General features: G+C 44.7%; 1 protein-coding gene across 4 annotated transcripts; it reads left to right on the forward strand.

Moving 5' to 3' along the window:
• Positions 1-19,477: 19,477 nt before the first annotated feature.
• Positions 19,478-52,179, forward strand: LOC144684420 (aldehyde dehydrogenase, dimeric NADP-preferring-like). 4 transcript variants are annotated; one of them, XR_013577498.1, is made up of 11 exons: positions 19,478-19,622; positions 28,945-29,117; positions 30,803-31,034; positions 32,964-33,049; positions 40,767-40,975; positions 41,325-41,442; positions 43,185-43,326; positions 45,442-45,608; positions 47,389-47,488; positions 48,629-48,872; positions 49,457-52,179. XR_013577498.1 is itself a non-coding variant. In XM_078548190.1 (11 exons), the coding sequence occupies exons 1-10, from the start codon at positions 28,388-28,390 to the stop codon at positions 48,814-48,816; spliced, it is 1,548 nt and encodes a 515-aa protein (XP_078404316.1). In that variant the 5' UTR covers positions 28,373-28,387; the 3' UTR covers positions 48,817-48,859; positions 49,457-52,179. The 4 variants fall into 4 exon arrangements, 1 of the variants encoding a protein (XP_078404316.1); XR_013577499.1 differs by lacking the exon at positions 19,478-19,622 and adding an exon at positions 25,436-25,456; XR_013577497.1 differs by lacking the exon at positions 19,478-19,622 and adding an exon at positions 28,373-28,520.
• Positions 52,180-61,820: the final 9,641 nt, after the last annotated feature.

The following is a 61,820-nucleotide window of genomic DNA, read 5'->3' on the forward strand; positions in this document are numbered from 1 at the left end:
GACTACGTCCCCGGTAACTCTCCACCCCGAGCTGACAGGGGGGCAGCAAGAGTCTCCGCTCCCATTCCTCCAGGAGACTGGCCCAGGAGCGCCCCCTCTGTCTGGCAGCAGCCAGGAGGAGCACACGGCAGAAAGGGTTTTTACATTCAACCCTACCTCTTAGGTTTAGCAATAGTTTCAAAACCATTCTTTAGCATCTAATCTCTTTCTCCTGCAGGAGCAAAAAAAGTTTGTTTTTTTTTAAAGTGAACTCTTAAACGATATATTTACTTTGTTCATCTATCTACCCTGTGCTCACTGATCTGCATTAACAGCTGCAGTAAGACACCCTTGCTCCTGTACTAAGGTCCTCTTGCAATGAAGGCCAATCTATCACCATTTAAATAACACTCTGCCATTCTGTTTTTCCTACCAAAGTGGATAACTTCACACTTATGCACGTTAGACTGCAGGGTCTGGGAAACTGAAGGCAGAGGCACTAATGGAGGAGCAATTACAATTGAGGATACGCAATTAGGTGAATGCAGATATGGCAGGTGAAGTGGGGAGGGACGACCCACAACCGCAGCCCCCTCCCAACCACCACCCCACTCCCTCCCCACTTCACCTACCATATCTGCATTCATCTAATTCTGGCCTCTTGCCTATCCTCAATTGTAATTGTTCCCTCATTAGTGCCTCTGCCTTCAGTTTCCTCGACCCTGCAGTCTAACGTGGATAAGTGTGAAGTTATCCACTTTGGTAGGAAAAACAGAATTTCAGAGTGTTATTTAAATGGTGATAGATTGGGAAATGTTGATGTACAAAGGGACCTGGGTGTCCTTGTGCACCAATCACTGAAAACAAGCATGCAGGTGCAGCAAGCAGTTGAGGAAAATGGTATATTGGCCTTCATTGCGAGAGGACTTGAGTACAGGAGCAAGGATGTCTTACTGCAGCTGTACAGGGCCTTGGTGAGACCACACCTGGAATATTGTGTGCAGTTTTGGTCTCCTTACCTAAGAAAGGATAAACTTGCCATAGAGGGAATGCAGTGAAGGTTCACCAGACTGATTCCTAGGATGGAAGGATTGTCGTATGACGAGAGATTGGGCTGACTAGGCCTGTATTCACTGGAGTTTAGAAGAATGAGAGGGGATCTCATTGAAATGTATAAAATTCTGACAGAATGGACAGACTGGATGTGGGGATGATGTTTCCTCTGGCTGGAGGCATCTAGGACAAGGGGGTCAAAGTCTCGGGATAAAGGTAGGCCATTCAGGACTGAGATGAGGGGAAACTTCTTAACTCAGAGGGTGATGAGCCTGTGGAATTCTCCACCACAGAAGGCTGTGGAGGCCAAGTCATCGAATATATTTAAAAAGGAAATGGATAGATTTCTGGACTCTAAAGGCGTCAAGGGGTATGGAGAGAGCAGGAGTATGGCGTTGAGTTAGAGGATCAGCCATGATCATATTGAATGGTGGACCAGGCTCGAAGGGCCGAATGACCTACTCCTGCTTCTATTTTCTATGTTTCTAAACTCTGGATTTATTCCCTCTCTACCTCTCTCCGCCCCTCTACTTCTCTTTCCTCCTTTAAAACATTTCTTAAAACCTGCCTCTTTGACCAAGCTTTTGGCCCTCTGCCCTAGTATTGCCTAATGTGGCTTGGTGTCAAATTTTGCCTCTTAAAACTCCAGTGAAGCGCCTTGAGACATTTTACTATGTTAAAGGTGCTATATAAATATAAATTGTTGTTGGTGAATATCTTAACAGTGTGAGAACCAAATGACTGGTCCTGCTCCTATTTCATAGGTTCAGGCAATGCAGAGAAGTGGGAGGTGTAATTGGACACCAGTTGCCCAGTATTCAGCAAATCTAACAGCACAGGAGGAGATCATTCAGCCCTTCATGCCAGTGTCGGCTCCTTAAAAGAGCCCTACAATTAGCCCTACTCGCCTCCACTGTTATTTGACCCGGTCAGTGGGCAGGTAATGCAACCTTCAAGCTCAGCTTGACAGCCAATGTATCAAAATCAAAGGCCTTTTTTCTACAGCAGTCTCTATTTACTCAGTGCTGGGCCTTGGTTCCTGAATCCTCCACAGAATAATAGATGCATAATTACACACGTCCACCTTGTGATGAAGTGCTGTACATAGGAATTGGTAGCGAAGGGGAGACCAAGGTTTATCTCGTCCACCTTGTACCAGTCTGGTAATTGCATGACACAATAATACTGGAGCTATTGATTAATTGCAACAATCAATCTCTATCAACTAGTTTACAACAGACCCAGAATGAAGGAAAATCCCAGTGGGGGAGAGCCAAGAGGTTCTGTCCTGAAAATAATCAATCAAATTTGCATTTCAATGTATCAGTACTAGCTGCTTCCACTGTTCCTCTAGGGAGTTTGTTCCATGGAGTGACAACTCATTCAGTGAAAGATTAATTCTGCAGATTAGTTTTGAACTTATCCTTCCCCCCCCCACCACCCTCCCCCACCCCCGCTCACTCCGTCACCTCCTGCTGCGTCCTCTAGTACCACTGTTCTGGGTTCCCAACCATTTGGATCCCAGTTGTATAAGATGTCGACTTTATTGACAACACTGGTTCAGTGCTCCTGTTTAATGTCAGAATTTATCACAAAATGCAAGAAGCTCGTTGTGAAAGCTGTTTTTATATTGGCTTGGGCAGGGTTACAGCCAAGTCCTGAGCAAAATTTCAAAGAAGAGTCATTCAACTCGAAACGTTAACTCGGTTTCTCTCTCCACAGATGTTGCCAGCCCTGCTAAGTGTTTCCAGCACTTTCTGTTTTTATTTCAGATCTCCAGCATCTGCAGTATTTTGCTTTTATTCTATTGCCAGAGCAAAATTGTCCGATACATTATTGACGATGGCTAGGGAAAAATGGGTCTGGGAGACTTAGGGAATCTAGCAAGTTTAACTTGGGGTTTTACCACAAGTTATGCCCCATGAGTCAGAACCTGATCGTTCACTAAAGCCAATTGAAAAAGCAGCCTAGCTCAGAAGATAATGACCTAAATGTTCAGGTCACCAACTCCCCAGGATTGTCCTGGTGTCTCCAGAAATTAAAAATTAATCTCCTGGACACTATCAGCAACCAAAAGAAAAATTAAAATAGTTTTGTCAGCCTTGGCTCAGGGGATAGCACTGTCATCTCTGAATCAGAAGGTTGTGGGTTTAAGTGCCACTCCAGAACCTAAGCACAAAAGTTAAAGCTGATGTGATGCTGTGGGAGTGCTGCACTGTCAGAGATGCTGTCTGTTGATACCCTGGTGTGATGCTGTGGGAGTGCTGCACTTTCAGAAATACTGTCTGCCTATACCCTGGTGTAATGCTGTTGGAGTGCTGCACTGTCAGAAATACTGTCTGCTTATACCCTGGTGTGATGCTCTGGGAGTGCTGCACTGTCAGTAGTACTGTCTGCCTATACCCTGGTGTGATGCTCTGGGAGTGCTGCACTGACAGAGGTGCTGTCTTTTGCATGAGATGTGTAAGTAAGGCCCCATCTTCCCTCCCAGTTAGACATAAAAGACCCCATTACACTACCCTGTAGAAGAGCAGGCCAGTTATCCCCAGTGAGCTGGCCAATATTTATCCCTCAAAGTACATCACAAAAACAAATGATATGATTATTATCACATTGCTGTTTGTGGGAGCTTGCTGTGCACAAATTGGCTGCTGTATTTCCTACATTACAACAGTCACTACACTTCAAAAAGTACTTCAATGGAGGAGAACTTCCAGATGATGGTGTTCCCATGCATCTGCTGCCATTGTCCTTCTTTGATGAACTAGTACAATTGACAAGGGGGAAAGCCAACCTAGGAATAGGAACCATACGGAGACATGGTCACAAGGAGATCAAAGCTGGGAACTAAATATTCAGGGGTATGTGATTTTTCAAAAGAGCAGACAGGAAGAAATTTGTTTGATGAACAATAATAGACGTTCAAGAAAATAGTTCATTGCTCACAACAAAGATCCATCAAAGTGAGGAAGAAGGATTCTAGGAAGGGGATAAACCAACCATGGTTAAACAAGGAAGTTAAGGATAGTATTGAAGAGGGTACTCCCTCCTATCCAGCAACTACCACATAGGCCAGTTGAAGAGGAGAAATTACAATCCCCGATCACACAGCGACCACAGAGACTCAGGCTTCCTTTCACCGGTTTTATTCAAGCATATGCAAGGGAGCCGCAATCATTCCTAAGAATGACCCAGCTCCCAGATTGATTACATTTTACTACTTTTGTACTTTATCTCATCACAATACATTTGAGTACATCTGAATATATCCAATCGGTAACCGACACACAGGTACCATGTTAAAACTATCCTATTGAGTACATAAACATGTGATTTTGCTAACCAATTATTCTAAAGTGTGTATACATAATTATATTATCCAATCAAAATTAAAACACATATGCAAAGACCTTGATTCTCATAACTCAGGACTGTTTGTGTTTCATCAAAGCCCCCTCTTTGTCCATTGTATGTCTTCCCATGTCTAAGCTAAAACCATCTGCCCCTTCCCTATGTGAGAGGGGAACACACCTAATCTAACTTATTTCCTTTCTTGTGTCTCTAGTCTGACTCTCAAGGCTGTGCAATGTTCATCTGGTAATCGTCAACTCTTAATATGCTTAGCAGCCATGTCTGCCTGGAGATTTTAAGTGTTCTTCAGTAAATTCTTACAGTGTTCTCTTTTAGCATTTTTAATTTTCCCCTAACAGTCCCCCCTTTTGGCCCTTGGCAAAGCCCAAGCTGGCCACACCTTAAGTTGAGAATTCCTCTTCTGGTCCTTCGGGTGGCCAGTCGTCCAGACCAGAGGAATCCTAAACCACCTGGTTGTATAACATAACCTTCCCTTCTCTTGTCTTTTCCGTTGAAGTTTGCATAGGTCGGAGAACTGAAGCGCACCTTTGGTTTGTTGCTGTCTGTGCCTGGAGAGTCCCTTTCCAGGTTTTACGTTGGTAGCACAAAGTAAGTCCCCATAAAGGAACTCAGTCATTGAGTTGAGGAAGCACTATTGCCTTAAATGCTTCTTGAATCGGTAAAGCAATGAATGCAACTTTGTTTGTGTTTGTGAATACCTCCAGCATTTGGCATGAACGCACAATGTAATTTCTTGATTCTGAACAACAATCTCTGGTACTCATCAGTACCATGTCTTTTACATAGGATATATATCCACGTAGCCCTATGCCGAATACCATCTGCCTATCTTATCTACGCCTAGGGACTCGAACCTATTGCTGTTCAGGAAAGTCCCATTTGGATGATGGTCTTGGGGAATGGCCATGATAAATTTTATAACTCCATCCTCTCCTCCACCTTGAGGTTGCGTAATTACCAATTCTTGCAGCTCCTTGCATGAATTTATGAGGTTTAATTGGTAAACTGACTCGAACATGTGTTCGGGAATTGTTCCTAACCTGATATCTTCAATATTGGATTTTACCCCATCAATTAGATCTCATGCTAGTGTATCACATGCCCTCCCTGTGGCTTGTGATTCGGCTGTGTCTATTATCCCATCTGCGGTCTGCCTAAGAATCCATAGCAGACCCTCTCCATGTAACTCCACGGATGTCAGGGCATATCCTGCCCCGTGTGCACTGTAGTGCAACCCTCGGGCAGTCTTAGCAGCCACCCAGGAGGCATAATCATTTAAGTCATAGATCTGACCTGAATTAAGTATGGAATTGGCACTCCCAAGTAGCCCTCCGATGTCTCCTAATATATTACTTTTTAACCTAACCTGTGCTTTTGCTCTAATTCCCGGAACAATTTGAAATTTATAGTCATTGACTATCCTTTTCAGTTGGCTTCTAGCCCATTTTATGGAATTCTGGTGACTGTGACAAGTGGTATGCAATACTGACAGTAGTTCTGAGATATTGTATGTTACTTCCAAGGAGACCATAGTTACATCATGTAGTAGTGGTTTCGACTTTCCTATCCTGACTATCCCATCTGTGGGGGGACTTACTACATCTGGACATTGAGTAGGTCTTTGATACCCACACGTCGTCAAAGTGAAACATTGTGTATCATAACAATCATGCCTGTCTATTACATATTTACATGTTTCTTTGATAACATTGTCCCTCAAGATCCGGTTCCCAAACAAAGGGAGGTAGGTCTGTCCATCTGGCGGTCACATTAATCTCTTGTCACAACCAAATACTTGTTGATGAAAAACTGGTAGGGGGCGTGTATGTTCTACATCCCCCATATCACCAACCCAGTCCAGTTCTCGTTGTTACACCCGAGTGGTGTTAACTGGACTGGCTGCCCTGATGCTGTTAAATGTAAAGTACTCTTACAACTCTTTGTGTGATCACACATGGGGTCCTGTTCCCAATTGTTTGTTTGATGTGTCCGTGTAGTGACTTGATCTGTAATCCAGGTGTTGGGCTTTCTTATCCATTCCCCACTTCCTCCTTGGGGAAGTAGTACGTACTGCCCAGGGTGAAGGCAGGTGTCGTTATTGACTTTGACCGTTGGTGCTTCCCATGCCAGCGCTGACACGCCCATAGCCAGGATCACGGTCCTGTGGAAACATTAACATTGGCTCCCGTTATCCGGGTTACCGCTTGGTGATTCATCAAATATCTTTAACTGTGTGCAATGCCTCCATTTATTTCCCATTTTCAAATGTGCATGTATCACCTGTCATAATTACCTCATATGGTCCATGCCACCTGGGCCAAACCCTGTTCGCTCAGGGCTCACCCTGACCATCACCTTAGTCCCCACTTGGGGGGTCCATTGTTGCTCTTTGGATTTGCCTGTTTCCATATCCTTAGTCATCTGTCAGTTCCTAACTTCCTTTCTTAACTCATGTAATTGCTTACTTAATTCCCTTACATTGTCCCGTATTTTTCCTTTCAGTGGCCCTACATCCCCTCCTACGAGAATCCCTTCGGGTAATTGCATGGCCCTTCCTGTTATCAATTTCATGCAGTGAACCTGGTAGTCCTACTTGGTGTAGCCCTAAGGCGCATCAGAATGCTGGGCAATACGGTGGCCTGGCTGTTCTCTGTCTCCTGAATTGCTTTGGCTACAGATGTTTTTAAAGTTCGATTCATCCTTTCCACCATCCCTGAACTCTGTGGGTGGTAAGGAATATAGAATTTCTGTTTAATCTCCATAAGATTACACATTTCTTTAATGACTCTCTCTGTGAAATGACTTCCCTGATCTGAATCCATTTGGGTAGGCACCCCCACTCCTTCCAATTTAGTCTCTCCTGCTGCTGTCTCATGTCGGAACTCAATTCCTTAAACTGTCAACACAACTCTACAATGCACCTTCTTTTGCTATCTTTCAATGGCTCACTATCTTCACTTCTAGTGGCAGTTCTCTCTGGGAGCCACTTAACTCTGCCTGTCATCAGAGTGTTAATCCTGGGGTCTTACTCTTTGTAGCTCACTGGCACATTAATATGGTCAGTAATACATCTAATTAGCCTTTTCCCAGCTTTCCCTTTACCTGTATCTATCTTGTGGTAAATTGTTGTTAAGTATTATTTCTCCTTACCCTTCAATTGCCTCAACTACAGATACTGAATAGTTTTACCTCTAAGGTTTTTTTTTTGCCCTGACCACGATCATCCTAAGGTTGTCTTGAGGTCAGTTTCTCTATTGTCTTGATCGTTTAAAATGTTTCCTTACTCTTTAGGCCATATTAACTATTCCATGTCAATGGGGATCTCTGTCTCTAGATCTTTGCTTATCTTCCCCCTGTGCAGTTCCAATGTCTCAGTTGATGGCCAGATTATCAAATTCATTTCCCTTAAAGCAGGTTGTACGTTATGTCCCCTTTCCCTACTTTCCTCATACCATTTTACACATGCAACTGCTGCCATCTTATCTTGCTCAGGTTGTCTGGAGAGACTTTGCAGTCCTATAAAATATTCTCATAACAGTTTTAAAACAGAAATCAGGCATTGACATGTTTTACTTCCTTATCTTCCTCTCAAACAACATCTTATTGACTCAAAAGTAACCCACTAAATTATGTCTGACCTTTTATCCCAGGTTCATTAACTCAGTCAAAAATTGGATTTCCGCCAAACTTTGTCAAGGTCTTGAGCTTAACTTCACATTTTGGGAACAAACTTACAAATACAAAAGATTGCAGCATTTGAATTAGTGCCAATTGTTGTCAAAAGCCTTTTAAAATAAAAATTCCCTTTTGAGAAGTTTATCAAGAACCAAACCTCAAAATTTTAAACTTTAGTCTGAACTGTAATTTACACTATCAAAATTAAAGCAACCTCTTTTTCATGTGTAATGGTTTGTATCCAGATTAGAAGTCCCATATGTTTATCGACACATCCTTTATCTTTGAAGAACATCCTCGTTATTCAAAGTAACCTGTTAAATTACACTGCACTTTACCGCACAAGATTGTCCCAAATTCAAATTACAGTGCTTTTGGAATGCAGATTTCCATTAATATTTAATTCATCTCTTCAAAAGAAACCCCTTTTTATCCATTGGAACCACCTAGACCGTGTGTTTATGTCTTTTGGTTTTTCCTAGAATCCTTCTGAATTTCAGGTAATTTTTTTTCCCTCAGAATTTTAGAATACCAACTCGTAAGTATCAATCCCAATCAGCTTGGAAGCTGGTGATGAGGGTTATTTCCTACTAGTCTGCAAGGGGGGTGGTACAAGGGTTGGTTCATCTCAAACAAAGGCAAGCCCTGTTTTATCATTCCACTACCTTCAAATTGCGATTTTTGCCAGAAATCTCAACTCAAACCTTATACTCAAAACTTTGGAATGTTTGAGTATACTTTTCCTTTAATCTAATATGGGGCTTTTGACTCTAAAGTGCTGAACTACACACACAAAAGACAATTTAGGGACGAAAACACGTTAAAGCTCACATACAAATGCTTCCTTGCACACAAACAAACACATATGTAAATGTATGTATTTATATTCATATAATATTGAACTTTACTCTAAACGAAGTTTCAAGTAGCAGTGGGGGGAATAAAGAGATCTTGGAGGCTCCACCTATAGGGACAATTAAACTGACTGAAGCTCACATTTCCTCTGCTCCTGCCTGTCACTGCTCACTAACTCCCCTAGGGGTACTGCCTTTCCCTCTCTCTCCTCAGCACAAACATCTCTTGAAACTTCAATCAATTCCTTTCTTTTAAGTTAGAAAAGTTCAGTAGGGGACCTTTCAGGTCCCCTGTTGCTGCGACCGGCGCAAGTCGACCGAGGTATTTCTGTATTAGTTTAGTTTGTTGCAGACACAGACTCAAAATGAGTACTGTAGCTTTGTCAGTTTTATCGTTAGTCTGAGCTTCCACCACTCCTTGGAGCGTAACGGTGGGTCGCTCGGCTGCCACCCTTGTTGCTTCATTTTGCTGATCAGCTTTTATGCTTCCTGGAAAGTTGAAGGGACATGATTCCTTCACCTCCCCAATCCGCAACGAACTCGAGTTCATCCTTCTCAGTCATACTCACATTCACAACTTAAACAGGGACATTCACACATTAAACAGGGACCCACAGTTCCCCCGAGACACTCCGTCTCCAAAAACAGGGACCCACAGTTCCCCCGAGACACTCTGTCTCCAAAAACAGGGACCCACAGTTCCCCCGAGACACTCCGTCTCCAAAAACAGGGACCCACAGTTCCCCCGAGACACTCCATCTCCACGAGGTTCACTCACCCCAACTGCCCACCTGAGTCTCCCTGGCCGAAATGTTCGGATCTGCCTTATTAGGCCTCCGTAGTGGTCTGACATGAGCAACCGGAGAGTATCTTTCAAAAAGAAAACACTCATCAGATCATTGTTCTGCCTTCACAGAGGTCCGGGTGAATCCTGTCAACTATGCCAACTGAAGAGGGTATTCCCTCCTATCCAGCAACTACCACATAGGCCAGTTGAAGAGGAGAAATTATAACCCCGATCACACAGCGACCACAGAGACTCAGGCTTCCTTTCACCGGTTTTATTCATGCATATGCAAGGGAGCCGCAATCATTCCTGAGAATGACCCAGCTCCCAGATTGATTACATTTCACTACATTTGTACTTTTTCCTTTCACAATACATTTGAGTACATTTGAATACATCTAATCGGTAACCAACACACAGGTACCATGTTAAAACTATCCTATTGTTCTATCATATTACAAAAACATGTGATTTTGCTAACCAATTATTCTAAAAGTGTATACATAATTATATTATCCAATCAAAATTAAAACACGTACGCAAAGACCTTGATTCCCATAACTCAGGACTGTTTGTGTTTCATCAAAGCCCCCTCTTTGTCCATTGTATGTCTTCCCATGTCTAAGCTAAAACCATCTGCCTCTTTCCTATGTGAGAGGGGAGTACACCTAATCTATCTTACATCCTTTCTTGTGTCTCTAGTCTGACTCTCAAGGCTGTGCAATGTTCATCTGGTAATCGTCAACTCTTAATATGCTTAGCAGCCATGTCTGCCTGGAGATTTTAAGTGTTCTTCAGTAAATTCTTACAGTGTTCTCTTTTATCATTTTTAATTTTCCCCTAACAGTATCAAATTGAAAGAAAAAACATACAGTGCGGCAAAGATTAGTGATAAGCCAGAGGATTGGGAAAGTTTTAAAAACTAACAAACAATGACCAAAAAATAATAAAGAGGGAGAAAATAAACTTTGAGGGTAAACTAGCAAGCAATATAAAAATGGACAGTGAGAGCTCCTTTAAATATTTAAAAAGGAAGAGAGAGGCCAAAGTGAACATAGGCCCCTTAGAGAATGAGGCTGAGAAATAATAATGGGGAACCAGGAAATGGCAGAGGTGTTGAATAAATACTTTGCATCAGTCTTAATGGCAGAAGACACTAATAGCATTCCAAAAATACTAAATAATCCAGTGGTAAAAGCTGGGGAGGAAATAAATACAATAACTATCACTGGAGAAAAAGTACTGGGGAAACTAATGGGGCTAAAGGCCGATAAGTCCCCTGGACCTGATGGGTTGCATCCTAGGATATTCAAGGAAGTAGCTACACAAATAGTGGATGCACTGGTAGTAATCTTCCAAGAATCCTTAGATTCTGGAAAAGTCCCAGAGGACTGGAAAACAGCCAATGTAACGCCCTTATTCAAAAAGGTAGGGAGACAAAAAACAGGTCACTGTAGGCCAGTTAGCTTAACATCTGTCATTGGGAAAATGTTAGAGTCTATTTTAATGAATGTTATAGCAGAGCATTTAGAAATATATAATATAATCAAGCAGAGTCAGCATGGCTTCATGAAGGGGAAATCAGGCCTAGCAAATTCATTAGAATTCTTTGAGGAGGTAACAAGCAGGATAGATAAAGGGGAACCAGTAGATGTAATATGTTTAGATTTCCAAAAGACATTCAATAAGTTACCACACATAAGGTTAATAAGATGAGAGTCCATTATGTTGGGGGTAGTATATTAGCCTCGATAGAGGATTGGCTAACTAATAGAAGACAGAGAGTTGGGATTAGGGGGGCATTTGCAGGATAGCAACCTGTAACTAGTGGAATGCTGCAGGGATCAGTGCTGGGGCCATAACTATTTACAATATAGATTAATGACTTGGATGAGGGAAGTGAACATACTATCACCAAGTTTGTGAATGACACAAAAATAGGTGGGAGGGCAAGTGGTGAGGATGACATAAAGAGTCTACAGAGGGATATAGACAGGTTAAGTGAGTGGGCAAAAACTTGGCAGATGGAATATAATGTGGGAAAATGTGAGGTTCTGCACTTTGGCAGGAAGAATAGAGGAGCTGGAAATTATTTAAATGGAGAAAGACTGCAGAAAGCTGCAGCACAGAGGGATTTGGGGGTCATCGTGCATGAATCACAAAAAGCTAACATACAAATTCAGCAGGTAATAGGGAAGGCAAATGGAATGTTGGCCTTTATTTCAAAGGGAATGGAGTATAAAAATAGGGAAGTCTTGCTAAAACTATACAAGACACTCATTAGACCACATCTAGAATACTGTGAACAGTTTTGGTCCCCGTATCTAAGGAAAGATATACTGGCATTGGAGGCAGTCCACAGAAGGTTCACTCGGTTGACCCTGGGGATGGAGGGATTTTCTTATGAGGAGAGATTGAGTAGGTTGGGCCTGTAGTCATTGGAGTTTAGAAGAATGAGAGGTAACCTTATTGAAACATATAAGATTCTTAGGGGGGCTTGACAGGGTAGATGCTGGGAGGTTGTTTCCCCTTGTGGGAGGGTCTAGGACCAGAGGGCATAATCTCAGAGTAAGGGGGCACCCATTTAAGACAGAGATGAGGAGGAATTTCTTCTCTCAGAGGGTAGTGAATCTGTGGAATTATCTACTGCAGAGGGCTGTAGAGGTTGGTTCGTTAAGTATATTTAAGGCTGAGATAGACAGATTTTTAATCAGTAAGTGAATCAAGGTTTATGGGGGAAGGCAGAAAAGTGGAATTGAGGATTATCAGATCAGCCATGATCTCATTGAATAGTGGAGCAGACTCAATGGGCAAAATGGCCTACTCTGCTCTTACGTCTTATGGTCTTATGGTCTTAGTGGCTAAAGACTGAAAGGGCGGAGCTAGGATCTACCAGACAGTGAGGAACATGACCTTTCGAAGCACAGTTAAGAAAGTGGAGATATGGTTTTAGTTTCACACTGAAAGAGTTGTGAAGGCTGAGGCCATGAGATGATGGAGTTTTGAAGACTAATGTGAGAAAGCATAGGACATCCTCATGGCAGACCGCTCACATCAAAGGCATGAGCATGTGTTCTGGGCTCACACTCTAGTGCAGTACGGAAGGAATGCTGCACTGTCAGAAGTGTCATCTTTCAGATGAGGAATTAAACAGTGGTCCCTTCTGCCTGCTCAGATGGGCATGATAGATGCCATGGCACTACTTCAAAGGAAAGCACATCAGCTGTCCTTGGTGTTATGGCAAATATTTGTCATTCAACAAACCTTACTAAAAATAATTATCTGGTCATTATTGCAATGCTGTTTGTGGGAGATGGTTGTGTGTAAATTAGTAGTTGCGTTTCCTATTACAATAGTGAGTGAGCTTCAAAAAGTATTTCATTGGTTTTAATGTGCTTTGTGAATTCCTGAGTATTGAGGACTCCGTCATTTCCAACATTGATCAAATGCTGAGTGAAACTTCATTGTCGCAACAATGCACTTTACTCCTGTCTTCAGCAAGGACCCTCCTCTTCTACTGTGATGTTTCCAGTGCCTAGTCCAGTGGTCCATGTGGCCTCTGCAGTTGAAACCTCAGGATGTTGTACTGATCAGAAACGGGGCCAGCCAAACTCTACAGCTGGGGAAGAGTGAGAGAGAGAGAGAGAGGTTTTGAGTCAAAAACAGAAAATGCTGGAAAAACTCAGCAGGCCTAACAGCATCTGTGGAGCGAGAAACTTGGTTAACGCTTAGACAGCACCTTTCAAACCCACGACCATCACCACCTAGAAGGACAAGGGCAGCAGAGAGATGGGAACACCACCAGCTGGAGGTTCCCCTCCAAGTCACTCATCATCCTGACTTGGAAATATATCGCCGTTCCTTCACTGTCGCTGGGTCAAAATCCTGGAACTCTCTCCTCAACAGCACTGTGAGTGTACCTACACCACATGGACTGCAGCGCTTCAAGAAGGCAGCTCACCGCCACCTTCTCAAGGGCAATTAGGGATGGGCAATAAATGCTGGCCCAGCCAGCAATGCCCACATCCCATGAATGAATAATAAAAAAAAGAGTCCATATGACTCTTCTTCAGAGCTAAAGAGAAATAGAAATGTGATGAAATTTATACTGTTTAGGGGGGTGGAGTGGAGCAGGTGGAACTGGATAGAAGGCCAGTGATAGGTGGGGGAAAAGGAGAGATTGACAAAGATGTTAGGAACAAAAGGACAAAGGAAATGTTAATGGTTCAGGGGCTAAAGGAGGTGCTGATAGTTGCTTAAAGATAAGAAAGCAGAATGTGATAATAGGCATGACAAAGGTAAACATTGTGTGAAAGAACAACATGAACAAGTGACAGATGGCCCTTGTGGGGGGGTTTTGGGGCGGGGGGGGGGGGGGGGGTGGTGCGGGTGGGAGAGGGGGCAGTGTTGGGGAAAAAAGGATCGAAAATGGGATAAAAAGGGGGATAAAACAATGAATGAATAAAAATAAATAAAAATAAGGGAGTAAAAAATAAAAATGAATTTAGAAAATGGATTTTTAAAAAAGGGGTGAAAATGGAGGAGAGAGTTCATGTTCTGAAGTTAACACTCCCTTTGCCCTTATGTTTATGACATCTTTGTCAATCTCTCCTTTGTCCCCACCTATCGCTGGCCTTCTATCCAGCTTCACCTGTTCCCCCCCCCCCCCCGCCCCTCAGCGGTATTAATTTAATCACATTCCTACTTCTCTTTAGCTCTGAAGAAGGTTCATACGGACTTGAAACGTTAACTCTGTTTCTCTCTCCACAGATGCTGTTAGACCTGCTGAGTTTTTCCCAGCATTTTCTGTTTATGTTTTAGATTTCCAGCATCCACAGTATTTTGCTTTTCTCAGAAAGTTTTTAGTGTCTGGACTGGGGCTCATTTCAGGTCCCAGAGAAATGGGAGGAAGGGGTTTGACTTGGCTTGAGCATCACAGCATCTGCTGATCAGATTTCAGTTGATCGAGGGAGGTTGGTCCCCACCCCCGGGTGCAAAACTTCATGACATTGGGACAATAAATCTGCATCAGAGCTGCTGTCACTGAAATAGAAAGAGAGAAATAGAAAAGTGACAGAGGGTGTATCCTCTGAATGAAAAATAAATGGAGACAGCACTGGAAAATATCAAGATAGGCACAAACAATATCATTTGCTATTCACCAGCCTTCAGCCTACTAATACAAAGGAACACATCACTATGATCTAAATCAAAATGATTCTGTAATTGTTTTATAGGTTCATTTTATGACTGAGGTGAGCAAAAATGTTTTATTACAGCTATTTATCTTCTTTGCTGGAAGGCTCATTGCTGCTCCATTCACCCCCTAATCTTTTCACTGAACTCTTGACTTCTGCAGTCACCAAAATAACATGGCAATTATTCTTGTGTCAAAAAGTAATTTAAAATGCACATCGCTGGAAATCGTTTTTTTTAAAAAAAGGGCTTGTGACAAGATGTGGTTTTCTCAAGTGCCACAACTTAGTGTGGTATTGGTGAATAATTAAAATGACACATCAGGATCAAATACTTAATTCAGCTGATGCATGACAGCTTTACTAAAAAAGCAGCATGAAAAGAGAGGATGAGCCTCTCATTATTCCCTCACCTCCTATAGATGTGCTTTGGTTAATCATTTCAGTACCATGATGCATCTGAGTTGTGCTGTCAAGAAAAAAAGCAGCATTAATATATCACAGGGGATTAGAATCTTTCTTTTTACATCAGTTCTTCAGTGAACTTCTTTCACCTGTATAATAAAGTCTTTCTGGTGAGAATCTTACTGCCGTATGGGCCCAGACTCATGTTGATCTGCATTATGACATTACGCTAAAGGGAACCACGCTTTATTCCACTGAGGGCATTGTGTCATGCTGCTCAGACTTACATTGTGCCAGATAGAATCACATACGTCCAGAATATGGTATTATTCTGTACTGAACCACATTGACCTACAGCACTATGAACGTGGCGCAGAGCAGTCACATCGATCTGGAGCACTGGGATGTGCCACACAGAACCAAAGCGGCCTTTCGTTAAAAACGCTTTTTACAGGGTTCCACAATGAGAATTAATGAATAGGACACAAGGCTGCAAAGCTGAATAGAAAATTAGCCTCAGTACAAAAAGGTAAACAGTGACAGCGACTACAATGAAAACTTTACAGACTGGACAGAACCATCCCCAGGCTTGGCTATGGGATTTCTACCATTTTTTAACAAATTGCCACGGACAGAATTTAGGTGCTTTATTATTGTCTGTGATCAAAGTGTTTTAATGTGTGAGGTTAACGTGTATTTCCTTCCCCTCAGAGTGGTTGTCCTAATTTAACTAATTTCCAGCAGCAAGCTTTTGTGAATTTAAAATTAAGGAAGATTGTTTATTGTCACACACTTGCCCCGGAAGTTTTAATGCAATATCTCTCACACAATACCACACCCCACACCCTCAAAGACAAGCTACAGATGAAGAAGAAAACAATACAAATACAAGTTATAATGATTTCAGTCTCTTTCATAGCAGGCCTGTAGTTTCTCAGTTAAATTGCTACTTTAGTTGGAGTGGGGATTCCTGAAATGCGGAGGAATTTCAGTAAGCTGTGATGCCTCATGTGGTTGAATTTCCACGAAGCTGGTCCCCAAGTGAACTTGAAGCTAGAACAGGTTGGGAGGAGATTCCTCCTCCCTCTTTCAAGGCATAGCTGTTTTACCTAAGCTGTGTTTTCTTGCTCGTGGTTCGGTGGTTTTTCAGATGATGTTTCTGATCTGAACAGCTTCTGCTGTTATTTATAAAAAGAACGGGTAACGAACGTGGCTGCCTTAAGTCATGTGACCACTTGCGAGTTCAAAGTCCTTCTTCCAAAAAGGGATGGTAGGTTGTTTTTCCTAACATCCTGCGTTTTAGTCTTTCACATGTTGAGAGCTTTTGAGACAGCCAAGGTCATCTTAATTGACCTTGTGCCATTCATTTCAAATTACCCTTCAAATGCCTTTCATGAAAAGGACAATGGGTTTTGATGGCCCTATGGCACAAGATGACAAGTCAGCAGATGTGTGACAGTCTTGTTCCATTTACAGTTCAGCTTTGTGAGTTTCACAAGTGACTGGAATTGTTCGTATTTTAATGAGGCATTTGCTTGAGTTTCAGTTCTGCCTGGAGTTGATAATGCCAAAGTCATATGATATGTTGTCAGCAATCTTAAAACTGTTGTGTCCATTCGTTTTAAAATTTGTAACAAAAGAACATGGGAAATAGGAGCAGGAGTACACACACAGCCCATCGAGCCTGTTCCAACATTCAACACAATCATGGCTAATCTTGGGCATCAACTCCATTTTCCCACCCACTCCCTATATCCCTTAATTCCCTGAGAGACCAGAAATCTGTCAATCCCAGCCTTAAATGTATTTAACGATGGAACATCCACAACCCCCTGGGGTAGAGAATTCTAAAGATTCCTAACCCTTAGAGTGAAGTAATTTCTCCTCATCTCAGTCCTAAATGATCAGCCCCTTATCCTAAGACTTTCGATTCCCGACCAACGGAAACAATCTCTCAGTGTTCACCCTATCAAATCCCTTCAGAATTTTGTAAGTTGCAATGAGTTTGCCTCTCATTCTTCTAAACTCCAGAGAATATAAACCCAATTTACTTAGCCTCTCAACACAGAGCAACCCTCATCCCAGGGACCAATTTAGTGATTCCTGTACTGGGCATGACACTATGTTGATGATTCAGGTGAGGGGATAAGGAACTTGGTTGAGGCAAGTAACTTTGATGCTTTCAGAAGGAAACTCAATGAGTACATGAGAGAAAAGTGATTGGAAAGATATACGGAAAGGCTGAGATGAGGTAGGTGGAATGGGTGGGGGAGACTTATGTGGAGTATAAACAAGAAGATAGTCATAAACTTGCAGAATGATTGAGTATGGGAGTGTAGTGCATTTACGTTACAGGTATAGTAATCCAGTGGCCTGGACAACCAAGACATGAGTTCAATCTCACCTTGGCAGCTGAGGAATTTAAATTTAGTTAATTAAATAAATCTGCATTAAAAAGCTGGTATCAGTAATGGTGACCATTAAACGACTGGACCTTCATAAAAACCCATCTGGTTCGCTCACGTCCTCTAAGGAAGGAAATCTGCCATTCTGACCTGGTCTGGCCTACATGTGATCCCAGACCCCCAGCAACTCTTAGCTGCCAACTGAAATGACCTAGCAAGGCACTCAGTTCAAGGGTAATGAGGGATGGGCAACAAATGCTGGCCTTGCCAGCGACGCCCACAAACCATGAAAGAATAAAAAAAGAAATGGAGGATTTAAGATTATGAAAGGGTTTGATAGGGTAGAAGTGGAGAAAATGTTTTCAGTTGTGGGTGATAACTAGGGGGCATAAATATATGATGGTCATTAATAAATCCAATAGGGAATTCAGGAGAAACTTCTCTATTCAGAGAATGTGGAACTCGTAACCTCAGGGAGTAGTTGAGGTGAATAGTATCGATGCATTGAAGGGGAATCTAGATAAAGCTGAGGGAAAAAGAAATAGATATGTTGATGGGGGCGAGATTAAGAGGGCGAGAAGCGGCTTCATTTGGAGCGTAAATGTTGGCATAGATCTGATGGGCCGAATGGCCCTTTTGTGTGGTGTGACTTGATGTCATTTTGAAATGTTGGTCAGTTAAAGGCTTGCAGTTGGGAGGGCGGCAGAGGCGGGGGGGTTATGTTAAATAATTTTCAGGATTGAAAAAAAAAAGTCATTGCTGCTGTTGCTTGTAGGTACTCCAACCATGAGATCTGCTGCCCTGGTACATCACGCTCCTCTGTCTTGTGCCATCCTCACCCGTCCCCAGTGTCGCTCGCCTGCAAGCGCTCTGCGACATCCATCGTCCAACTACCCCCCACCTAGGGCAACTACCCCCCCCCTTTCTGCTGCCCTCCACTTTGCCCTCTAGCAGAGGTCCCTGTAGTTAGCTTCTCAGCTCTGAGCAATTGGCAGAAACACTTGGCAATTCTCCTTTCAGGATGTCTCTCCACAGCTGATGCCAGACTTGCTGAGTCTTTCCAGCACTTTCTGTTTACATTTCCCATCTCCAGCAGTATTTTGCGTCTCACTTTGTTGTTGTTGTTTGAAGTGTCTCTTTTCTCTTGCTCCGGAATGAGGAGCCCATGGAAAACAACAGCGAGAGAGAAAAAATCAACAGCCCAGAATGTGATCGCGTTTTGACTTTAGCTGCCGGTTTGTCCCTCTCCGGCTGCCGGTTCTATCCATTTGTAACACAGGCAACAAAACAAGGCGGAAAAGGGGGAGGAAATAGCCCGAGGTTCGGGATTTTGCTGCTGGGACGGGAGCGAGCGGAATCCGGCGCAGCGCAGCGGCACCGAGAGTGGGAGCGCTACAGCGGCGCTAACTGGGGACTGAGCGCTGCAGAGAGACCCGCAGGGAGGCTGCACTGTCCCTGTCTCGTCTCTGCTCCTGCCTCTGTCTCTGTCCCTGTCTCTGCCTCTGTCCCTGTCTCTGCTCCTGTCTCTGTCTCTGCCCCTGCCCCTGTCTCTGCTCCTGTCTCTGTCTCTGCCCCTGCCTCTGTCCCGTCTCTGCCCCTGCCCCTGCCCCTATCCCTGTCTCTGACCCTGCCCCTGCCCCTGACCCTGTCTCTGCCCCTGTCTCTGCCCCTGCCCCTGTCTCTGCCCCTGCCCCTGTCTCTGCCCCTGCCCCTGTCTCTGCCCCTGCCTCTGCCCCTGCCCCTGCCCCTGTCTCTGCCCCTGTCTCTGCCTCTGCCCCTGTCTCTGTCTGCCTCTGCCTCTGTGACTGACCGGCCAAGTTTCTTCTGTTCTTTTTCGAGGACTGTAAGTGGCCTCTTCCCTCTCCCACAACCGCAGTCTTTAATCACTGGGGAAGGTGTAACTGATATTTTATAAACTGTCTTTGGTGGAGTGCGGGTGGTTGGAGGGAGGGAGGGTGTTGATGGTGTTATTGTGGGGGTGGTTGGAGGGAGGGAGGGTGTTGATGGGGTTTTTGTGGGGGTGGTTGGAGGGAGGGAGGGTGTTGATGGGGTTTTTGTGGGGGTGGTTGGAGGGAGGGAGGGTGTTGATGGGGTTTTTGTGGGCGTGGTTGGAGGGAGGGAGGGTGTTGATGGGGTTTTTGTGGGCGTGGTTGGAGGGAGGGAGGGTGTTGATGGGGTTTTTGTGGGATTGTGTTCCTCACTGAGGATTCTGTCCTGGTTTGTGTGCAACCCAACCTCGTGCAATCAATCCATCTTCCTCTAATGCCCGAGCCTCGGATACCAGATAAAACTTGACAAGAAATTTTGATTAAGGCAAAATACTGCGGATGCTGGAAACCTGACAAAAATTGCTGGAAAATCTCACCAGGTCTGTGGAGAGAAAGACAGAGTTAACATTTCGAGTCCGTATGACTTCTTCAGAGCAGAGCAAGAAATTTTGATTGTCAGAACACAGGAGTGCTACAAGAGTTGACCATTAACTTTCTTGAGAACAGCCAAACTGGACAGTATTTTCGCCTGCTGTTTGTATGGAATGGGGGATTATTTTTGAGATGAAGACCTACGACGACTTTTCCAATTCTTGTGTTTCTTAATGTTGCCAAGTCCTGCGTTTCTGGAAGTATCTCTGATTATTTTTAAAAACTTATTTTCCTCCTCTGCGTGTGTCTCATGCCCTTCAAACTTAACGTTATTTGCATAGGTTTTAAAATTCTCATCCTTGTTTTCAAATCTCTAGCTTCTCCTAAAATCTCTGTAATCTCCTCCAGTCTCTGGGATTGCCAACTCTAATGTAGTCCTCTTGAGCGTCCCTGATTTTAGTCGCTGCACTATTGGTGGCCGTGCCTTCAGCTATCTTGACCCTAAACTCTGGGATTCCCTTCCTGAATCCCTCATCCTTTTAAGATGTTCGTTAAGACCTACCTCTTTGACCAAATGCTTGGTCAGCTGTCCTGTCCTAATACCTCCTCAGGTGGCTCAGTATCAAATTTTGTTTGACTGTTACTCCTGTGAGGCACCTTGAGACATTTTTACTTTGTTCAAGTTGCCGTCTAACTACAGGTTATAAATATAATTTGCCGGCTAAGTTAGGTCCTTTTTCCTTTTTTAAGTTCATAATTTTAGGGAGCTGTAGACTTGGGTGTTTTGGTGAAAGGAATCGATTGTACTTGTGTAGACAGTTTGTTTCAACAAAATAGCTTGGGGAGGACTGTGGGGGTGGGGGAGGACTGTGGGGGTGGGGGAGGACTCAGTGGGAGGGAGGACTGGTGCATCACAATTTTGAGTCATGTAAGGCCAGATCTGGCTTAGATATCGGGGTGTGATTCTTTTTCTGGAGAATAGTCAGCCTCTGGAACAGGCTTCCCTCTTGTGCAATGAATGCTGATTCTCTAAATTCCTTCAAGCGAGAGCTGACCTGGCAGGGCCAGAGATCGCCTCTTACAGAATATGGATTTTGCACACTTCAGGATCAAAGTGATCATCTTGGTTTAGTTTGTGATTGCGAAATGGGTTGGAGAGAATTTAGCTAGGTGTTTTTATTTCAAGACTCGATGCTGGGTCTGTGTTTGCCGCTTCAGGTGGAGTAGGGAGTAAATAAATTGTGATAAGCAACACCCTGATGTTGTGTGCCCCCAGACTGGAATAACCAGAGGGTATGTTACAATTCATCATCGTGTTCAGTTATCAGATTTGATAACATTTGTTTCTCGTTTCCACCTGCTGCTTTTAGTTGCTGATGGTGGGGTAGTGGTAATATCACTGGACTAGTAATCCAGAGACCCAGTCTAATGCTCTGGGAACATGGGTTCAAATCCTACAGAACCTGGAGGAACTTGAATTCAATTAATAAAATTTTGGAATTAAAAGCCATGAAACGTTATAGATGGGCCTTGCTGGTGATCACATCCCATGGCAAAATAAAAAAAATTGATTTTCAGAAAATGTTTCCCCTCCCTGCAGTGTAACATTTCCCATGCCTTGTTCGACCTTTAGCTCCTCTGTTCGCTATCATTTGAAACGAAGAAAACTCCAAAGGTTCTTCCTTCATTATATAATTTGTTTTATAGCATCTTGTACTGATGTCCTTTAGATCTAATGTGCCATGACATGAAGATTGTACTGTTTTAATAGAGCAGTGGCAAATGGAATTTAATCCTGAGAAGCGTGAGATGATGCATTTTGGGAGGACTAACACAGCAAGGGAGTACACGATGAATGGTAGGACCCGAGAAAAAGTCAGAGGGACCTTGGTGTACATGTCCGTAGATTCCTGAAGGCAGCAGCACAGGTAGATAAGGTGGTTAAGAAGGCAAACATTAGATTTGAAGGACACCAGTACAAGAGATAAAGAATGGATGCTATAAAACAAATTATATAATGAAGGAAGAACCTTTGGAGTTTGCTTCGTTTCAAATGATAGCGAACAGAGGAGCTAAAGATCGAACATGGCGTGAGAAATATTACACTGCAGGGAGGGGAAACATTTTCTGAAAATTAATTTTTAAAAATTTTGTCACGGGATGTGGGCATCGCCAGCTTCATTAGCCGAGGCATAGAATATAAGAGCAGGGAGGTTATGTTGGAGCTGTATAAAACACTAGTTAGGCCACAGCTGGAGTACTGTGTGCAGTTCTGGTCGCCACACTATAGGAAGGATGTGATTGCACTGCAGAGGGTGCAGAGGAGATCCACCAGGATGTTGACTGGGCTGGAGCGTTTCAGCTATGAAGAGAGACTGGATAGGCTGGGGTTGTTTTCCTTAGAGCAGAGAAGGCTGAGGGGGGACCTGATAGAGGTATACAAAACTTCAAGGGGTTAGATAGGAAGAAACTTTTTCCCTTAGCGGAGGTGTCCATAGCCAGGGGTCATAGATTTAAAGTAAGGGGCACAAGGGTTAGCGGGGATTTGAGGAAAATCTTTTTCGCCCAGAGGATGGTTGGAATCTGGAATGCACTGCCTGAGGGGATGGTAGAGGCTGGAACCCTCAACATTTAAGAAGTATTTAGATGAGCACTTGAAACGCTACAGCATACAAGGCTACGGGTCAAGTGCTGGAAAATGGGATTAGAATAGATAGGTGCTTGACGGCCAGCATGGACACAATGGGCCGAAGGGCCTGCTTCTGTGCTGTATAACTATGATTCTATGAAACCGTTGATGATTGTCGTAAAGAAAAAACCCATTATGGTTCATGAATGTCCTTTCGAGGAGGAAATCTGCCATCCTTCCCTGGTCTGGCCTACATGTGACTCCAGATCCACAGTAATGTGGTTGATTCTGAGCTAAAATGGCCTAGCAAGCCTCTCAGTTCAAGGGCAATAAAGGATGGGCGACAAATGCTGGCCTTGCTGGCGATGCCCACATCCCATGACAAAATTTTTAAAAATTAATTTTCAGAAAATGTTTCTCCTCCCTGCAGTGTAACATTTCCCAAGCCTTGTTTGACCTTTAGCTCCTCTGTTCGCTATCATTTGAAACGAGGCAAACTCCAAAGGTTCTTCCTTCATTATATAATTTGTTTTATAGCATCCATTCTTTGTCTCTTGTACTGGTGTCCTTCAAATCTAATGTACCATGACATGAAGATTGTACTGTTGTTTTAATAGATAAGAACTGTGAATTAGCATTTCTGCACCATCGCATCCAACTGGCCGTTTGAACATTCCCATTCTTATTGAATCTCTGCTGTTGCTATGGCAAAATCTTCTCACAGTCACCATCCTTTTATTTTGTTTCTCATCAATCTATTTCCCAACAGCACATGGTAGATGACTCGTCAGTTGATTGGATGCTTTAGTTTGGTGCATAACTTTTACATGATCCCAAAACCACCTGAACTTGATTGTCCATGAATGCGATGCTTTTTTATTAATGAAATCACACGTCTTCTATTCCAAGCCCGGTATAAAAGTATACATAAGTGACTTGGGACACTACATCGATGTCAGAAGTGCCAAATAACTAATCTACGTTTTTTTTTTAATACAGCCATTCCTGTTTTTATCTTATGCAGTCAAGCGTGAGGAACAGGCTTGCTTGGGGTGCACGAACAGAGGATAGAGACCCCACTCTCGTGTACATTTTCTTCAGGCTGCATTCACTCCTTTGTCCGCTGTTTTTACTTTACCCTCTCCTCCCTCGCTCGCTATTTAACCTCGTCTTTCTGTTCCACCTGGTTTGCTCAAGATCATGATTTCCCATTTTATTGTTGGTTTTCTGTCGACTAAAATCTGGGCTATGTGTCTAGCTGCGCTTACTCACGCAGACTGGCTCTGCTTACCCATAATATCGTGCCTGTGTAAGCAATTTTGTCTTGGTTTTCATGCTAAAACCAACCCTGCAATGTTTATTTTCCAACATTCTACGGATCTTCTTTTGTGCCACCTTTTTTCCCCACCCACAAAAGGTCTGTTAACCTTCTTTAAAAAAGAGATGGGAGGGAAGAGGTGGTGTATGTGGGGGGAGGAGGAAACTTGGTTCACACGATTGGGGGAAGAAGAGGGATTTCTCCATTATCTCCTGTTTTATCCATTGAATCTGTGCTAGTCTTGATGCAGCAGCTCGAGTCGCAGTATAAGGCTTTGAAGATGTTAATATACCGCTCCGGGATGCCGTACTGTCTTGCGATGTACCGGAGTGACTGCTGATGGATGCTGTCGAAAGCCTTCCTGAAATCAATGAAGTTGATGACAAGTGGTTTCTGATAATCTAGCTCTGCTCTGATGTTCCTGAGTGTAAAGATCTACTCGCAGCATGAGCTGCTGCCTCAGAAACCTGCCTGTTCTTCACGGAGAGTACAGTCTACTTCTGCTTTCAATGTGTGGAGGAGCACCATGCTGAAGACCTTTCATGCCCCTCCTTTTGTGGCAGTCATTGAGATTCCCTTACTTTGGTGGCTTAATGATTACTCCTTGCCTCCAGTCATCCAGAATGTCCTCTGCAGTCCAGATCTTGTTGAACAGGTCTGTGACCATTATCATGATGGTGTTTTTGCCATGTTTCAATAGCCCTTCTGGTATCTCATTGACACGACTGCATCAGTCAGCTCCCATACGAACCTGCACAGCACCTTAGAGTCATTCCGATTTGCTGATTCTTGTGCCTTTCTGCCTTTTAACTCTCTTCATCCTGCAGCTCCTCTTCATGGCTTTATCCAGTTATCATGTACTTCTCATCGTCTTCTCTTTGTTCAATGCATTCCTTTTCCTCTTGGCTATTGATTACATCAGGAGGAAGGGGATGCTGGGTGCAGACTTTGGAATACCATGACAACGGCACTGATTGACGGACCTGAATTTCGCAGCTGACACCGCCCTACTGGCTGAAGAATCGCACGCGCTCCAAGACGACCAATCCTGAGGGTAGCGGCACCAAGGTTGGACCATGCATCAGCTGTAAGAAGACCAAGGCACCAATCAGTGGGACAAGGCCAAGGTCAACAAGGCCCTCTCATCACCATCAGGCAACATAACATCGAGGGCATCGACCACTTCCCCTACCTAAGAAGCAACATCTCCAGGGATGGTGATGTAGAGATCAACGTCCACACAAGAATCTGCAAAGCAGAATTGGTCTTCCAAAGGCTCCACATGGTTTGGGCATCCAACAATGCCATGAAGCTGCAACTCTGCATGTCCATAATAGTACCAACTGCAATCCATGCCAGCTGTTAAGACCAAGCCTAGAGGGGTGAATAAATTCCTCTTTTCCACTCCTGAGGTTGGCTATGAGGTTTGAATTTTTAAAAAGCTGTTCAGTTCAGTATGTACTTGATGGTATGTAAAGTACACTGGTACACTTGCAGAATTTACAGTTGAGAAGGAGGGGGTGTTAGAAGGACTATCTTTACTTAAAATATAGATAAGGTACCAGGACTGGATGAAATGCATCCAAGGGCATTGAGGGAAGTGAGAGTGGAAATTGCAGAGGTACTAGTGATAATCTTCCAGGCTTCCTTAGACTCAGGGGTGGTGCCAGAGGACTGGAGAATTGCGAATGTTACACCCTTGTTCAAAAAGGGGTGCAAGGATAAAGCCGGCAACTACAGACCAGCCAGTTTGACTTCAGGGGTAGAGAAACTTCTGAAAACTATAGTTTGGGACAAAATCAATAATCACTTAGACAAGTACTGGATAATTAAGGAAAGCCAACATGGATTCATTAAGTGAAAATCATATTTAACTAACTTGATATAGTCTTTTGAGGAGATAACAGAGAAGGTTGATAAGGGCAACGCTGTTGGTGTGGTATATGTGGATTTTCAAAAGGCATTTGATACAGTGCCACACAACAGACTTGTGAGCAAAATTCTAGCTCATGGAATAAAAGGGAAAGTAGGCACTTGGATAAGAAATTGGCTGGGTGACAGGAAACAGAGTAGTGATAAATGGTTGTTTTTCAGATTGGAGGAAGGTCTGTAGTGGAGTTCCCCAGGGGTCAGTGTTGGGACCCTTGTTCTTCCTGATATATATTAAAGACCTAGACTGTGGTGTGCAGGGCATGATTTCAAAATTTACAGATGATACGAAGATTGGAAACGTTGTCAACTGTGAGGATAGTCTTGAACTTGGAAAGGCCAAATACATTTTGGTGGACAGGGCAGACAAATGGCTGTTGAAGTTCAATGCAGCAAAGTGCGAGGTGATTAATTTTGGCAGGAAGAATATGGTGAGACAGTATAAAATAAAGGGAGAAACTCTAAAGGAGGTGCAGGAACAGAGGGACCTCAGTGTATATGTACATAAGTCATTGAAGATAGGGCATGTTGAGAGAACACTTAATAAAACACATAGTATCTTAGGCTTTATTAATAGAGGCATTCAGTACACGAGTAAGGAAGTCATGTTGAGCTTCTATAAGACAGTAGTTAGGCCTCATTTGGGGTACTGCGTCCAGTTCTGGGTGCCATACTTGAGGAAAGATGTGAAGACATTGGAGGGAGTACAGAGGAGATTCACAAGAATGATTCCAGGGATGAAGAACTGTAGTTATGAAGATAGATTGGAGAGGTTGGGACTGAGGGGTATGGGCAGGGTAAATAGTGAGAAACTGTTCCCATTCAAGAGAGCATCAAGAACTAGAGGGCACAGATTCAAAATAATTGGCAAAAGGAGTAAAAGTGATGTGAGGATTTTGTTTTCACCCGGAGGGTGGCTGGAGTTTGGAATAAACTTCCTGGGAGGGTGGTGGAGGCAGGTTCTATCAAGATATTCCAAAGGGCATTGTATTACTATCCGAGAAGAGAGTGTGCAGGGTGACAGAGATAAGGCAGGGGTGTGGGAATAGGTAGAATGCACTTTCAGAGAGCCAGTGCAGACTCAATGGGCCGAATGGCCTCCTTCTGCACTGCAAAGATTCTGAAGTAAGGAATTTGCTTAAAAACTCACTCGGGTGGAATGTCCCGAATCCCACGACATATATATGCGCACACATTAGCATGCAAAATGGAACAAATTACAACGTGGAGGATGTGGAATTGATGAGGGGGTTCCGATGTTCCTTTGGTCTTGAAATTCCAGGTGTTGTGGCTGATGTAAGTTGGTTATTTTTTTGGAGACGGTCTCTCTTAAACTGTAACCCATCGTTTTCCAAAGTGGGTGTTATGACACTTTAAGTTCCCTTCAATTAAAATTCTTTGTGATGTACTCCAAAACGTAACAGAGATAGGGGCCGAACTTGAGTTTAGCAGGGGCAGAGAGATGTTACGTTCTGCAGACTCTACTGGATGTTACTTTCTGCTGCAGACACCTGTTTTTTCTTTATCACTAGCAGCAGGCAGGATGCTGTGTCGTGTGACTGGATCATGACTTAGCAGTGAAGGCCAAAGACAAAAGGTTATAGGGTTTAACCATCAGATAATGGCTAAATTCCAAATATCAAGGGATGTCTCTCAAAGGACAGATGATTAATCTCCTTCATCCTATTAAGCCGTTGGGACAGTCGGAAAGTGATTGAACATTAATGCCTCGGTTAATCAATCCTTTAATGAGTCATTGTTCCAAGATGGGACCTGCGATAAGATAAGAAGGAACTCATCAACACCTCCAAATCTCTTCCGAAGAAGAGTCATATGGGATTCAACGTTGACTCTGTTTCTCTTTCCACAGATGCTGCCATTCCAGCACTTTCTGTTTTTACCTCCAAATCTATTGTCTGTGTTGAGAGACGAGCAAGTGCTACAGAGGACTGGTCAGCGGCACCTGTAAGAGAAAGATGACCGCTGGCAGGACATGTACTTCACCTCCTGGCTGTAGGCCCCGCCAGAGTGGCAGTAAAATGGATACCATCAGGTGGAAAAAGAACACGAGGCTGGCCAAGAGAGACCTGGCGAAGAATGTTTAAGGAGGACGTCCAAGACCGGGACACCACCTGAGCTGGAGTGCAAAAGATTGCGATGGACTTTTTGGGCAGGTGGTGGAGTCTTGCTGTCCATTGTCCCAAACAGGACCAGGGGAGCAAAGTCTAAGTCCTGTCTTACGATGGACCTTGTTGCATTTGATGCAATTTTTATCAACCAACTAGATAGTGTTTACTGAACTTCACCTTGAACCTGGTATTGTTGCATTTGCCAGAAGTTATTACTATACCAGGTACAGCGTGGCTGAACAGGCAAGAGGCTCGGGCTGTAGAAGGCGGTTTGATGTTGGAAGGGGAAGTGAGAGAATGGAGAGAAGTGGAAGTGGAATGCAGATTGTTGATCTGATTGTGAATGAAAAGATCAAGAAAAACCTAGAGATTTGGAGGGGGTGGTCAAGGAGGAGTGAGCAGACTGGAGACAGGAGTCAGATTTATGTAGGTGGGTGTGAGGAGGAGCTTTCTTGGTGAAGAAACAAGCACAGGAGTGGAGGAAGTGATGGTGGAAGAGCTCAGTATTATATTGAGCTCAGTTCCCTCAGGTGAGGGTATTATGGTTATGCTAAAGGGTTACAGCTGAAATGTTAACCTCTTGTCAGTTATAGATATTGACTGATATATTGTGCATTTCCTATTTTAGTGACAAGAGACCATTCCAAATTTGGTGCTCATTTATTGCTTTATAACACGCCTCAGCAATACCAACTTCACCCATTCATATCATTCGGCCACTTCCTGAATCGCCAAAATAGCACCCCAGCCAAACACAACATTCAAATACACAGGGTGCCCTCTATTTATTTTTCGTCTTAGCACTGTTTTGTGCTTGAGGAGTAAACTTAGCATTGTTTTGTGTTCCTTGGCAGGTTGGTACATCATGGAACAGATCAAGCTTGTTGTATCCGGTGCGAGAGCCGCCTACGATCAGGGGAAAACCCGGCCTCTGGAATTCCGCATTCGGCAGCTGAAGGCGCTGGAGAGAATGCTCACTGAGAAAAAGGAAGAATTCTTACTGGCGCTCAAAAAGGACTTGCACAAGGTATGAAACAAAGCTCTTGACACATTCAGCATTTTAACCAGGTTCCACAAACCCCTTCAGAATCTTGCCTGCAACACTATGGTGATTGGACATAGGACTATCCACTTCTGAAAGTACATCAATTTCTTGTTCTGCAGTCTGGAGTGTTAATTTGGTATCATCACACTTTTCACTTGAACAATCGAGTGTATTAGTGGAAGGATCTGCAGGCTGGTTCACAGTCTGACTGACTCCAATGTAAATGCTCCTTCCATGGGCTTAACCATCTTTATAACAACCCACTGAGTGGTTGGCCCTGTACAGCAGGAAGGATTTATGAGCTCCTGCAACTCCTCTTATGGCCCGCACTCACCTGAGAAGTTAAAGGTCAACCAGCCTGCCTGGGTCTCCTGCCCTAACTGAACGTCAAGGGAAGAGAAAGGGGGAACGTGTGTGTGTGTGTCTGTGTGGGTGTCAACGTGTGCATGTACCATTGTCTTGGGATGCTTTCAGCGTCAGTGCCATGGTTCTTGGCAACTTGATTGCCTGATTCTTCGCTTGAGACTGCTGATTGGAATGTTTAATGTGAGCCATACCAGGGGAACAGCCAGGATGACAAAGAGCAAGGGAGGTATTGGGGACCAGGGCACCACAGGCAGAGTGATTGAGCAGATGGACAGCTACAGAATCAATGGAGAGCAAAAGCTTTGTGCTTTTGGATGTTTGAATTCACAATTGTTTTCTCAAGAGTTTGGGGAGTGGTATGAGGAACTCAAAACTAAAATAATTGAAGTTTTATCTTAGTAAGAAACTTGCAATGGACTTGGGTGAGGAGATGGGTGTAGGGGGAGAAAGTGGCAGACTAGGAAGGTTTCCAGTTTTGTCCCTGGTGTGCAATGAGTTAGCTGAATACTGCTGGGGTGACAGGTAGTGAAGATACAATTGCCCTCTGAGCTAGCCAGAGGGCGAAGAAATCTGCTCTAGTTTCCTTAGTGATCAACAGTATGGACCTTTACTAGAAGTGTCACCCAATGAGACTTGGGCATGTTCCATCTCCCTCCCTTACCTCACTTGCCAAACAACCTGGCCATAATTATTGTCTAAGCTCACATGAAGAAGGGTCATTTAGATGAGGTATTGAAAACTGATCAGTACCTGGGGAACTGTACTGCATCATGTCTCCACCCTTCCAATCTAACAATGATAACATGAGTGATGGGAGTTGGGAATTTTTGATTAAGTTTGAGAGCTACGCATTTCAAAAACATGACTGATACCCATAAATATTATGACTGTGGCTGTGTCACTACCCTATAAAGGAAGCTCAAACATCATATTTAAGTGATGCTGAGGCACATATAGAGCAAGTTTGGTCTTCAGTCATGTTGATGGTAGGGAAGGTGCAGTTAGATCCTAGGCCTAGACAAAACAACAGCCAATGCTAATGCTCTTGTTTAGTATTGAGTGATGCATGCATATGTGGGTGACATTGGGTGATGACTGCATTGTGCTTGGATGCTGCATGTGATTGAATAGCCCCCTTAGACAGCCAGGCTGTCTTATTTTTATAAACACTAATAACACCAGAAGGCACCATGTCTTGAGCAGGAGCATGGAAGAAAATTGGGGATGGGTGATCTGGGGCAGGTGTGTAGTGGGCAAGGAAGGGATATTTAAAAACTATTTTCTTCCTTTTGAATTTTCAGAATGAATTTTCTGTGGAGATCTTTGAAATTGCAGGCATTCTGAAGGAGATTATTGTGGCCATGGACAAACTGCCCGAGTGGGCTGCACCAGAGCACGTGCCGAAGAATATGATGACATTCATGGACACCGTTTATATCCATCGGGAGCCTCTCGGAGTGGTTCTGATCATAGGGGCCTGGAACTATCCATTGGCCCTTGTGATCCAGCCTTTAGTTGGGGCAATTGCAGCAGGTAACCTTTGGCTTAATTACTTCCCAAGCTCTTCCAGAAATATCACAATTGATTATCATTAACATAGTTTCTCAGTTCCTCACTCCCTTATGAGTTTTCCGATGTTGTCTTGCTCTTGTGAGTCTCAGCTATGGATGTATGATCGTGGGGAGGGGCAAATGCATCGTAGCCGCATCTGGTCCTGCCTCCCCCTCTGAACTCGTGCTCATGACCTTGCACACAGCAAGACTTTGGATAGTGGTCAGGAGCAGAAAAGCTGGCTAATTTGTTTTCTTCTTCCTTGTGCTGTTCAGCCCAACAACTGAATTTACTGAACTCCCCCAATTGCTACTTTGACACAGAAGAGTGGTTGAATGTAGAATCATCCTTGTTTGACTCAGCAACCCAGATTCCAGGAAAGGAAGGCATCAATTTAAACCAATGATAAGAAACTCGCAACACATAAACATTAATAAATAATCCCATTAGACACAGAAGTAGACACAAACATTTGGGGTTATTCACGATGTTATAGTGGGAGGGTTTTGGGTAGTAAAGGCATGAACTGTGATAGGCTGAATGGCTTTTTCTCATCCACACCCATTGTTAAGTTTTTAACAATCTGGTGACTCAAATTAGAAGCTGCGATGGTCTATGTGGGCATGGTTTTGTTTGGTTCAGTTCTGTTATAACTTTCGGCCAGACCCCCAAGTTTTTGGTAAGATCTGGTTAGGGACCAATAATGTTTTGTTTAAAGTAGTCAAAGTTTGAGATCCAAAACACTTCTAAAACAATGAAACCACAAAATTGCATGGGTTTTGAACAAACAAAAATAAACTTTACAAGGCCAGAAAAATAAAACCATTTATAATATCTATCTTGTACCTCATATTAACCCCGAATGTTAGAGTACATGTCATTTTACAAGCAAACTGTGGTTGAACACACCACGCTACACAATAAATGGCAGATGTGACCAAACAGTCCATGGATTTCTCAACAGCCCGCTCATACGTCAATAAATACTGAGTCAACCAATCTCACTGAAATTCTGTCTCTCCCATGAAGGATCCCAGTCTTCATCTTCGAAGATCTCAAAGCCGCTCCAACTCAGACACTATCAACGATGGCCCACCTCGCACTGTTTCAATCTCGTCTCAAGATACCATTCCCCTGGATTTCCGAGAACGCACCCAAGCACAACTTCTGCTTTTCAACCACGCCGAGCAGAAAAGAACACTACTGCTCCAAAGGGGTAGCTTCAGCCCACAGCACGGAGTCACCAACCTTCTGCTGCCTTCTTGGACCTTCAGGGCTTCTCCTGATCCCTCTTCAATTAAAGTCTGGTCACTGCAGCCCTTTCCATGCTCGGAGCCTCTATGCTCCTCTCTTAACTTAACTGGGACCTCTTCCTGTCCTTGTCTAGGACTCTTTTGGGACCTCTACCTATCCCCTCTCCCTTTGGGACTTCTTCCTGTTCCCTGCCTGGGACACTTGTCTTCAATGACGTTCAGCTCACGGTCACATGATCCGGGTTTTCGCGCTGTTTTCCTTTATGCACAACCGCTGAGCCGGTCCTTGGCCCACAGAGCTCAAAATGCAAAACGGCACGTGCAGCCTGCTTCTTGTCTGCACGTGTGCAGAAACTCCTATTGTGACTTGGAGTTTCCAACCCCCACTCCCGCTCTCAACCCCAAGGTAAGTCTGGCTTTTATAACATCTGCTGGTCACTGATGCAGTTAAGGGGAAGCTGGATAAGTACACAAGGGAAATGGGAACAGAAAGAAATGTTGATGGGTATGGATGAAGTCTGGGTGGAAGGAAGTCCATGTGGAACACAAACACCGGCACGGACATACTGGGTAGAATGTTTTGTTTCTGTGCTGTATTTTCTGGGTAATAACTTGCTGGTTGCCAGTGATTATTTTTGTATTGCAACCCCATTCTCAGGAAACGCCGCAGTCCTGAAGCCATCGGAAGTGAGTGGGAATACAGCCCAGTTACTGGGGAAGCTCCTCCCTCAGTACTTGGACAAGGTGAGTGCAGGCTGGGGTGGGCATTGCAGTGATGGGAGTACGTCGGGTAAACAGATTCAATGGTGAGGGCTGTTATGTTATTGGCTTATTTACTTTGCAAGGCGCCAATCATTCATAAGGGATTGGGTAAACACGTTGTGGGCTCAGTTTACTAAGACTAGTTACATGAGAACAGTTATACATGAGCATAAAGCTTGAAGACATCAGAGCTGTGTATGTGTTCTGCTCAAAGCAAAAGTGAAACTTAAGACTAGATCACATGACATACTTCCCTTCTAGTGATGACATGCTGCTATCTCTTAAAGGCATATTACAACATTCCCCTTTTTAAAGATGCTTCCCCTCCCCCTCTAAAGAAGTATAACTATTTACAATACATGTTCATGTTTAATTACCATTACATAAATAGAAAGTACCGATGAATCTGAGTCTCTAAAGCGTAGAGGTAATCTACTGGTATGCCCGAATCTTGTAATGGTACCTTGTCTGGAGGTATCTTTAATTGCTCACAGTGATCTGTGGGATTGTCATTCTTGGATGTTGTTCCTGGTTGCGTTTGGGATCTTGTCCTCAATGCATTAGGACTGCATGGTGGCTGAGGAACTGGAATGGATCTGATTTGTCCTGGTTGCGCCTGACCATTGTGTGTAATGACTTCAGAGAACATTGGTTCTGACAAATCCTTGTCGCCTTAGCTGGTTACCATGTACTTTCTGTGGGATCTTGGATGCAAACTTGTCCCCACTGTAAGCTTAGCAATTCTGTCCCCGCATTTTAATCGTGCACGTTTGTCATCTTCTCTTGCAGTTTCAAACATTGCGGTCTAATTTCTGAGAGAGTAGAATGGGTAAGAGTAGGTAAATTGATATGCAATGCTCTGCCAATGATGGAATAGTTGCACTTAAAGGTGTCGCTCTCAGATGTAACATTGCAATGTGTAAACCTTGCTTGGTCTGTCGAGATGTGAGAATTAGGGATTTCACTGTTCAAACCACTGATTCAGCTAGGCCATTAGATCTAGGGCTTTTTTTATTCGTTCATGGGATGTGGGCATTGCTGGCTACGCCAGCATTTATTGCCCATCCCTAATTGCCATTGAGAAGGTGGTGGTGAGCTGCCTTCCTGAGCCACTGCAGTCCATGTGGTGTAGGCACACCCGCAGCGAGAAGAAGCAGTGTGATCGATATTCACCTTCTTGCACATAACATGAAATGGCTTACCAATAATCTGCATACCGTTATCTGTAATGATTTACCAAGGCACACCAAATAAACTGAGAGTACTTAGTGTGTGCATGACAGTTGTGCTTGACATATTGTGCAATTGCTGAATAATGGGGTACTTGGTAAAGAAGTCGACGACAAATGAAAGAGGTCGGATGTAATTTTGGACCAAGTGGGTAGGAACTTCATGCGGAATCAGTGGTTCTTTGTGCTGACTTGACATGCCTCACACTTCTTCACGATGACTTCAATGTCATTGTTCACACCCAGCCAATAGGTGGTCTCACTTGTGAGTCTTCTCGTCTAATGTGTGAGTGATGAAGTTATTGAAGAATATCAGATCACAAAGATTCCAGTATGATGACCTGCCCACCTTTAAAAACAACTCCCTGGGAAATGCCTAACTCATCCCGATCAGGCCAAAACAGGCCACTTGTTTGTGGACATGCTGAATTGAATCAGTCCATCCTTTGATGATGGTTTTCCACAGATTCTGTCATGTGGAATCTTCCGCCATTTCTTCTTGTAGCTGTTGGCATTTGTGTTCAGCAATATGTACCAGATCAATTTGGAGAACATTTTCCAGTTCGATGTCAATGAAAAGAACTTGTAAATCCAAGGATATATCTTCCGTTTTCACTGGCTTAGGCAATCTGCTAAGTGTATCTGATGTGACCATCACGTTACCTGGCTTGTACCCAATCTCACAGTTGTAACCTTGAATCTTTATCAACGGACGTTGCCATCTTGGAGGTGCAGTGGTCAATGGTTTTCACCAAATCATCTCCAGTGGCTTGTGGCCAGTCTCTGCCACAAACCTTTTGCCAAATAAATGTGAAAATGGATGATCCCAAACACTAAAGCTAACGTTTCCCGCTCTGTTGGATTGCATTACAAACCGTCCATAACACAATCCAACTGTGAGATTTTGAATCAAATGCAGTCGGTTTGTCTTTTTGTAGTATGCATGCTTCTAGTCCTTTTTGTGAGGCATCTATCTCCAGGGTAGTTATCTCCCTAGGGTTGTAAGATTGCAATGTCAATGCTTCTGATAATGACTGTTTCAGTGCTTGGAAGAGGTATTGGTGGTCTCCCTGTCACAGGAAAGGCACATCCTTTTTCAACAATTCCCTAAGTGATGAAGATTTTTGAGCAAGATTAGGAATGTATGGAGACAAGAAATTAAAGAGACCTAGACATCTTCAAAGATCGTCCTTATCTTGGGGTTGGCATGGCCTTATCCAGCACTGGAATATATAGAGCCAAAGAAATTTCACAGCACGTTGATGTTGCATTTCAGACTGAATGTCAATCTTTCACTACATGCCGCTCGCATCAATAAGCGTGGATTATGGTCATGTTCTTGCTTCGTTCTTCCCACAACAGCTATGTCACCTGAAATATAGATGCATCCTGGTACAGCATATGTAATGCAGTTCATGTGAGCTTGCAAGAGATCCCAGCTAATAGCCCGAATGGAAGTTGATGGAAACAGCATTGTCTGAACAGAGTACAAATGTAGTAAGCTCTTGGGACTTCTCCATGAGATGTACTGACCAATAGCCATGCTTGGCATCAAGCTTTGAGGAAACTTTTGTACCTGCAAATCTCAGATTTAACTTCTTTTGTTTTTTTTTGTAAGGGAAATATTTCAAAGCTGCATTTAAACATCTTTGACCGAGGCACATGCTCAATGCTCCATGTTTCTTTATGACACACGTGATTGAGCTGCACCAATCTGTGTGCTCTTGCACTTTCCTAATGATGTCATCTTTCTCCATTTTGTCAAGTTTGACTTCTAATTTGTCGTGTACGTGTATGTACTTACATGGTGGATCAACTGACGGATTTGCATTCTCCTACAAGCGTAATGTTGCAGCTCACTTGAAACTGCCAATTTTTGTCACAACGTTCTGGATATTTCAATGTTGGGGCATGAATCGAGATGCTAGGCATGATTTCTGAGGTTGATCTGCCTTGTGATGCATGACCAATTCCATGGATTGTGACTCGTGTGAGGTTACCGACATGCCGGTAGACCTGCAATTACCGGGCCTTTAGTCTCCATGATGTAGAGCATCTGTGATACCCAGATGGATTAATTATGCTTGCACTCCAGGACTATGGATCCTGCACATGGAATTAGCAAAATGTTGTACATTGAGAGTTTTGCAGTAGTAGGCTTCATCATGACCTTCCACATCTGTGGATATGTGTTTCTTAGAATTCAGAGGTAGTATGTTGGCACTTTCCCCTGTATTAATCTTGGCCAATAACAAGTAGTTGCCAACATTCTTAGGGCAGATAATTAAAATCTTGGCAAACACTTTGAACGACATGACGGCACCTGTTTTCCACGAGATTGACACTGTGAAGCGTGTTCATTGCCCTCCATCACATTGTGCATGTCATTTTATGGTTTGTCAATCATCTTGTATATGTTTCTGACAGAATATCGGATGATCATTCTTAATGCTTGAAGGTACCTGTAGTATCCAGTCTGCTTGGATCAGTGCATGGCTCTTTGTAGCTGAATCAGCCTTTGCTCTGGTGCACTACCACTGCCAATGGTCCTTTCTGCCACATGCATAATTGGTGAAAATCTGGGCATTTCCTTGGTGCATGCAGAAGGCCACACCTTCAGCATATCTTGCTAGGTTTGGGTGTTATAGTGAGTATGTCAACAATTGGGTTTGTACTTCAGACTTGTAAGCTTTGTCGACCTGCAAGGATCGCTTTGTACTTGCATCCATCCTTGAGTGAGTGTTCGATGGCTTGTCTAGCAGATCTTTCTGGAATGCTTCCATGGGGTGGATACATACGACAACTCAACAATTCTGTCTGCTAGCTCTGTGATTGAAAAATCGCAGTATGTACCCTTTCCTCTGCATCTGCTGACAAAGTGGTCTATGGGTTCTGTAGGCTGTTGTCGAAATGACATGAACTCATTCGATTAATGCAGAAGTTTTTTTTTAAAACATGATTCTGAACTGGTCTTCCAGTGTAGTCCATCTCTTTTGAGGATCCTGATGTGTTCAGCCTTTGAAGACCTTCATTGCCAATTGTTCGGCAAATGTTTATGGCTTGCTTGTCTGGCTCAGATGCACCTGAATCCAGAAACCATAGCTCTGTACATTGTTTAAATATTTTGAATTCAGATAGTAGGTCAGCTGCATCCTAATTTAAACTGGTAAATTTTGTGTACATTCTGACAATATCCCTCTGACCTCCCTTCCTTCTGTGGTATCTGGGATGAGTATCTCCGTAGCTGCTTTTGCATGCATCTCCGAAGCCCCGCCCACAAAGACTAGTTGTGGTGGAAATGCACCACTGATTAATGGTGTATTTGTTCTTTATTCAATTTATTGTTCTGCAACTCCTGAAGCCACCGGTTGTAATTGCAACTTTCTCTGGCCCTATTTTTATGATGGGTTTTGTTTGTTTTTTTTCCCTGTTTGACTCTCCCTTGCTCATTATTGATCCACACCCTGGTCACTCGCCTTTCCCGACTGAGCTAACCCGGTGCTGGTCCTGTCAACACGCTGACCCACTCACAGAACTGACAGGCCAAGCGCTGCAGTCTCATCATGAGAGATCAGTCTGCTTACCAACTCTTCATTTAAGCACTAGCTCACTGCTGTGTCTCTAAATCTTTTTCCTTAGCAGTCAGCACACTACATTCTCAACACTCTCCAACGCTGTGACTTCGTTGCGGTCTGACCAAAATGCCGAGGGTCTTCTCATGCCCTGTAGCACAATCTGAGGCTGTTCACCATGTCGTACCTGTACTTAATCCTGCTGCCAGCTGTCTCCACCGCTGATCACCATGTCGTATTATTATGATGATATAATACCTTGAGCTTATTTACTGCACAGGACACAAGTTACCAATCGCTCATAAGGGATCAGGTAAACATATTGTGGGTTCATTTAGGAAGACTAGGCACATGAGAACAGTTATACATAGGCATAAAGCTTGAAGGCAATAGAGCTGTGTGTATGTGCTCTGCTCAAAGCTAAAGTGAAACTAAGACTGGGTCACATGACATGGCTAAAGTGAAACTAAGACTGGGTCACATGACATGTTTCCCTTCTAATGATGTCAGGCTGCTATCCCTTAAAGGCATATTACAAGGAAACTCATCCAATTTTTAACATCACTTGCCCACACTGCTGCTGCTAAAGGAGAACTGACTGGTGAAATTGTGTCCCCATCGAAGTCCAATTTGAAGTTTGGGGTGGTGGGGGCAGAGAGACCTGATAAAGAGTGTCTGTTTTGCGCCTGCTTTGTTCCCGACAGCAATGACATGTGGCCACACTCGACAGGGAAAAGAAACTGGACATCTCAGCAGAAAACACTGGGACAGCCTGTAGACCCCTCAGTGTCTGAGAAGAGTTAAAGGCCAGGGTATTGCTTTGAGTGTGGGCTCTCTTCAAACTACGGACAAAACATTAACTTGTCTCAAACTCTGAATGACCTGCTGCTCATTTGCAATGTTTTCTGTGCTTGCATTGGCAAGCTAGAGATGTCTTGGCTAGTGCTTGAGTATTGTGTTCAACAAAAATTTGAGTGAATGCTATTTTATTGAATTTTGCCATTCATTTAAGTGACTTTGCAGTCTTATTACTGTGCTGCTATTAGTGGTATGAGCTACAGCTGCTGTCACTTTTCCCATCTGTGCTCTTTTTGCCTAATGCTGTAAATCAGGGCCCTGATTTTTTTCAGGTAGAGCGAGCCGTTGATCTATTTTCGGATCTGTCCCTAATTCCCCCCAAATTCTACTGATCTGCAGTTCTACAGCCCAGCTGCCTATCTGCTGATGGGGAACATTTCCAGTATTGTTGACCGTCATCGTAGACCCTTGCTGCTCAACAGTTCCAACTCTGCCTCAGGGCGTGGCTGTCACTGGCAAGGCTGACACCTGTTATCCTGAGAAGGTGAAGGGGAGCCTGACACGGTCGACCATGCGGGCATCACTTATCTTCGTTCTGAGCCCGAGTGAATATGATGAATCAGTCAGGTTTTTTTTTAACAACAATCCAAAAGCTTCATCGTCACTTTTTTTTTTCCTGATGCCAGCTTTCTCTTTCCCGCATTTTATTTTTCCCTCAAACTGGCGTGATGGAATTTGAGGTTGAGTTATTGGGATTAATAGTCCAGTAACTGGGGCAAAAAAAAGTACACCAGAACTTTCCTAGGCCGACATTTCAGTGCAGTGCCGGTGGAGTGCTAGACTGTCAGAGGTGCTCCCTTTTGGATGAGAGATTAAACCGAGGCTCCCTCCCCTCTTTCAGAAGAATGCAAAAGATCCCACGGTACTCTTCAAAGAAGAGCAGGAGAGTAATTGTTGGTGTCATGGCCAATACTTATCCTCAAACGAACCAACATCAGTTAAAAACAGAGTCTCTGATCACCATCACATTGTTGTGCACAAAGTAGCTGCTACATTTCCCTGCATTACAGCCAAGGAAGTGTAGTCACTGTTGTAAAGTGCTTTGGGATGCCCTGTGGATGTGAAAGATGCTATATAAATGCAAGTTAGTCTTTCCTGAACTGCTATGGTAGCAGCTTGATATAACTGGCCCACTTCAGAGGGTCATTAAGATTCGACCATGCTGGCTTGTCGCCGGAGTCTCATGTTGTCCCAGACTGGGTAAGGAGGACGGGTATCCTTCATTAAAGGGCACTGACGAATCAGTCAGGTTTTTTTTTTACAACAATCCAAAAGCTTCATCGTCACTTTTTTCCTGATGCCAGCTTTCCCTTTCCCACATTTTACTCTTCCCTCGAACTGGCATGATGGAATTTGAACTGGTGTTATCGGGATTAATAGTCCGGTAACTGGGGAGAAAAGAAAAGTTTACCAGAACTTTCCTTTTCTTTTATCGGTCTTCAGTTCAAACGGTTCAGTTTTGCACATTGCAGAAAAATGGATGTGAACGTATGACTGCACATTCATGTCAATCTATTGAGATGTGGAGCAGTGGTACAGACCTACCTGAATGCTGGGGTAAATTTGAGGGACTGAGTTTTTCTATTCACTCAAGAGATGGCTGGGCCAGCATTTATTGCCCATCCTTAATCGCCCTTGAGAAGGTGGCAGTGAGCTGGCATCTTGAACAGCTACAGTCCATGTAGTGTAGGTACACCCACAGTGCTGCTAGGGAGGGAGTTCCAGGATTATGACCCAGCGACGGTGAAGGAACAGGGATAGATTTCCAAGTCAGGATGGTAGGTGGCTTGGAGGGGAACTTGCAGGTGGTGGTGTTCCCATGTGTCTCCTGCCCTTGTTCTTCTAATTGGTAGAGGTTGTGGGTTTGGAAGGTGCTGTCTAAAGAGCCTAGGTGAATTCTTGCAGTGCTGAGTGTCAGGTTCCTAGAAAACCTCCCCTTTGTTTTTTGGTTGAGCAACTGACAGTATAACTGTGGCCTTTGGGACAAGGTAAATAGATTGTGTTTTTTTTTTAAATCTTCAAATATCTTTCTTCATCCAGGACCTCTACCCTGTCATTAATGGGGGTGTGGAGGAGACAACTGAAATCTTGAAGCAGCAGTTTGATCACATCTTCTTTACGGGCAGTACCAACATTGGCAGGATTGTAATGGAGGCTGCGGCCAAACATCTGACCCCTGTGACCCTGGAGCTTGGAGGGAAAAGTCCGTGTTACATTGACAGCGACTGTGATCTGGACGTAGCCTGCAGGTTGGTTTCTTACTGAGGGTGGAAAGTGTCTCGATGCTGCAATTGGCAAGTGACCTGAGTGTGGACTTGAGGCATACATCTGCAGCAGTGTAGAGGGAACTTTACTCTATCCAACCCGTGTAGTGCTTGGAGGAGCTATATTCTGTCCCACCTGACAGTCCCATTATAGGCACAGCATGGGTTCAATAGTGGGTTATGGGGAAAGTGTGGGCAGTTAGATGAGGCACAAAGGGGTGAATAGCCTCCTTGAACGCTGTAAAGTTCTGTAGTTTTAGGAGTATAATTTGAATTATGAAAACATTAGCCCTGAATGAGTTCTTTTTGTGAATAATTTGTTTATCCTTTGTAGACGCATCGCATGGGGGCGGTACTCTAACTGTGGACAGACCTGCATCGCTCCAGATTACATCTTGTGTGATAAAAGCATCCAAGATGAAGTGGTGAAGAAGATCTGCACAAATATTATCGTGAGTTAAAAAGAGGATCATTAGTCTTTACCGGCGAGCCGTGATAGGTTGGATCAGTGAATGTATTCAAGGCTGTGTTAGACAGATTTTTGATTGACAAGAGAGTTGAGAGTTATGGGGGACAGGCGGGAAAATGGATTTGAGGCCACAATCCAATCAGCCATGATCTTGTGGAATGGTGGAGAGGCTCGATGGGCTGAATGGCCTACTCCGCCTCCTATTTCTTGTGTTCTTGAGGCAGCGGCAGCAGGTCAGTTGGCACCTGAAAGAAGAGAATTCGGTTCAGGTTTAGGTGGGAGTCGCCCTCAGAAGTGAGTTGTCTTCATAATGATTTGCTTCAATCTGTGTTAAGCCAACTGGTTGTGTGACAATCCTGTAGCTGAAGTTTAAATCTCAGCGCCGACACAATGCTGTAACAATTATAGTGTTTATTCGATTCTTGAGGATATAATACATCAGAATTACAACACCGATAGGTCCAGCCAGTCTGTGTTGGTGTTTATTCCCCACACATCCTTATCCAATGTGCCTGACCTGATCCCTTTTCTCCCTCTGTTTCTCCTTAAACCACTTATCAAACCTCTTCCTAAATGTTGATAAAATGTTGATGTGGTTTCTGATTCAATCACTAATTCCACTGGTGTAATGCATGACCTCCAAGCCATCTGTGCAAAACAAACATCTCACCTCCTCTCTGCTCTATCTCATTATGTTTAACTTTATTCTCATGTTCCCTCGTTCTTGACTTCCATCCACTGGAATTTGCCGGTTTCTATCAATCCCATCACTTGATCATTTTAAACAAATCACCTCCATAATCTCTGTTTGAATGAACAGGGCCCCAATGTTTGAAGTATCTGTAGACGGTCTGTCTGCTGTTGCAGTCATGGAGATGGCCCCGAGTCACTCACCCGTTCCTGCAGCTCGAGGAATCTGAAGGGAGATGAGATTCCTTTGAATGGAGGAAGGGGTTGTGCCATGAGCAAGTTTTTGGTTTTGATCAATTCAGTCCCTGGCTGTGGGCATCACTGGTAAGGCTGGCATTTATTGGCCATCCCGAGATGCCTTTGAGAAGATGATGTTGTGTTTCATTCTTGACCCATTGGTAATAATTTGCTTGCAACTGATTGGTTCATATCAAAGGGCGGATAAAGGTCACCCATGTTAGTGTGTGCCTGGAGTCACATGGGGCCAGACCGGGTGAGGATGGCGCCTTTCCTTCCCTGAAGCACATTAGTGAACCAGTTGGAGTTTTATGCCAATCCAACAGCTTCATTGTCACAATAAGATAAAAGCAAAATACTGCGGATACTGGAAATCTGAAACAAAAACAGAAAATGCAGGAAAAACTCAGCATCTTTGGAGAGAAAGACAGAGTTAACGTTTCGAGTCTGTGTGACTCTTTTCCAGAAAGAGTTCCAGCATTTTCTATTTCAGCTTCATTGTCACTCTTCCCAATACCAGTTTGTTAAATCTAATTCCCAGAATTTTCACATAGCATTTTGCGAATTTGAATTCCAAGAGAAACTGTAGAACTTTATACAAAACTCTATTGCGTGTGGTCACCATTGACTTCACTTTGATAATGGATTAATTTCGGCAAAAGGTTTGACCGCTGCCCACACTTGCTGCCCTCTTTTTATTATTGATCCACTCAATTAGACAGCGCCTCCTTGTGTTTTGCATCGAGATGGCTGTTGGAGTGTTCCCTATCTGACCATTCCTGACTTTGTTTGTTCCAGGAATTCTATGGAAATGATCCCCAGAAATCCCCGGACTATGGACGTATTGTCAACCAGCGGCATTTTAAGAGACTGATGTCTTTGCTGGAGGGAGTGAACGTGGTGTATGGTGGTCAGAGTGATGAAGAGGAACTTTACATAGGTACTTGTATAGGCTGTGGTGGGTGAAGTGTAACCATTAACCAAGCTGCACAGTGACTTTTACCCCAATATCAGGACGAGGCAGTCTGGGTCAATATTCTCGTATGCAACAGAGTTGACCCATGTTACACTCTTCATAACATTCTCTTTAAAAAAAAAAATGACTGGTATTTATATAGCACCTCTCACAACTGCCAGACATCCCAAAATGCATTACAGCCGATGAAGTCATAGCCATTTACAGCAAAGGGGAGGCCATTTGGCCCATCTAGTCTATGCCGGCTCTCCATGGATCAGTCCAGTCAGTCCCATTTGACCCCGCTCTATCCCTGTAGCCCTGCAAGTTTATTTCCTTCAAGTGCCCATCTAATTTCCATTTGAAATTTTTCGATTGTCCCCGTCTCTGCTTCCATCACCCTCATGGACAATGAGTTCTTCCTCACATTCCCCCTGCGCCCCTTTCCCAAAACCTTAAATCTGTATCCCTTAGTTCTTGTAATATCAACTAATGGGATCAAATTATCCTTGTTTGCCTTATCCAAACCTGTCATAATCTTGTACACCTCTATCAAATCTCCTCTGCTCCAAGGAGAACAATCCCAGCTTCTCCAATCTAACTTTGTAGTTAAAATCATTCTGGTAAATCTCCTCTGCACCCTCTCAATGACCCTCACATCCTTCCTGTGGTGCGGTGACCAGAACTGGATACAGTACTCTAGTCGTGACCTAACCAGTGCTTTTGGTAAAGGTTCAGCATCACTTCCCTGCTTTTTGTGCTCAATATCTCTAATTATGAACCCCAAGAATAAAATGTTTTGCTAACTATTCTCTCAATATGTTGTGCCACTTTCAAAGATCAATGCACAGGAACCCCAAAGCGCCTTTGTTCCTGTACACTCTTTAGAACTGTGCCATCAAGTCTAGATCGTACCTATCGCTTCTGCAAAAATGCACCACCTCACACTTCTCTGTATTAAATTCTATCTGTCACTTGTCTGCCCATTTTGCCAGCTTACATATGTCCTCTTTTTCCAGTCGCTTGGTATCATCCTCACTCCCACTGCCCCAAGTTTGGTATCGATGGAGAATTTTGAAATTTTACTTTGTTTTTTTGAAGTTTAGTCACTTTTGTAATGTCGGAAACATGGCAGCTAATTTGTGCACAGCAAGCTCCCACAAACAGCAATGTAATAATGACCAGATGGTGTGGTTTTTTTTTCTGTAATGTTGATTTTGAGTGTTAAATATTACCTCCATTGAGAGGGCAGACAGGGCTTCTGTTTTAATGCCTGAGCACAGCTGACTCTCTGAGACATGGAGACGGCCTTTATCCCCTTCATCGCACCGCTCCCTGAGTGCCCCCCAAACCCCAGGGCCCTTGAGGCACATCCTCTTGTGCCTCTCTGAAGAGTGTCCATCTCTGTAGGTCTGGCTTCCTCCTTCCCCAGCCCTAGCGTCAGTGCGGTAAGTGGGGTCACATTGTGAGCTCATCCACCCCGACTTCTCCTGCATTTTATTTCGCCAGCAGTGAGTTTGTGAACTAAAGTCGGGCTGACTGAACAGCTGACCCGCTGCCTTTCTGCAGTGCTACTGACTGGAGAGAGGAGCAGAGGCAGGGCCAAGACTTGGGTGAGGGAGGTGTCCAGATTAGAGCATTGGCTGAGGATGGGCTCGGCTGTGGATCAGGAATGGGGTGGGGGGTGCGAAAGGGAGACTAGAGGCTGGATGCTGCACAATGGCAGCCGAACTTTAATCTTCCCTCACCTCGTGAGTTATTCCCCATGCTTATATTGGTGGCTTCTCCATGAATATGGGGCCAAAGAATTTGGAAGCAGTGACTCTGGATTTTCCACGTCCCATCCCCATGGCCCATTCTGCTAACATTCTAGTCCTGAGTATTCTGAGAGGCACTGATTGGAGAGAAGCTCCTTCTGTAGAGAGGTGAGGGAGATTACTGAACCCGCTCTCAGATGGCTGTGCCCGGGGGAGTTGGCAGAGGCCTGGGGACTGATGGGCCTGTGAAGGATTCCAATCCGATTGCCATCGGTTTTTGACCTTTTATTGATCAACGGTCCTTTCCATTGCTAAATGGAGCCTCTTGTTAATATTTGCTCAGCTCCCACAATTGTGACCGATGTGGATCCCGACTCCAGGATTATGCAGGAGGAGATCTTTGGCCCGTTGCTGCCTATAGTCACGGCTGATAGTGCAGATGAGGCCATTGGCTTCATCAACAAGAGGGACAAGCCTCTGGCTCTCTACGTCTTCTCTCACAACAAAAAGGTGAGGATTGCAACTTCTATGGCTGGATGGTTTGGGTTTGTGTTTCCTGTGTTGCTGTCTTAGACCTTGAACACTCTAGCTGCTATCTTCCATTTAAAAATTGGACATATTTATTTCAATGTTTTAACTTTTGTGTGCACAACCTGGGAGACTAGAAGCCAGTTAGTGCAGTGAGTGTCTGACCCAGTCAGACCAGGAAAAGACCCCAGGTTTAATCCTGGGTCTGTGATGCATTACCTGATCTCAGCCTGGCCTGGGAGAAAGAGACAAATTAACCAGGGTCCCCCCCCCCACCCCAACAACAATCCCTACTGAGTGAGCCATGCTTGACTAGCCTGGTGATTCCCTATCTGAATCCTAATGAAGTACCAATGGGTTGCTGATGCCTGGGGAACTATGTCACAGGAAAGGACTGAATTCCTTCAGGAAGGAAGTGGAAAACGGAGCCAAATCCCATTTGGAAGTTGTGTTTGAACCCTCCAAACCCTTGAGGACAGGTCACCAATGTCTTCCCAGGTCATCCCGGAAGGTCCGTTAGTGGCTGAGGATGCTCCTCCCTCTTCTCAGCCACCCCCTATTGAGAGAGAGAGAGAGAGAGAGCCTACCTCTAACTTACAGCCTCACTGCCGTAGCTCAGCTGAGATGAGCGACCCGTTGTGAAGGAAGCTGTTTCTGTGAACTCCCAACATGTGATGCTTCCACACAGCCTTCATTTAAAGTTGGCCCTTTCTTTTTGGTGCTGACACTCATTTCCTGGTCATTCCGTGATGTAAACCAAACCCGGGGTGAAAATCCAGGGAGACAAGATACCTGTGGGTCTTTGACGCTGCTGCTGTGAGAAGGATAACGATGGAGGTGTGTGATGCCAGACTGGGTCACAGCACGACCATAGGAGATGTGCCTTCAGCCGTATCAACCCTGAGCTCTGGAACACCCTCCCTAAACCTCTCTACCTCTCCACCTCTCTCTTACTCTTGCAATGCTGTTTCAACCTATGCCCATGACCAATCTTTTGGTTGCTTGTCTCGTTAAATTTTTATGTTTCTAGATCTTTTGGATATTTTACTATATTAAAGTGTGATTATAAGTGCAGGTAGTTTCAATCCATGTTTCTACAGCAGTAACATTTAACATTGAGGAAACACACAACATTTTTTGTATTCATTCATTGGATGTGAGCATCGCTGACTAGGCCAGCATTTATTGCCCATCCCGAGTTGCTCTTGAGAAGGTGGCGGTGAGCTGCCTTCTTGAACTGCTGCAATCCATGCGGGGGCGGGGGGGGGGGGGGGTGGGGGGAGTTCCAGGATTTTGACCCAGTGACAGTGAAGGGACAGCGATATATTTCCAAGTCAGGATGGTGAGTGGCTGAGGTGATGACGGTCCCATGCGTTGCTGCCCTTGTCTTTCCCGATGGTAGAGGTCGAGGCGGTAGAGGTTGAGGGTTTAGAAGGTGCTGCCATTGGAGCCTTGGTGAGTTGCTGCACTGCAACTTGTAGATGGTATGCACTTGCTACCGCTCTGTGGTGGTGGTAGATGGGATTCCAATCAAGCGGGCTGCTTTGTCCTGGATGGCGTCGAACTTCTTGAGTGTTGTAGGGGCTGCACTCATCCAGGCAAGTGGAGAGTATTCCATCACACTCCTGACTTGTGTCTTGTAGATGGTGGACAGGCTTTGTGGAGTCAAGAGGTGAGTTACTCACCAACTGTAGCCCTTGGGCCTGGTGTAACTGGATTATTCTATGTTATAACTGAGGATTATTTCTGTCTCTCTCCGCAGTTAATAAAGAGGATGATCGCAGAGACTTCTAGTGGTGGTGTAACCGCCAATGACTGCATGATCCATTACACCGTCGACACATTGCCTTTTGGGGGTGTCGGTGAGTCCAGACCTGATTCTTGTCTGTCCTGCAGGATGGGTCGGATTGAACGAGCAACACTGGGAAGAGAAGAAAAAGATCCTTGAGTAAAAGGCATCTCTGGCCATGTTGTTGCAGAACTGGCTCCCCATATTGGTACCAGGGACCAGAAGGAAGCCATGCTCAGGGTACAGGGTGGTTGAGCAGTATTGTTCTTTCACTTATTGGGGGACACTGTTTCGAGGGAAAACAGGAGAGTTTTCCCCAGTATCCCGGCCAATATTCCTTCCTCGATCACATCTCAGAAACAGGTTACCTGGTTATTATCACAATACTGTTTGAGAGTTTGCTGTGTGCTAATTGGCCGCTGAGTTTCCTACATTATAACAGTGGCTTTCCTTTCTCCACGTACCTTCTGCTTTACTTGCCCCTTGTAATAATGGGATAATGATGTGTGACGCTGGAGTCAAGGAGAAAGCACGGAAAATTGTACCTATCTTTTTAACGTGAGAAGATCTGGTTCCTACAATTAATTTCTCACAATCTAAACGTTATAGGGCACAAACACTACCCTGGTACTCCAGATATTATCAACCGGTTAGCCATCCTGCTCTCGAGTTGGAAGCATGATGGGAGTGACTGTGGTTGGACCATAAGCTGCCATCAGTCCAGTTGTTGGTGCTTTTTCCCCAACTGGGGGGATTTGCTGTTTGCAGAAGACGGCTCACTTTCCAGATGGGAGATTGAACTGTGCACAGCATTGCTCACAAAATAAATGCAGGTGAGGGAGGCCGTTCACTCATTCTGGCCCATCCAACTTGGGGGTAGGGGCTGGGTGAGGGCTGGGTGGGTAGAGAAACGTACAGAGCTGCCATCATATGATGCAGCCAAGTGGTGACTGGAAGACCCCAGGGATGTTTTCATGCCTGGGTAGACCTGCAGGCTAAAACTCATAAAACATCTTCCAACCTAATCCCACTTTATCCTCGCCCCAAAATAAAAACAATAAAACTCTTAACTGCGTGTACTTAGCCATTAACCTTTGCGGTCTTAACTAAGTTCCACCTGGTAGCATTATAGTACTTGATGTCTTTGATGGGACACTACAGAAGGTGCGCTGGTGTTTTTATACCATGTTCTGTCTCTGCTGTTTGCTCCTAGGTGCAAGTGGCATTGGGGCCTACCACGGCAAATTTGGCTTTGAGACGTTCAGCCACCGGCGTGCTTGTGTGCTGAAGTCGCTGGGTTTCGAAAAGATGAACGGTGTCCGCTACGCGCCCGCCACTGACTCGAAGCAAAAAAGGACCCTGTGGCTGATGAGCAAACGTGGAAGATGCACAACAATGTGACCCGTTGCGACTGCAGTACTGGGATCACTGGGTGCCGGACAAAGTAGGTCTTTTATGTAAGCAAGACCAGCATTTATTAACCAGCCCTAGTTACCGTTTGAGAAGGTGGTGGTGACCTGCTGACCTGAACCGCTGCAGTTCATCTGGTAAAAGTATTTCCACTGTGCTGTTAGGGAGCGAGTTCCAGGGTTTTGACCCAATGACAGTAAAGGAACAATGAATATATTTCCAAGTCAGGATGGTGCCTGACCTTGGAGGTTAGTGCTCCCCCCTCCTGCCCTTGTCCTCCTTGGTGCTAGAGGTCACTCTTTTGGTTAGTTATGCCAAAGAAGCCTGGGCAGGTTATTGCACTACATTCTGCAGATAATACCCAGTGGCCAGCAAACCCTGGAGACGGAGTGAGTGCCAGTCAAATGCATTTCTTGGTAGACTGAATATTCAAAGATTTACTGATGCTCCTGTGAGACCATTACTATCTTGAACTCGAGACTGAAGAGTGGCCGCCTGGATGAGGTACCCAAGGGCTGTTCCCTCGCGAGAAGCCGACAATGTGGGAGAGGAGGAGAATTACTCACATTTCTAAGAGTTTGAGTAAAGAACGTTTCATTCTAACTCTACACCTTTTTGTTTTGTCTTCCAGCTTTACTACGTAAGACACACAGGAGATAAACAACACGACACATTACGTTGACCTCCTGATAAACCTGAGAGGTGATGGTGTGTACTGAGCCTCAGATTCATAGGGAAAATTGGAGTTGATCAAAATCTGGGGCAAAACTGACCAAACTAGCGTGTCTCCAATACCCTAACTCTTCCATTTTGTACACCCCAATAAACCATTACGCTTTCCCAATCACATTTCAATCACTGGCACAGACAAGATGGGCTGTACTGTAATTTCTCTGATATTCTTTATCTGATGTATATTAAGTTTTAACTGGTTAATAATGACATTAGTTTTGAAGCATGGTTTTTATTTTTACTAACGTTTAATCACTAATTCACTTGTAATAAATTTATAGATGGAGTGACAAGGGAGCACAAAGACTCACTAGGTTAGTAGCTTACAGATGTTATACCCTCTCACTATTAACTAGAATTGTTTTGTAAATGTGGAGCAGGCCAAAATGCATTCGGAATCCTGTGGATTGTAGCCAAGTCACACGCGTGTGGCACCTCAGCGGCCGGCGCTCTCCCGTACAGCATTTCTCCTCCGCTCTTCACTGCACCCTCTCCCCAGACGAAGGATGCATGACTCACCCAAGAAGTGACAATTGGAGGAGGAGCTCAGCAGTGTAGCATTATGGACAATTGGAGGAGGAGCTCAGCAACATAGCATTATGGACAATTGGAGGAGGAGCTCAGCAGTGTAGCATTATGGACAATTGGAGGAGGAGCTCAGCAGTGTAGCATTATGGACAATTGGAGGAGGAGCTCAGCAGCGTAGCATTATGGACAATTGGAGGAGGAGCTCAGCAGCGTAGCATTATGGACAATTGGAGGAGGAGCTCAGCAGTGTAGCATTATGGACAATTGGAGGAGGGGCTCAGCAGCGTAGCATTATGGACAATTGGAGGAGGAGCTCAGCAGTGTAGCATTATGGACAATTGGAGGAGGGGCTCAGCAGTGTAGCATTATGGACAATTGGAGGAGGAGCTCAGTAGTGTAGCATTATGGCGAGTAATATCCCGCACGCGGAAAGATCACTGCTTCTATTCCAGCTCTCCTGCCTTGGCGCCTGACTTTTTGAAGTCCCGGGCAGGCAAACGGAAACTTGGGCTAGCGGGACTGTCTGGGAGAAATGTGATCTAAATTTACTGGGCCGCTCAACTGTTCTCTTCCTAACCTATATACTCTCGGAGAGAGAAAGCGTGTTACCATTTCGAGTCCAATATACTCTCTATCCTTCACAGGGTCACATCGGACTTGCAATGTCAGCTCTGTTTCTCTCTCCACAGATGCTGCCAGACCTGCTGAGTTTTTTCCAGCACGTTTTTATTTCAGATTTCCAGCGTCTGCAGTATTTTGCTTTTATCTATACTTATGTCCTTGGTCCTAGCATCCTGAGGTGTTTTTAGGATATGTCTTATCTGTTAAATTTTATTATACCTTCAATAGTTGACCTTGATTGGATGGATCTGAAAATGCCAACAGGGTCAGAGTAACTCTAGGCCAAAGCAGTCAGGAGTGGTTGTTTGAATTCTCCACCTGCTAACTCCTGCCTTTAGTGCAGTCTCTGTCAACAGAAAACAGTTGTTGACTGCAGTTGTTTATCAGACTGCTCGCTTATCTGACTGTAACACGTCCATGATTTCTTTTTTGCTTTCCCAATTGTAATCCAGAAATTCATGGTTGAGAATGCCCTTTGCACATTAGACTCCATTGTCGCGAGATGCACACTCCTCTCAGAAGGTTCAAGTTCCACTCCAGAGACTTGAGCACAGAAGCCGAGGCTGCCGCTGCTAGTGCAGTGCGGAGGGAGTGCTGCATTCTTGGTGGCGCTATCTTTCGCATGAACCATTAAACAGAGTTCCTGACTGCCGTCTCAGAGGGATAGAAAAGATCCCATGCCACTGCTTTGAAGGAGGGCAGGGGAGTTAGCCCTGATGTCCTGGCCAATATTTATCCCTCAGTCAACATCACAAAACCACATCACCTCATTGCTGCTTGTGAGGAGGTGTCAGCTGTGGCTCAGTTCATAGCACCCTCGCCTTTGAATCAGAGGGTTGTGGGTTCATGTCCCACTCCCGGAAACCAAGAACTGTGATTGTACTCGAAAAAGTTGCTGCTTGTGAGAGACTGATGTGAACAATTTGGTTGCTGTGTTTCCTATGTTGCAACAGTGATTGCACTTCAAGTACATAATTGGCTGTAAAGCGCTTTGGGAAGTCCTGAGGTCATGAAAGGTGCTGTTTAAATGCAAGTCTTTTGTTCCAAAGTAGCCTGGCTCTAATTTTAACAGCTTGCCCCCTTGTTCCATGGATCACCCCACAATGAGAATACAGTTTATTTTTTATGTACCCTACCTAATTCCTCCTCATTTTCAACACCTAGTGAACACATGCCAAGTTTATGTCCTCTGAATTTAGCCCTTGATAACTGAATTGGCGTTGTATCTGTCCTGAAGTCTGTATAACTCTCCTGAGATTTTTCAAGGATGAGATGAGCTTGTGACGAAGGCAATGCCCTCACTACGATGTTATAGGCCAGGCGTTCTTCCTCCTTTTTTGCTTTGAGTCCCTTGCACCCCCCCCCTCCCCCAAGCAACTCCTGCACTTTTAAAAGTTTCAAGTAACACAACACAAGTCACAAGTATCTTTTCTGTATTAAAAATTACTTGTATAATTAAACATATATGTTTGTCTCACTGAATGTGAAATTTGGATGGTTAAATGAAGATGAGCTAAGTGGCTTGTCGCATCTGTAGCTGTCGCAATCTTGTGGAAAAGTGTCAAGAGCACAATTTGTTAACGTTAACTTAGTTAACATTAAATGATGAGTCAGATTTAAGTGATGGTCCCACAGTATTCAGTGGTCAGGCTAATGCGGAGATGGTGGCATTGGTGGTATTGTCACTGGGCTCCGAGGGTAATGTTTTGGGGTCCTGGGTTCGAATCCCACCACAGCAGATGGTGAAATTCGAATTCAATAGAAGTCTGAAATTAAAAGCTAATTAACATAACTAATGCCCTTTGGAGAAGGAAATCTGCCGTCCTTACCTGGTCTGGACTACAGGTGACTCCAGACCCACAGCAATGTGGTTGACTCTTAAATGCCCTGTGAATAAGGGCAATTAGGGATGGGCAATAAGTATCAGTGACGCCCACATCGGATGAATGAATGCAAAAAAAAAAGGGCATGATTCCTGGTACACTGCAATAGTGGCATAGCCTGGCAGGAGCTTTTCTGAGCAACTTTTGTCTTAAAATTAGAAATAGTATATCCCACTTGAGCTGCATGTTTCTAAATCACTGTTGTCCAATACGCTCACCACGAGGGGCGAATCAGCCACAGGCAGATGGCAAACTGATGCCCTTCATCAGGTGAGAGATTTTAGTGATATGGTGGCGTAGTGATAATGTCACTGGGCTAGTAATCCAGAGGCCCAGGCTAATGCTCTAAGGATGTGGGTTCAAATCCCACTTTGGCAACTGGTGGAATTTAAATTTAATTCACGAATTTGGAGTTGAAAGCTTGTCTCAGTCATGGTGACCATGAGACCACCATCAATTGTCATTTGAACACCCCACTGCTTCAATAACCTCCCCTCCCTCCTTTTAGGGAAGGAAATCCGGCCTGGACTACAAAAAGTGACGCCGGTTAACTGAAATGGCCTAGCAAGCCACTCCGTTCAAGGGCAATTAGGGATGGGGAAACAAATGCTGAGTCTTGCCAGCGATGCCCACACATCATGAAAGCACAAAGAAGGAAAAAAAAAATAGGAGCAAGAGTAGGCCATTTGGCCCCTCGAGCCTGCCCCTCCGTTCAATTAGATCATGGCTGATATACCTTGGGAGGGACGTTAGGACCCTGCAGCAGCCCCCAATTCAATCAAGAACATTGTTCCGGCCCCTGTCCGAAACGATTTGTGCCCACGTCAAAAAAGCAAGTGGGCCAATCCTGCAGGAGAAACAATCCGTGACATTAAAAAACTGTAGGGAAGGTGACAAAGAGCGGCCCAGTGAAGGAGGTGAAAGCACGCTGAAATAGTTGCTGCACATAACAACAACATATTTACACGCTGTCCTTAAAGGCACATCGCAGGAGCATTGTAAAGTACGACACCAAGCCACAGAAACAGACATCAGGGACAGGAGAGATATAGCTTGGTTCGAGAGGTAGGTTTTAAGGAGGATACTGGACGCTATGTAAGTGATAAGTTGCTGCCGCTAAAAATATTCTTTGCAAAGCTGCCATCACGGTGCAGTTCATAAAAACCCACAACGAATAAGAGCAGGATAGGCCATTCAGCCCATCAAGCCTGCTCAGCTATTCAAGGGGTAGGATTTTTCAGTTGGGGGTAGGAGGGACCGGCCCCACTGTGCTGACTTGTAAAATGACCCTCGATGATGTCGGGCGTGCGTCCTGACGCCATCGCGAACTGGCGCAATATTTCGTTGGGCGGCGGGCACGTGCCGGAGTCAGCAGTGGGCCCGCCAACATGCAAACAGCCTACTGAGGCCTTGAGGTCGGCGGGGCAGGCGAAAAGGCCAAGCGGCCTTCACGTTTTTTTTTTAGGAAACCTCGTCCACGAGCGGGGCGAGGTTTCCTATCAATTCAATCTCCCTGAGTCAGCTCCGTGCCTCCGGGAGAGTGAAGCGCCCTTTCACGCGCACGCGCCAAAGAGCGCTGGCCCCGACTCTCCCTCCTCCCCCCCCCCCACCCCCCCCCAAACAGTCCGCACAGGTAGCGCTGAGCGCTAAGGCTCTCGTATTACGCTGGGCCGGCCTTAATTGGCCCGCCCGCGTAAAATGGCTCCACGCCCGCTCCACCCTCCCACCCCACCCCTCCGAGCCCACCCACCAACTGAAAAATTCTGGCCAATAAGACCGTGGCTGATCAGGGTTATAGCCTTAACTCCACGTTACTCAACCTTTCATCCTGTCCCTCGATCCCAGTCCCTCCCTGGGAGCTTGTTGCAAGATTCACCCCCCCCATCTTTTGTGTGTGTTTTATAACATGGTGAATTTGGTGAGCCTCACAATCCTACCGCTCGAAACCCACGCCAAACTTGACATAGGAAGAGAGGTCTAGAAAAATATGAATAAAAATACTCAACATTTTTCAAAAAAAATCTGGGTAAACGCATTGCATTCCCAAAGGAGTTGGTTCACGTTTTAATCGTTGTGACCAACGGGATTGAGATGCTGCAGGAGGTCCAGATGTGGTTGCACAGGTGGGAACCAGCTTTGCAGCAACAAAATAAATGTGGCCTCTACTGCGGCCAGTTAAAGAAATATTTCATTTTTATTCAGTTTGCTTCCAGTGGTTATTACGCTGAAATCCAGTTTTATTAATAAACTACAGTTGAAAGTGCTACAACAGCAGACAACTTGTAACTTAATGTTCAGGTCAGCTCACCAGCGGACTCTCATCAATATTATTAATTCCTAGAAGCTAGGTTGAATCCGACGCTAGTTATTAGGCACGCCACATGTTGATTTATTCTTCTTTGTGCCTCTTGTATGCTCCAAAGTCTATAATGATTGCCATGTGTTCAGCTGCTGCCAGTACTTGGGTCAGGATTAGCACTTTCCCCAACACGTCTTTGTCCATGTTGTCACATTTAATCCAGAGGTGCTGTGCCGGTTTCTCACCCACCTTGGTAAAGGCAACAGGTCCCGAATACACATGGGAGTCAACAGACATCTAACAGTGGCATAGCCAACAAACCAAGCTCAGTGTGTCTGAACTGGTGTGGGAGCTGCCCTGTGACAGGTGGAGGTAATCTCACCCTCTTGTGGATGTTGCACACATCACCCTCAATCTTTATAGGTTGCACTGGGCTTTTTTTTCCCTCCCACAGCTGTGGCTTAATAGGTAACACCCTTGCCTCTGCATCAGAAGATTGTGGGTTCAAGTCCCCCTCCAGGACCTGGGCACAGATATTCAAGGTTAATACTCCAGCGCAAGGACTGAGGGAGCGCTGCATTGTTGAAGGTGCTGTCATTTTGGATGAGACATTAAGTTAAGGCCCCTTCTACCCTTTCAGGTGGGATATAAAAGATCCCACATAGCCATAGGGTGATGGAGTTCTCACCAGTGTCCTGGCCAATATTTATTCCTCAATCAACATCACAAAGACGGATTATCTGATCATTAGCACATTGCTGTTTGTGGGAGCTTGCTGTGCACAGATTTGAAGAATCCTGCTTCGGACAACATGACGTAGGTTTCATAGTCTTGAGTATATTAACAGCAAGCCTTTAATAGTAACTCACAACTATGTACGTATATACAGTAGAAGGCACAGGTATGGAGCTGACTCAATCCTAGGTCTTTAAACATCTCTTTTTTATTTCTTCATCGGATGTGAGCATTGCTGGCTAGTCCAGCATTTATTGCCCATTCCTAATTGCCCTTGAGAAGGTGGTGGTGAGCTGCCTCCTTGAACCGCTGCAGTCCATGTGGTGTAGATACACCCAGAGTGCCGTTAGGGAGCATGTTGCAGATTTTGATCCAGCAACAGACAGTGAAGGAACAGCGATATATTTCCAAGTCAGGATGGTGAGTGGCTTGGAGGGGAACTTGCAGGTGGTGGTGTTCCTTTATGTCTGCTGCCCTTGTCCTTCTAGGTGGTAGAGGTCGTGGGTTTGGAAGGTGCTGTTTAAGGAGGCTTGTTGAGTTCTTGCAGTGCATCTTGTAGATGGTGCACACTGCTGCTACTGTGCGTTGGTGGTGGAGGGAGTGAATGTTTGTGGATGAGGTGCCAATCAAACAGGCTGCTTTGTCCAGGATGGTGTTGAACTTCTTGAGTGCTGTTGGAGTTGCACTCATCCAGTATTCCATCACACTCCTGACTTGTGCCTTGTAGATGGTGGACAGGTTTTGCCACTTGTCAGCCCAAACCTGGATATTGTCCAGGTCTTGCTGCATTTGGACATGGACTGCTTTAGTATCTGAGGAGTTGTGAATGGTGCTGAACATTGTGCAATCATCAGCGAACATCCCCACTTCTGACCTTATGATGGAAGGAGGGTTATTGATGAAGCAGCTAAAATGGTTGGGTTGAGGACACTAGCCTGAGGAACTCCTGCAGTGATGTCCTGGAACTGAGTTGAATGACCTCCAACACCACAACCATCTTCCCTTGTGCTAGGTATGACTCTAACCAGCGGAGAGTTTTCTCCTTGATTCCCATTGACTCCAGTTTTGCTAGGGCTCCTTGATGCCACACTTGGTCAAATGCAGCCTTGATGTCAAGGGCAGTCACTCTTACCTCACCTTGGGAGTTTAGCTCTTTTGTCCATGTTTGAACGAAGGCTGTAATGCGGTCAGGAACTGAGTGACCCCGGCGGAACCCAAACTGGGCGTCAGTGAGCAGGTTATTGCTAAGCAAGTGCCAATTGATATTACTGTTGATGACCCATTCCATTACTCTACTGATGATCGAGAGTAGACTGATGTGGCGGTAATTGGCCAGGTTGGATTTGTCCTGCTTTTTGTGTACAGGACATACCAGGGTAATTTTCCACATAGCCGGGTAGATGCCAGTGTTGTAGCTGTACTGGAACAGCTTGGCTAGGGGCGCAGCAAGTTCTGGAGCACAAGTCTTCAGTACTATTGCCGGAATATTGTCAGGGCCCGTAGCCTTTGCAGTATCCAGTGCCTTCAGCCATTTCTTGATATCACGTGGAGTGAATCAGATTGGATGAAGACTGGCATCTGTGATTCTGGGGACCTCTGGAGGAGGCCGAGATAGATCATCCACTCAGCACTTCTGGCTAAAGATTGTAGCAAATGCTTATCTTTTGCACTGATGTGCTGGGCTCTCCTATCATTGAGGATGGGCATATTTGTGGACCCTCCTCCTCCAGTGAGTTGTTTAATTGTCCACCACCATTTACAACTGGATGTGGCAGGACTGCAGAGCTTAGATTTGATCCGTTGGTTGTGGGATCGCTTAACTCTGTCTATCACTTGCTGCTTATGCTGTTTGGAATGCAAATAGTCCTGTTTTATAGCTTCACCAGATTGACACCTCATTTTTAGGTATGCCTGATGCTGATCCTGGCATGCCCCCTTGCACTCTTCATTGAACCAGGGTTGATCCCCTAGCTTGATGGTAAGGGTAGAGTGGGGTATATGCCGGGCCATGAGGTTACAGATTGTGTTCGAGTACAATTCTGCTGCTGCTGATGGCCCACAGCACCTCATGGTTGCCCAGTGTTGAGTTGCTAGATCTGTTCGAAATCTATCCCATGGTGGTAGTGCCACACAACACAATGGAGGGTATCCTCAATGTGAAGACGGGACTTCATCTCCACAATGACTGTGCGGTGGTCACTCCTACCAATACTGTCATGGGCAGATGCATCTGCAGCAGGCAGGTTGGTGAGGATGAGGTCAAATATGTTTTTCCCTCTTGTTGGTTCCCTCACCACCTGCCACAGACCCAGTCTAGCAGCTATGTCATTTAGGACTCAGCCAGCTTGGTCAGTAGTGGTGCTACCAAGTAATCGGCAGGAGGTTTCCTTGCCCTTGTTTGGCCTGATGCCATGAGACTTCATGGGGTCCAGAGTCAATTTTGAGGACTCCCAGGGTAACTCGCTTCTGACTGTATTCCACTGTGCTGCCACCTCTGCTGGGTCTGTCCTGCCAGTGGGACAGGACATTTCATTTCAGAGGGGCAGTTAAGAGTCAACCACACTGCTGTGGGTCTGGAGTCAGACACAGGCCAGACAAGGATGACAGATTTCCTTCCCTAAAGGGGCATTAGTTTTTCCTCAACAGTGAGCAATGGTTTCATGGTCAAGTTCCAGATTTTATTAAATTCAAATTCATCTACCATGGTGGGATTCGAACCCAGATCCCCAGTGCCTTGCCCTGGGTCTCTGGATTACTAGTCCAATGAGAATTCCACCATGCCACCATGCCACCACCTCCTCCCTCCGGCCATCTCTAGACTGACCCTGGCCCTGGGTCATGTGCCTTCATACATCACTGTGTGGGCAGCGTGTACTCAGTCCCACATTAACCCTGTGTGTACCAGACCCCTAACACTACACGATTGGCTGCCAGGTTTCCTACATCACGAAAGCGGCTGCAATTCAAAAGTACTTCATTGGCTGTAAAGCACTTTGGGATGTCCAGTGGTCGTGAAAGGCGCTATAGAAATGCAGAACTTTCTACTTTTCACTGCCCTGCTTTAAACAAGGTGCCAGTCATAAGAGGTGTTACTGGGCAGACGGTGGACCCCTTGAAGCCTTCCCCAGGGTGAGAACCTCTGCACTAGGACATGGTTTCAGGACCCATGCCCTGCGTGCAGTGTAGAACGCTTTGTCCTGTCACCAGGCGGATGTAATGCGCAGAGGCTAAGACCCTCCTCACGTTGTCAACCAGGGTATAATCTTGGAGTTAATTGGAGGCGATGCTGATGCCGCATCATCTGTCTCTCCGGTAGAGAAAAGGGATCTAGTAGCACGATCTGGAGAAGAGCAGAGTTCTCTTGGTTAATAATCATTCCTTAACCAGTGTTACAAAAATAATAGATCGTCCAAGCACTTATTTCATTGCCCGCAACAGTCCCCCAAACAGCAATCGGCTGCCGCACTTCCCCACATCAAAACAACAACCCACATTTATATAGCGTCTTTAACAGAAGTTCCTAACGGGCTTCACAGAAGCGTAATCGATCAGTATTTGGCATGGAGGCACATAAGGGAATATTAGGACAGATAACCAATAGCTTGATCAAAGAAGTAGCTTTTAAGTAGTGTCTTAATGGAAGAGAGATTAGGATCCAGGCAGCAGAAAGCGTGGCCGCTGATGTTGCAACGTTTAAAGTCAGGGATGCCCAGCAGGTAGAATTGCAGAGCTTCAGGGGGCTGCAGGGCTGGAGGAGATTAGAGGAAGGGAAACCCTTAGAGGGGGGGATTTGGAAACAAGGGTGAGAACTTTAAAACCGAGGCATTGCTGGACCAGGAGCCAGTGCAGGCCCGCCGATGGGTGAAAGGGACTTAATGCGAGTTAGGATTCGACAGCAGTGTTTTGGATGAGCTCAAGTTTGCGGAGGCTTCAAGGTAGGAGGCTGAGAGAGCATCAGATCAATGTCAAAGGTGCAGATGAGAATTTCAGCAACCGATAAGCTGAGGCAGGGGTGGAGGCGGTGATGTTATGGAGGTGGAAGAAGGCAGTTTTGCTGATGGAAGCAGATATGTGGTCAGAAGCTCATCTCTGGGTGTGTTGTGACTGCACCTCATTGGTTGCAAAGCTCTTTGGGATGTCCTGAAGTTGTGAAATTATTATTAATGTATACATTAATAATTAAAGCACGTTCTCATCAATTTCCCTTTCTTGTTAAAAGCATGCAGGTCTTATTCTTTTCCAGTAGGTGGCAGTGTTCACTAAATATTCTGCTTCATTCCTCCGTCGTGCCCTAGAATATTGTAGCTGTGAAGAATTTCGTTTCAGTCAAACAAGGTATTTATTTTCTATGTGTGGGACAAGATGGAGGCTGAACTTGTACAAGTTCCTCTGATCAAAATCAGTCTCTTGAAGAAAGCAGATTGAATACCCTGGACTTTCTCTTTATTCATTCATGGGATGTGGACATCACTGGCTAGGCCAGCATTTATTGCCCATCCCTAATTGCCCTTGTTCAGAGGGCATTTAAGAGTCAAACACATTGCTGTGGGTCTGGAGTCACACGTAGGCCTGACCAGCAGATTTCCTTCCCTAAAGGGGCATTAGTGAACCAGATGGGTTTTTACAACAATCACTTCATGGTCATCGTTAGACTTTTGTAATTCCAGGTTTTCATTGAATTCAAATTCCACCAACTGCTATGGTGGGATTACTATCAGTCTCTGGGTTACTAGTCCAGCGACAATACCATTGTGCCATTGCTAGAGTGAGAGTGGTGCATGCATTTGATGAGGTTTACTCTAATATTAGTTAATCTGTCCATATTAAACTCCTTTGGTATTTTATTTTAAAGACTAATTAATTTTTAATGGTTTAACCTTTGTTAAAGCTACAGACTTCCCAATTAAAATAAAACTTCAAAAGTTACAGACTTTTCCAATTAATAGACAAAATCCTCAATTTATGTAGCGCCTTTCGTGACCTCGGAATGTCCCAAATCTCTTTACAGCCAATGAAGTATTTTTTAAAGTGTGGTAGCTTTGGTAATGTAGGAAGCACAGCAGCTAATTTGAGTGTAACAAGATCCCACAGCTAGCAATGAGGTGAATGACCAGGTAATCTGTCTTTTTATTTTTGGTGAGAATGATTAGGGGTTGGACTCTAAATATTGGCCAATACGTTCTACCCCACACATACTTTATTTTTGCAAAAATATGCCTTATTCGTAAAATATCTGAAAGAGCGCGACAATACATCTCAAAATGGCCATTACAAAGAGTGCAGTAATATTCAGGTTTTCCAGATGGATCATGTCACACCCTGAGGTGCATCAGTACAATCAAGGAACATTCTTTTTTTTTGTAAAAATATACTTTATTCATAAAATATCTTCAATCACATTCCAAACCATTTCAAAAACAACATTACAAGGGTACAATCCAGGTTAAACTTTTACAAAATGTATCACCAGGTGCATCAGTACAAACAATATTACAGTCATTTACAGCCTTTCATTTTGATCTGTACAGCCCGAGGGGCTCTAAACAGTTCCCAGTCTCTCGGTGCGCTGTGGTAGAAAGGTCTTAGACAGCGACCCTTCCCCATTGCGCCTTTGCGGCAGCTGCCCCAAGCTTTAGTGCGTCCCTCAGCACGTAGTCCTGGACTTTGGATTGTGCCAGTCCGCAACAATCGGTCGGGGACAACTCTTTGTGCTGGAAGACCAACAAGTTTCGGGCAGACCAAAGCGCGTCTTTCACCGAGTTGATGATCCTCCAGCTGCAGTTGATGTTTGTCTCGGTGTGTATCCCTGGGAACAGCCCGTAGAGCACAGAGTCCTGTGTCACAGAACTGCTCGGGATGAACCTCGACAGCAACCACTGCATCTCTCTCCAGACTTTCTTTGCAAAGGCACAATCCACAAGGAGGTGAACAACGGTCTCTTCCCCACCACAGCCACCTCGAGGGCAACATGCAGAGGGGGTGAGACTCCTGGCGTGTAGGAAGGATCTGACGGGGAGGGCCTTTCTCACCACCAGCCAAGCTACGTCTTGGTGCTTGTTGGAAAGTTCTGGCGATGAGGCATTCTGCCAAATGACTTTGACAGTCTGCTCGGGGAACCATCCCACAGGGTCCACCCTCTCCTTTTCCCTCAGGGCCTCTAGGACGTTACGTGCTGACCACTGCCTGATGGACTTGTG

Source organism: Cetorhinus maximus, chromosome 9 (genome assembly GCF_964194155.1).
Source record: "Cetorhinus maximus chromosome 9, sCetMax3.hap1.1, whole genome shotgun sequence".
Taxonomy (NCBI): Eukaryota; Metazoa; Chordata; class Chondrichthyes; order Lamniformes; family Cetorhinidae; genus Cetorhinus; species Cetorhinus maximus.

Excerpts from the sequence above, each read along its gene's own strand:
- LOC144684420 (XM_078548190.1), top strand. The coding sequence starts at position 28,388 with ATGGAGAGAAGTGGAAGTGGAATGCAGATTGTTGATCTGATTGTGAAT. Across the intron at positions 29,118-30,802 it reads TCAAAAAGGACTTGCACAAG|AATGAATTTTCTGTGGAGAT; the intron begins GTATGAAACAAA and ends TTGAATTTTCAG. Across the intron at positions 31,035-32,963 it reads AGTTGGGGCAATTGCAGCAG|GAAACGCCGCAGTCCTGAAG; the intron begins GTAACCTTTGGC and ends CCCCATTCTCAG.